Source organism: Hevea brasiliensis, chromosome 10 (genome assembly GCF_030052815.1).
Source record: "Hevea brasiliensis isolate MT/VB/25A 57/8 chromosome 10, ASM3005281v1, whole genome shotgun sequence".
NCBI lineage: Eukaryota > Viridiplantae > Streptophyta > Magnoliopsida > Malpighiales > Euphorbiaceae > Hevea > Hevea brasiliensis.
This window is the reverse complement of record NC_079502.1, coordinates 81,715,052-81,787,140: the sequence shown is the minus strand read 5'-3', so window position 1 is coordinate 81,787,140 and position 72,089 is coordinate 81,715,052.

Sequence of the window (72,089 nt, the reverse complement as noted above, 5' to 3'; positions counted from 1 at the left end):
ATGAAGCTTCAGAACAGCCTTAAAGAAATCGTCCAAGTAAAACCGAAGTCCGGGCTTCAATTGCTCCTCATACACCATGATCACATCATTTTCTTCAAAGAAATGATCGGCTCAGAGATCGCCATGGCATCGGATAAGCTCAAAAGAGTCAGTTTGGAGGTTATACTCTTGACTAATGGACTGTAGATCGGTTTCTTAAAGGACCGACGGTAACTCATCCATGGGAAGATTTTCTTTCCCCAAAGTAGAGGCCCGTTTGGATTAGGCCGCCCGACCATGGGCTAGGACAGAGGATGTAGAAGGTTCAGGTCGTCCACTTGGCCTAACCACCTCAACTTCGTTCGACGTCCACGAGATGTGAATGGAAGGCAGGCTTGTAGCTCTTTGACCCTTGGCACTGCTCATTTTCAGGAAAACAAAAGAAGTTAACCAAAAAAAGAATCAAAACCCTTACCGGAATGTGATCGATGCAGGAAAAACTTGAGAAAACGAGAGAAAACGCTGGGATTGCTAGAGAGGTTCTGAAAATGACATAAGGAAATGACTGATGCTCCTCACCCCTATTTTTACCCGTCTGAGCATTAAATGCTCGCGAAGTACCAAGCGACGCATCGGTTAGCAGAACCGGCCGCTTCCTCGACACGTCTCAAGAAGGTTCCAGAAACATAATAAAAAATCAAATAAATGAGATCGGTTAGCTAAGGTCTTCGGATCAAACAAAATGCCAAAACCAAGGATCGGCTAATGGCGATTCATTTAGGGATCAGATCGAACATGCATATCAGAGATCGAAAAATAACTAATACAATAATAAAATAAAAACCTTTAACAAAATTTCATTTCATTTCCAAAAGATCGAATTACATCATTTGGGCAATCTCAAGAGATCGGATTACATCATTGGGGGAATCTTTAAAGATTAGATTATATCATTTGGGCGATCTCTAAAGATCAGCGCTACATCTTACCTAGTAATGGCCTATGTCAAAGCCTAGTCTTGTGGCTGAATCAAAAGATGTATTTGATCAGAAAGCCAGCCACAAATGTTGGATAGATGTGCAGCCCAGATGGGGTGACTATGACTCTCATGATATTGAGCGGAGTCATTGCCGATGTCATCGATCAGAACCGAGCTGCAGTCGGGACGCCCGATGTGGATGGGAGCCAAATGAACTTCAAGAGGAGGTCACCGACATTAAGATTGAAATTAGAAGTCCTCTTGCCTGAGATCGGTCCATCGATTATACTGGTAGACCGATTTGAGATTGGTGCGATCATCACATTCGATCTTGATCGGTAAATTAGTCCAGTTCCCTCACTATCATTAGATAATGTCCTCATGGTTCTCCAATCGTTGGGGTCATAAATTTTTGGGGAAGGGCAAAGAAAACAGTTGGGAAAAGATCAAAAGCAACCACCATAATTAGAATTATTACTGAAGAAGCTAGAATTGGAGAAATGGAGCATTGGAAAAAAAAAAAAAACTGGAGGACAATTGAAGTGTGAAGGGGATTTCCCATAAGTGCATATATATAGGGCCTGGGCATTTATTGCATACAGAAACCGAAGCGGATGCATCGATAACTGAAGAATTAATTGCTTTGACCAAGGCAAGTCAGATAAACAGAAAAATCTAGAATGGGAGAGATCGGGAAATGAGGGGGGGACCCGATACGAGAGAGATCAGAAAAGGTGAGGGTCATAATAGGGAGATCGGAAGAAATAGAGATCGAAAAGCACGGAGAGATTAAATAACTTTCAATCACGTCTCTTCATAATCAAAGCCGAGTTAGTTAAAGCATTGCAGGTGTGATCAAATCTTCACCACACGCCTCATTTGCAGAAATGCCTACCTAGCTGACAGACTCCAAAACAATTATGGCAGTCCTGTACATTTCGATCTCCATCGATGATCATAATTGTAAGGATGGACTCGGAGCCCTTGGATCAAAAAGCAGACGACAGGTTCGGCATTTTTTATTCCTAGCCTTTGGATTCATCTTGTAAAGCAAGACCCTGAGCCGTTGGATTAAAAGAAGAAAGATGGATATGCTGAAAAGAATCCCAACCCTCCATTTTGATTCTCTTTAATTCTCAGACATCAGATTATGTCCTTTTGAATCTAAACCCTCTGTCTCCCCTAGTGAGATCCTGACCCTCCATGATGAGCACTCATTCCCTATAAATACCTGCATGCAATACTGTAGAAGGAACGGACAAAAAAAGGTGGTGGTGATTATAGTGGAAAGACTCTGAAATTTGATTCAGTCTTGCTACTTTGCCATTATGAGCTTTCGTAGTGTTGAGAAACTTTAGAAACCAATTTTCTTAAGTATCTTCATCGAAAGAGTTCTGAACCCTGAAATTTTCATTTTCAGTGCCTGTTCATTGCTCTGTAAGGTCATTTTCTTTGTTCAGTTTCAATCTCACTGCCCTAATATCAATACAATACTCTCCAAGCTCAACTTCATTCCGACCTGGTTCTTGCTACTTCGAGTAAGTACTAGTCTTTTGGCAGTCAGCTTTCACCTCTGCAAGACTTGTGGATTCCAGAGTCATTCCATCTGTCTCCTCAACTTCCCATAGGTAAGCGTCTAAATTGTTATTTTATTGAATACCTTTGTTTATTTTTGTAACACCCCTCACCCGACTACAGTGTAGCCGAGCAAAGTGTGCTACATTTGGTGCCGGAGCACCCTATCTTATCTTACTTTATTCCTTTCATATTTTGATCTTGATATATTTTAATATTAATAAATTTTTCGACGGAGAAACCAGCGGAGTTTTCCCTATTTTATTACCAGTTGACGTATTTTACTATTTACCTGTTTGAAAGTTTCAATAATATTTTACAAATAAAATCTCATCAATTATTTTCATAACCATCTCATAATTCACATCTCATTCATTTATCTCAATTTCATATTCATTTCCATGCATTATCTATATATTTCAAATCTGTCTTCGAATCCATATAATCTCATTCATGCTCAAATCACATAAGTAAAATTTTCAAATTTCTTTAATTTACATAATTTCATAATTTACATGATATATAAATTAATTACATATAAAAAAGCTAATTTATTAAATTACATTACATTTCTATTAATTACCTGCTCATAATCTACATTATAATACAATATCTAGCATTTTATACTAAATACAAAATATGATCTATATGGGCCCTATCTACATGCATTGCTGAGGAGGTGACAACCTTGAATACTTTAGGCACTTCTGCAGATCTGGACTCCAAAAATCTTAGTCAAAGTACCTGCGCGAGGAAACAAATCCATCGCGGTAAGCATTGCTGCTTAGTGGTGCAATAATAGAACAAGAAAAATAAAATATACAAATAAAGAAAGAACGAAACATAATTTGAATATTTAAGAATCAATTTAATTTAATACAATGTGTGTAATATTAATTATTTTTTGTTCTCATTTGTTTCGCTTTGGAAGCGTTTAATTCCGAAATTCACAGTAATAATGTACGATATACAGAATTAATAAAAATACTCAATTTATATTCATATGGCAATAGAAGGTACATTTAAAATATTTAGTTAAGTTATACCTATTTTTGCAACTCTTTTGTCATTTTACTTAACAATTTTTATGTGGTTTGGATCATTTCATAATTGTAACTAATTCTTTTGAAGTCTTATTAACTCATTTATTTGATTTCTAATATTTTTAATTACTAATAGTCTTAATTTATTTTAATAAATTACACTGCCCAAGTAACCTACGACAGGCTGACTAAACTGGATAACCAGTCGTTGGCTCTGGACACCGCGGTGCCTCGGGCCGTCATACCATGGGGCCTTGAGCGTCAACCACGTATGCGATCGGTATGGCTAAAAAGCCATGATATCACATAATCGGGCATAAAAGCCATGAATACGGGCATAAGAGCCATGAATACGAGCATAGAGCTATGAATATAGGCATAAAGCCTTTTGCAGTACTGCTAAAACAATACCCTATTGGCATGCCAAACTATCCAATCTGATACACATGTCTAGGCAATACAAGGGCACATAATATCATTAAATATTAATATATTATATTTTATGACTTCATTATCTCATGATAAATTTCGATTATAATTCATACATTCATTTGATCATTTATATGATCACAATTCACATCAATTATCCTTTTATACCATTGTACTCAAAATTTTTTTCTTTTCTCATTTATACATTCAAGAATCTACTCATGTAATTACAATTTTTATATTTCAAGTTGAGTTATTAATATGTTATGAATTCCATTTGTGATGGGCATATAAGCCCTAGCTAATTATTCACATCAATTTGGTGACTTATTTTTCATGTTTCAAGTAATCCATAAATATTTCATGGATTTCAAATTTATGGCCTTAATTTCTTTTTAACAATTTTGACTAGGATGCATAGTCCACATTTGTCATACAATTCTAAACATTTAAACTTAGAATTGGTTCTAGGTCTTCATCTTAATTTACTAATCATTTTGATTACTATTCACCTTACTAGTCAACCCAAAATGTTAACCTTTTTATACTTAATGGATATATTAATTCTAATTACACCAAGATCCCACATTTTTAGTTTTACATTTGCTAGTATTAATTGCCAATTGCAATTTAAAGTCCCCTAGATGCATTTCTAATTTCAAATTTTGAATTTTCAAGTTTTGGTGTCACTATTCACCTTATTGGTCAACAAAAATGTTGACTTTTGGATAGAAAATAGGTACATTGGTTTTAAAACACCCAACATACCACATTTTGCATTGAAAACTTGTTGGCATTAAGCATTAATACCATTTCTAAACTTAAACCAAGGGAAGCAGAATTTTCAGTTTTTGAAGCCTAACTTTACTGTTCCATCAAGCACTGTTGCAGTGGGAATTTGAGGAAATAGTAAACATGAAAGTTGTTCCTTGTTTTGTCTAGTTGAATTTCTTTTTTTAAATCACTCCATTTGGAGTTTTGTAGCTCCAGTTATGGTCCAAAAACCACAGATGGCCGGATTGGAAAAATTGCAGAATTACCAAATCTGCAGTACCATGAACAGTGACTGTGACTGCCATTTGGGTTAGGTTCTGGTCATAATTTGGTGTAGGCTTCTTCATAAAAGTTGTTTTTCTATGTCTTAACTTGTTGCTGTAAAAATTTCAGGTCAATTGACCATTTCTACAGTGAGTTATGGCCAAATGAACAATTACACTGTTCATTTGGTCATTCTACAGAATTGGCTTGCAGGGTACCTGGATTGGGGCCAACTTTTGGTCCTCTTGCTTTGGTCTTTTGGGAATGGTTTCTTCAGAAAAAATGTGCCATTATAAGTCTAGGTTCATGTCCAATTGGCCAAACACTAATTGGACCAACACAGCCAAAAATATGGCTGTCTAAGTGGGCTGGAATCACAGCCTCATTACTGCTGTCTCTAGGCAGCCTGCACATTTCACTTTGCCATGCATTAGCTCACTTCAAATTATGATTAACTTGCCTCAAATGGTCACTAATTGACCATTAGAATGTCCTTTAATCATTTCATAAGCCAAATCAAATTTTCACTCCCAAAACCCTAACCCTAATTGACCAAGCCTCCAATTCATGCATCCCACTCCTAATTTTCTATACTAATCATATAATTTATAAGAGAGGCAGCAATATGTCACTTTATGTAACATCCTCCCAGTAGCAATTCCGCACAGTCTACTATTCCGGTGACCGGTGTCGGTCCGGACAGCTAGAACGTCCGAAAAAATAATTAAATTTAAGTGAGGGACCATAATTAACTCAAATATTAATAAGAAACACTTAGTAAAAATTTTAGAAATAAAATACAACCAAGTAAAACGAGCCGGTGCCCAAGCGATGGGTAACCAGAGGTAAGTTGCGGTTCTCGCAATGAGAAGCCCTAGACCCGGGGGAAAAATTATAAAATAATTTTTGGGACTCCAGAGAAGGGTTATTGAGGTTCCTATGGCATTAGAATGCCAAGAAAATATTTAAAATTTTTTTTCAATCGGTACAGACAATTTTGACCCGTTAAGCCAAACGGAGGGCATTTTGGTCATTTCGCCTTCCAAGGTGATTTTTGGCCGACTTGCCCAGTTGAGTAAATAATTAATATGACATAAAATATGAAGAAATATTACTAGAAATCAAATTGAAAATGATTAGTGGAGGAAAGGAAAGAAAATGAAGAAAAAGCTCAATTATGACATCTTGATGATGTCATTTACAAATTGTGACCAATCACAAATAAGCTACCATTTGACTAAACTATTAAAAGACATAAATGAAGACCAAAATAACACAAATTACAGCAGCCATTCTTCTTCTTCTTCTTCTTCCCCAAAACGTGACTCTTCCCATCTCCCTCCATTGATGAGCTTGGCAAGCTCATGAAACCCTAAACTCCCACCATATTTCCTTGAGTTCCCAACACTAAATTTTACCCTAGAACCTTGCTTAATATTTTGGGAGCTAAAAGAGGAGAAGAAATTGAAGTTTTGGGTTGGCTTGGATTTAAGCTACAAGAGGTTAGTGCACTATATATCAAAAACTCTTTAATTTCATGCATAGGAACTTGAATTTAGCAAGAATTTGTAAATTAAGTGGATGAAATTTATGTATATGTACTCCATAAATTTCAGCTGCCCTAGGGAGAAATAGGATTGAGTGTTTTTGAATGGACTTGGAATGAATTAGAAATCATGAATAAAGTATATAAACATAAGGAAATGAGTTAGTTAGTCAACTAGGGTAACTTGTACAAAATCTTGAATTTGAGCTAGGGTTTTGGGAGTAAAGTGTGGACTTGGATTATGAATTGATTAGAGAACATTTTAATGGTCAATTAGTGACCATTTTAGGTAGATTGACCAACAAATGGACTGAAAAATGAGATTGCAAAGTGAGGTTGCAAACTGCCCTAGGACAGCAGCATAGGGACTGAACATTCAGTCTCTTTGCACTGCCATAACTTGGGCTGTGCTAGTCCAATTGGTGTTTGGCCAATTGGAAATGAAACTAGGCTTATAATGGCACATTTTTGCTGAAGAAACCATGCCCAAAAGACCAAAGCAAGAGGACCAAAACTTGGCCCCAATCCGGATACCCTGAAACTGCCTCTGCAGAATTGACCAAATGAACAGTAACTGTTCATTTAGCCATAACTCACTGTAGATTTGGTCAATTGGCCTGAAATTTTTACAGCAACAAGGTAAGACATAGACAAACAACTTTCATTAAGGAACCTACCCCAAATTATGGCCAGAACCCATTCAACCAAGTGACTCAAGTTACTGTTCATGCACTGTAGATATGGTAAATTTCTGCAAAATGCATATCCGGACAGCTTGGGTTTTTGAGCCATATCTGGAGCTACAAAACTCCAAATGGAGTGATTCAAAAAAGGAAATTCAACTAGACAAAATAAGGAACAACTTTCATGTTTTACATTTCTTCAAATTCCAACAGTAACAGTGTCCAATGGAACAGTGAAGTTGACTCACCAAAACTGAAAAATTTGCTCCTTTGGTTTAATGCTTGGAAATGGTATTAACACTTAATGCCAACAAGTTTTAAACACCAAATGTGGTATGTTGAGAGTGCCAAAGTCAATGTACACATTTTTATTCTAAAAGTCAACATTTTTGTTGACCAATGAGGTGAATAGTGACACCAAAACAAAAAAATTGGCAATTTTGCCAAAATGACCTAAACTTTGAGAAAGTGACCAAAACTAATAAGTTTTGAATACAAAATGTGGTATGTTGGGAGTATTAAAACCAATGTACGTATTGTTTATGCAAAAGTCAACATTTTAGTTGACTAATGAAATGAATAGTGACATGAAAACTTGAAATTCAAAAATTGTGAAACTTAAAAATGCAAAATGCCCTAATAGGCCTAATGTGATTGGTTTGGATAGTATGGCATGCCAATAGGGTATTGTTTAGCAGTACTGCGAAAGGAAAGGCTTTATGCCTGTATTCATGGCTTTATGCCCGTATTCATGGCTTTTATGCCCGTATTCATGGCTTTTATGCCAATTATGTGATATCATGGCTTTTTAGCCATACTGACTGCATACGTGGTTGACGTTCTGCGTCCCATGGTATGACGGCCCGAGGCCCCGCGGTGTCCAGTGCCAACGACCCGTTATCCAGTCCAGTCGTTCAGTATAGGTTACTTGGGCATGGAAAAGTATAACTGTAACTGAACTGATTGTTAAAGAAAATACGAAAATCAAATATCAGGAATGATTACGATAGAATACAAAGAAACTCAAGATCAGGAAGAAAATAAATAAACAAAATGCATGAAGAAGTTAATATCATAAAACGTAATTAGCCCTCGACTAAACATTAAGTTGGTAATTATTCAGTTCTTATGAACACAATGGCTAAGAAATTATGATTTTTATTTGCATATTATTTCTTTCTATTTTATTATTTGCACCACTAAGCTTTATGCTTAGCGCGTCGCTTTTGCAACGCGTAGGTACTGAAGATTGGACAGAGCGCCAGTAGACCACAGATTCGGTAAGGCAGTTCACGATTACGCATAGTGTGCGTGTCACCTCACTTTATCTGCAGATTGCATTGGTAGGACGCTAGATGTCATTTTGGTATTTTGTAATTGATTTTATTTTCTCATATGTATTTGAAACCTATGTAATGTATTTTGATATTCATGTAAATAATGAAAAGTGTGGTTGTAAATGGAAAAGTGAATGTTTATATATGAATTATGCATGGTATCATATGAGATGGAAAATGAATATAGGAAGTGTTTTTCACAGGTTCCGAAGAACTGTTTTCTCCATTTTTAGCCGGTACTCTGCCGGATTTTCTTTAAAATTTCCGGAACCTCAAAGAAATAATAATTTCGATAAATGGCTTAAAATGAATTATATTTCACAAGTTATATTCAAAATTATGATAAAAAAATTAATTAAGATAAAATAGAGTGCTCAAGACAATCGAGTGGCATAACTTGCTCGGCTACACTGTAGTCGGGTAAGGGGTGTCACATTTAGTGGTATCAGAGCACGGTTTAGGCGTTTCTGGGCCTAGATTGAGTCCATACCATGCATTGCATTTATAAGAGTCGAGGTGACACTAACGCAGATCTGTTTGTCTTTGTTAAATAGGATATGGACCCTTCATCGCAGAGGGCAGTGGAAAAAGAAGTAGTAAGTCATATCCCGACTGGGAGTGATATTGGAAATCGGGAGATCTGCTCCACCGGTGCAAGAGGTGCCTGTACAACCCCAATGGCCTTGTTTGAGCAGATGACTGGATTCTTTCGACAGATGACTGGGGTTATTCCACCACTATCTCAGCAGAAATCACCTCTTGGAAAAATTAGGAAATATGGAGCTGTAGATTTCAATGGTAGAAAGGAAGACGATTCTGCAGCGGCTGAGTATTGGTTAGAAAGGACTGAAAGAGTCTCGCAGCTCCATTGCACACGAGCGTAGTTTGGAGCGTGCGATTCGTTGTTACAAGAAGTGCATATCGATGGTGGGATGTCGTAACCAAGGTAGTGCCACCAACAGACATAACTTGGAAATTCTTTCTGATAGAGTTCAGAAAGAAATATATTAGCTGTGTTCACGAAGAGGAACAGAAGAGGAGTGGTGATCAGCAAAAGAGGAAATTTGGACAATCTAGTAATAAGAGGCCGAGAGAACAGTTAAGTCAGACATATGATCAAAGTAGGAGATCTAGACCCAAGCCTATACCCAGGAGAGATCAACCAGAAACACTAATAGTGAGTGCGCCAGGATTAGCAAGAAAATGTGGCCATTGTAACAAGTGGCATAAAGGTGAATGTAGGGGATTGACTGGAGCCTGTTATAGATGTGGGGCCATAGACCATCATCTGAAAGATTGTCCTAAGAGGAATATACCACGGACCTGCATGAAGCCGTGGAAGGACCAAGTACAACAGTAACACCACTTCCAAATGTCACCCAAGCCGGAGAGGAGCAAGAAGCCCCAGATGTGAATTTGAGGTAAAATATTTCTTTTATGATATGCCTAAGAGTATAATGATAGATTCGAAAAGACTAAATGGTACCATGTATACAAAAAAAGTAGACAGATGGAGTAATAGAAAGGTAAAAGAATTATCTTAGAACCAAAAAACATTCAGTAAATTTCGAGGACGAAATTTAAATTAGAGGGGAAGAGTTGTAACATCCTCCCGGTAGCAATTCCGCACAGTCTACTATTCCGGTGACCGGTGTCAGTCCGGACAGCTAGAACGTCCGAAAAAATAATTAAATTTAAGTGAGGGACCATAATTAACTCAAATATTAATAAGAAACACTTAGTAAAAATTTTAGAAATAAAATACAACCAAGTAAAACGAGCCGGTGCCCAAGCGATGGGTAACCAGAGGTAAGTTGCGGTTCTCGCAACGAGGAGCCCTAGACCCGGGGGAAAAATTATAAAATAATTTTTGGGACTCCAGAGAAGGGTTATTGAGGTTCCTATGGCATTAGAATGCCAAGAAAATATTTAGAAAAATTTTTCAATCGGTACAGACAATTTTGACCCGTTAAGCCAAACGGAGGGCATTTTGGTCATTTCGCCTTCCGAGGTGATTTTTGGCCGACTTGCCCAGTTGAGTAAATAATTAATATGACATAAAATATGAATAAATATTACTAGAAATCAAATTGAAAATGATTAGTGGAGGAAAGGAAAGAAAATGAAGAAAAAGCTCAATTATGACATCTTGATGATGTCATTTACAAATTGTGACCAATCACAAATAAGCTACCATTTGACTAAACTATTAAAAGACATAAATGAAGACCAAAATAACACAAATTACAGCAGCCATTCTTCTTCTTCTTCTTCCCCAAAACGTGACTCTTCCCATCTCCCTCCATTGATGAGCTTGGCAAGCTCATGAAACCCTAAACTCCCACCATATTTCCTTGAGTTCCCAACACTAAATTTTACCCTAGAACCTTGCTTAATATTTTGGGAGCTAAAAGAGGAGAAGAAATTGAAGTTTTGGGTTGGCTTGGATTTAAGCTACAAGAGGTTAGTGCACTATATATCAAAAACTCTTTAATTTCATGCATAGGAACTTGAATTTAGCAAGAATTTGTAAATTAAGTGGATGAAATTTATGTATATGTACTCCATAAATTTCGACTGCCCTAGGGAGAAATAGGATTGAGTGTTTTTGAATGGACTTGGAATGAATTAGAAATCATGAATAAAGTATATAAACATAAGGAAATGAGTTAGTTAGTCAACTAGGGTAACTTGTACAAAATCTTGAATTTGAGCTAGGGTTTTGGGAGTAAAGTGTGGACTTGGATTATGAATTGATTAGATAACATTTTAATGGTCAATTAGTGACAATTTTAGGTAGATTGACCAACAAATGGACTGAAAAATGAGATTGCAAAGTGAGGTTGCAAGCGCCTAGGACAAGACATAGGACTGAACATTCAGTCCCTTTGCACTGCCATAACTTGGGCTGTGCTAGTCCAATTGGTGTTTGGCCAATTGGACATGAAACTAGGCTTATAATGGCACATTTTTGCTGAAGAAACTATGCCCAAAAGACCAAAGCAAGAGGACCAAAACTTGGCCCCAATCCGGATACCCTGAAACTGCCTCTGCAGAATTGACCAAATGAACAGTGTTCATTTGGCCATAACTCACTGTAGATTTGGTCAATTGGCCTGAAATTTTTACAAAAAAAATTTAAGACATAGACAAACAACTTTCATGAAGGAACCTACCCCAAAATTATGGCCAGAACCCATTCAACCAAGTGACTCAAGTTACTGTTCATGCACTGTAGATATGGTAAATTTCTGTAGAATGCATATCCGGACAGCTTGGGTTTTTGAGCCATATCTGGAGCTACAAAACTCCAAATGGAGTGATTCAAAAAAGGAAATTCAACTAGACAAAATAAGGAACAACTTTCATGTTTTACATTTCTTCAAATTCCAACAGTAACAGTGTCCAATGGAACAGTGAAGTTGACTCACCAAAACTGAAAAATCTGCTCCTTTGGTTTAATGCTTGGAAATGGTATTAACACTTAATGCCAACAAGTTTTAAACACCAAATGTGGTATGTTGAGAGTGCCAAAGTCAATGTACACATTTTTATTCTAAAAGTCAACATTTTTGTTGACCAATGAGGTGAATAGTGACACCAAAACAAAAAAATTGGCAATTTTGCCAAAATGACCTAAACTTTGAGAAAGTGACCAAAACTAACAAGTTTTGAATACAAAATGTGGTATGTTGGGAGTATTAAAACCAATGTACCTATTGTTTATGCAAAAGTCAACATTTTAGTTGACTAATGAAATGAATAGTGACATGAAAACTTGAAATTCAAAAATTGTGAAACTTAAAAATGCAAAATGCCCTAGTAGGCCTAATGTGATTGGTTTGGATAGTTTGGCATGCCAATAGGGTATTGTTTAGCAGTACTGCGAAAGGAAAGGCTTTATGCCTGTATTCATGGCTTTATGCCCGTATTCATGGCTTTTATGCCCGTATTCATGGCTTTTATGCCAATTATGTGATATCATGGCTTTTTAGCCATACTGACTGCATACGTGGTTGACGTTCTGCGTCCCATGGTATGACGGCCCGAGGCACCGCGGTATCCAGTGTCAACGACCCGTTATCGATCCGATCGCTCAAAGATAGGTTACTTGGGCATGGAAAAGTATAATCAGAATCGAACCGATTGTTAAAGAAAATACGAAAATCAAATATCAGGAATGATTACGATAGAATACAAAGAAACTCAAGATCAGGAAGAAAATAAATAAACAAAATGCATGAAGAAGTTAATATCATAAAACGTAATTAGCCCTCGACTAAACATTAAGTTGGTAATTATTCAGTTCTTATGAACACAATGGCTAAGAAATTATGATTTTTATTTGCATATTATTTCTTTCTATTTTATTATTTGCACCACTAAGCTTTATGCTTAGCGCGTCGCTTTGCAACGCTGTAGTGCGAAGATTGGATGAGCGCCGGTAGACCACAGATTCGGTAAGGCAGTTCACAGTTCTGCATAGTGTCTGTGTCACCTCACTGTCTGCAGTGCATTGGTAGGACGCTAGATGTCATTTTGGTATTTTGTAATTGATTTTATTTTCTCATATGTATTTGAAACTTATATAATGTGTTTTGATATTCATGTAAATAATGAAAAGTGTGGTTGTAAATGGAAAAGTGAATGTTTATATATGAATTATGCATGGTATCATATGAGATGGAAAATTAATATAGGAAGTGTTTTTCACAGGTTCCGAAGAACTGTTTTCTCCATTTTTAGCCGGTACTCTGCCGGATTTTCTTTAAAATTTTCGGAATCTCAAAGAAATAATAATTTCGATAAATGGCTTAAAATGAATTATATTTCACAAGTTATATTCAAAATTATGATAAAAAAATTAATTAAGATAAAATAGAGTGCTCCGGCACACTGAGTGGCATAACTTGCTCGGCTACACTATAGTCGGGTAAGGGGTGTCACACTTTAAACCAAAGATTTCTCCTAACCCTAACTCATGTCAAGGCTGCCAAAACTTCATGGAATATAACCATGCTTCATTAATTCAATTTTTGTTAAATTTTTAACTTAACTTAGCTCAAATTCAAGATTAGAAAGATGTAAAAGCAAAGGTTATGGCACTAACCTCTTGGAGGAATTTTTACCCTTCACTTTCCTTCACTTTCTTCTCTTCTAATGGCTGCCCAAATTTAGCTCTAGTGATAAGGGAAATTTTTTGTGAAGAGAGGGTGAGGTTTTGGTGTAGTTGGCTAGGGAATCAAGCTCATTTGGAGCTTTAATGGTGGTCTTCCTCTTTTTGTTTTCTTTGGTTCGGGAATGAAATGAAGGAGCTGCTGGAATTGTTTCATTTTTATCTCTTATTATTTCATTTTTTTTTCTTTAGTTAATTAGTTAAATGGTGATTGGTGGATAGGTTCTTAATGACATCATATGATGTCATAATTAGGTATTTTCTTTCATTTTCTTTTCTTCTTTTCTCTACTCATTTTCAATTCAATTTTTAGCAATATTTATTCATATTTTAGATCATAATAATTATTTACTTAACTGGACAAGTCGGCCAAAAATTGTCTCTGAAGGCAAAATGACCAAAATGCCCTCCGTTTGGCTCAACGGGTCAAAATTGTCTGTACCGATTGAAAATTTTTCTAAATATTTTCTTGGTATTCTAATGCCATAGGAACCTCAATGACCATTCTCTGGAGTCCCAAAAATTATTTTATGAATTTTTCCCCGGGTCTAGGGCTCCTCGTTGCGAGAACCGCAACTTCCCTCTGGTTACCCATCGCTTGGGCACCGGCTCGTTTAACTTGGTTGTGTTTTATTTCTAAAATTTGTCCTAAATTTGTCTTATTAATATTTGAGTTAATTATGGTTCCTGACTTTAGTTTAAATATTTTTCCGGACGTTCTAGCTGTCCGGACCGACACCGGTCACCGGAACAGTAGAATGTACGGAGTTGCTACCGAGAGGGTGTTACAACTCTTCCCCTCTAATTTAAATTTCGTCCTCGAAATTTACTGGGTGTTTTGGGTTCTGAGATAATTCTTTTACCTTTCTATTACTCCATCTGTCTACTTCTTTTGTATATATGGTACTATTTAGTTTTTTTTTTTTTTGAATCTATTATTATACACTTAGGCATATCATAAAGGAAATACTTTACCTCAAATTCACATCTGGGGCTTCTTGTTCCTCTCCGACTTGGGTAACATTTGGAAGTGGTGTTACTATTGTACTTGGTCCTTCCACGACCTCTGTCTGAGTCCGTGGTAAATTCTTCTTAGGACAATCTTTCAGACGATGGTCTATGGCCCCATATCTATAACAGGCTCCAGTCAATCCCCTACATTCACCTTTATGCCACTTGTTACAATGACCAAATTTTCTTGCTAGTCCTGACGCACTCACTACTAGTGTTTTTGGTTGATCTCTTCTGGGTATAGGCCTGGGTCTGGATCTCCTACTTTGATCAAATGTCTGACTTAATTGTTCTCTCGGCCTCTTATTACTAGACTGTCCAAATTTCCTCTTTTGCTGATCACCACTCCTCTTCTGTTCCTCTTCATGAACACAGCTAATATATTTCTTTCTGAACTCTATCAAAAAGAATTCCCAAGTTACGTTGGCTGGTGGCACTACCTTGGTTACGACATCCCACCATCGATATGCAGCTTCTTGTAACAATGAAACTGCACACTCCAAACTCTGTTCTGGTGTGCAATAGAGCTGCTGCAAGACTCTTTTAGTCCTTTCTAACTAATACTCAGCTGCTACAGAATCGTCTTCCTTTCTACCATTGAAATCTACAACTCCATATTTCCTAATTTTTCCTAGAGGTGATTTCCGCTGAAGCGGTGGTGGAATAACCCCAGTCATCTGTCCGAAGAATTCAGTCATCTGCTCAAACAAGGCCTGTTGGGGTTGTACAGGCACCTCTTGCACTGGTGGAGCAGGATCTCCTTGATTTCCAATATCACTCCCAGTCGGGATACGACTTACTACTTCTTCTACTGCCCTCTGCGATTCTGAGTCCATACCTTAACCTAAAATAACCAAAAAAACAGATCTGCATTAGTGTCACCTCAACTCATATAAATGCAATGCATGTTATGCACACAATCTTATTCCATCTATCTATGCCTAAGAACGCCTAAACCGCGCTCTGATACCAATAAATGTAACACCCCTCACCCGACTACAGTGTAGCCGAGCAAAGTGTGCTACATTCGGTGCCGGAGCACCCCATCTTATCTTACTTTATTCCTTTCATATTTTGATCTCGATATATTTTAATATTAATAAATTTTTCGACGGAGAAACCAGCGGAGTTTCCCCTATTTTATTACCAGTTGACGTATTTTACTATTTACCTGTTTGAAAGTTTCAATAATATTTTACAAATAAAATCTCATCAATTATTTTCATAACCATCTTATAATTCACATCTCATTCATATATCTCAATTTCATATTCATTTCCATGCATTATCTATATATTTCAAATCTGTCTTCGAATCCATATAATCTCATTCATGCTCAAATCACATAAGTAAAATTTTCAAATTTCTTTAATTTACATAATTTCATAATTTACATGATATATAAATTAATTACATATGAAAAAACTAATTTATTAAATTACATTACATTTCTATTAATTACCTGCTCATAATCTACATTATAATACAATATCTAGCATTTTATACTAAATACAAAATATGATCTATATGGGCCCTATCTACATGCATTGCTGAGGAGGTGACAACCTTAAATACTTTAGGCACTTCTGCAGATCTGGACTCCAAAAATCTTAGTCAAAGTACCTGTGCGAGGAAACAAATCCATCGCGGTAAGCATTGCTGCTTAGTGGTGCAATAATAGAACAAGAAAAATAAAATATACAAATAAAGAAAGAATGAAACATAATTTGAATATTTAAGAATCAATTTAATTTAATACAATGTGTCTAATATTAATTATCTTTTGTTCTCATTTGTTTCGCTTTGGAAGCGTTTAATTCCGAAATTCACAGTAATAATGTACGATATACATAATTAATAAAAATACTCAATTTATATTCATATGGCAATAGAAGGTACATTTAAAATATTTAGTTAAGTTATACCTATTTTTGCAACTCCTTTGTCATTTTACTTAACAATTTTTATGTGGTTTGGATCATTTCATAATTGTAACTAATTCTTTTGAAGTCTTATTAACTCATTTATTTGATTTCTAATATTTTTAATTACTAATAGTCTTAATTTATTTTAATAAATTACACTGCCCAAGTAACCTACGACAGGCTGACTAAACTAGATAATGGGTCGTTGGCTCTGGAGACCGCGGTGCCTCGGGCCGTCATACCATGGGACGCAGAACGTCAACCACGTATGCAGTCAGTATGGCTAAAAAGCCATGATATCACATAATCGGGCATAAAAGCTATGAATACGGGCATAAGAGCCATGAATACGGGCATAGAGCTATGAATATAGGCATAAAGCCTTTTGCAGTACTGCTAAAACAATACCCTATTGGCATGCCAAACTATCAAATCTGATACACATGTCTAGGCAATACAAGGGCACATAATATCATTAAATATTAATATATTATATTTTATGACTTCATTATTTCATGATAAATTTCGATTATAATTCATACATTCATTTGATCATTTATATGATCACAATTCACATCAATTATCCTTTTATACCATTGTACTCAAAACATTTTTCTTTTCTCATTTATACATTCAAGAATCTACTCATGTAATTACAATTTTTATATTTCAAATTGAGTTATTAATATGTTATGAATTCCATTTGTGATGGGCATATAAGCCCTAACTAATTATTCACATCAATTTGGTGACTTATTTTTCATGTTTCAAGTAATCCATAAATATTTCATGGATTTCAAATTTATGGCCTTAATTTCTTTTTAACAATTTTGACTAGGATTGTGACACCCCTTACCCGTCTACAGTGTAGCCGAGCAAGCTATGTCACACGGTGTACCGGCACACTCTATTATACCTTAATAAATTTTCATCAATAATTTTGATTATAGCTTGTGAAATATGTTTTATTTAAGTCATTATTGAAATTATAATTTATTTGAGGTTCCGAAAATTTTTAAAGAAAATCCGGCAGAGTACCGGCTAAAAATGGAGAAACCAGTTCTTCGGAACCTGTGAAAAACACTTCCTATATCCATATTCCATCATCTCAACTCCATTTATCAAATTCTCAACATTTTTCAATCATTCATTCCTCATATACAAACAATAAATAAATGCTCAAGTTTTGCATTTATAACCATAACTTTCATTATTTACATAAACATCAAAATACATTACATAGATCCAAATACATATGAGAAAATCAAAATTAATTACAGAATGCCAAAATGACACCTAGTGTCCTACCAATGCAATCGAAGTTGAGGTGACAAGGACATCGAGCGTAATCGCAGACGGACTCACCTACCTGCGTGGTCTACGGGCTCACGATCGGGATCTCCAGTACCTACGCGTGGCAAACGCAACGCGCTAAGCAATGATGCTTAGTGGTGCAATAATATAATAGAAGAAAATAGCAAGAAAATGAATGTGTATAGAATATGTATGCTTTCTTTGTTGGTATAGATATATTCATTGTTTCATTAACATTGTTCACTTTTATTCATTTGGTTGCCCCAAGTAACCTACACTAGATGACTGGATTGGATAACGGGTAAACTGGCACTGGGTACCTAGTACCTCGGGCCGTCACACCATCGGTCACATATGCATCTCCGGCAAATGTAACGAGCTAACAAGTCAGAATAATATCGTGCACAAGGCCAAGTCTCAATATAAAGTCGAATGGCTAAAAGCCATGAAATCACGAATGGCATATTGCCATATGCGATCGCTAATCGAACCCTATTGGCATGCCAAACTATCCAAACCAATCTTGTTAGGTATACTAGGGCATTTGAAACTTTTAAATTCTTCAATTTGTGAATTTCATGTTTTGGTGTTACTATTCACCTCATTGGTCAACAAAAATGTTGACTTTTGGATAGAAAATATGTACATTGACTTTGGCACTCCCAACATACCACATTTGGTGTTTAAAACTTGTTGGCATTAAGTGTTAATACCATTTCAAAGTGTAAACCCACACAAGCAGAATTTTCAGTTTTGGTGAGTCACCTTCACTGTTCCATTGGACACTGTTACTGTGGGAATTTGAAGAAATGTAAAACATGAAAGTTGTTCCTTATTTTGTCTAGTTGAATTTCCTTTTTTGAATCACTCCATTTGGAGTTTTGTAGCTCCAGATATGGCTCAAAAACCCAAGCTGGCCGGATTGCTAATCTGCAGAAATTACCATATCTACAGTAACATGAACAGTGACTGCCATTGCCATTTGGGTTAGGTTCTGGCCATAATTTGGGATAGGTTTCTTCATGAAAGTTGTTTTCTATGTCTTAACTTGTTGCTGTAAAAATTTCAGGTCAATTGACCATATATACAGTGAGTTATGGCCAAATGAGCGATTCTTGCTTCATTTGGTCAATTCTGAGAATCGATGTGGTGTCCGGATTGGGGCCAAGTTTTGGTCCTCTTGCTTTGGTCTTTTGGGCATGGTTTCTTCAGCAAAAATGTGCCATTATAAGCCTAGTTTCATGTCCAATTGGCCAAACACCAATTGGACCAACACAGCCAAAGTTATGGCTGTGTAATTGGACTGAAATCTCAGTCCATTGCTGCTGTCCTAGGGCAGATTTCACCTTCACTTTACCATACTATTTTTCAGTTCTAATTATGGTCAACTTACCTAAAATGGTCACTAATTGACCATTAAAATGTGCTCTAACAATTTCCCAAGCCAAGCCAATTTTTCACTCTTCAAAACCCTAGTTCCATTATAGGTTTTCACAACACCTTAATTATTAGCTCCTTCAATAATCACATACACACATGGTTTAAACTTGATCTATAGCCCACTTTAAGTACATCAAAACAATCAAAATAATTCCTTCACAAGGGCTGCCAAAAATTTATAGTATATGTACACAAAATTCTTGTTCATTTTAGTTACAATTCTTACTCAATTCAAGTTGCAAGTCATGAAAAAAAGGAGTTTTAAGTATCTAATGCACTAACCTTGATTAGGGCAGATTTTTCCCAAGCAATTCCTTCACTTTCTTGGCTTTTCTTGGCTGCCAAACACTCCAACAAGGTGTGGGGGTATTTTTATTGAAGGGATCTAGGGTTTTTGATGCAAGATAAGCAAGGTTTCAAAGCTTGGAAGCTTGAACTATGGTGGAAACCCTCTCTTTTCTCTCTCTACGTTTTTGGCTGGTTTTGGGGAAGGAGATGGTTGCTGGATCTTTGATGAATTTAGTCTTCATTTAGTCTTTTATTTAGTTAGTCAAAGGATGGCTAAATTGTGATTGGTTGGTAATTATAAATGACATCACCATGATGTCATAAATAGCCTTTTTCCTCAATTTCTTTTCTTTCCTCCACTACTCATTTTCAATTTAATTTCTAGTAATATTTCTTCATATTTTATGTCATATTAATTATTTACTTAACTGGACAAGTCGGCCAAAAATCACCTCTGAAGGCGAAATGACCAAAATGCCCTCCGTTTGGCTTAACGGGTCAAAATTGTCTGTACCGATTGAAAAAATTTTCTAGGTATTTTCTTGGCATTCTAATGCCATAGGAACCTCAATGACCCTTCTCTGGAGTCCCAAAAATTATTTTATAGTCTAGGGCTCCTCGTTGCGAGAACTGCAACTTCCCTCTGGTTACCCATCGCTAGGGCACCGGCTCGTTTAACTTGGTTGTATTTTATTTCTAAAATTTTTACTAAATTTTTCTTATTAATATTTGAGTTAATTTTGGTTCCTGACTTTAATTTAAATATTTTTCCGGACATTCTAGCTGTCCGACCGACACCTGATCACCTAAGCAGTAGGATGTACGGAGTAGTTACCGGGAGGGTGTTACAACTCTTCCCCTCTAATTTAAATTTCGTTCTCGAAATTTACCTGATGCAAACAGTTGAGGGAACTGTTGCCTCATCATCTCTTCACTTTCCCAAGTTGCCTCCTCGGTGTTGTGGTGCCTCCAAAGCACTTTCACCAGTGGAATCTGTTTGTTCCTCAACTCTTTCACTTCCCGAGCCAAGATCCGTAGATGTTCTTCTTCATATGTCAAATCCGGTTGTATTTCAATTTCTTATCTGGAGATGACATGTGAAGGATCTGAGCGGTATCTTCTGAGCATAGACACGTGGAACACATTGTGGATCTTGTCCAGCTCTGGTGGTAAAGCTAGCCTATAGGCCACTGGACCCACACGTTCAATGATTTCATATGGGCCAATGAACCTAGGGCTCAACTTACCTTTTCTTCCAAACCTCAACACTTTCTTCCATGGTGACACCTTGAGGAACACTTTGTCGCCAACCACATATTCTATTTCTTTTCTCTTCAGGTCGGCATAGGATTTCTGTCTGTCTGAGGCAACCTTCAAGTTGGCTTTGATTAGCTTCACCTTCTCCTCAGCCTGTTTCACCAAGTCTGGCCCTACCAGTTTGTCTTCGCCCAATTCAGTCCAGCACACTGGAGTTCTACATTTTCTCCCATACAGTGCTTCATACGGGGCCATTTGGATACTAGCTTGGTAGCTATTGTTGTATGCAAATTCTGCCAGTGGGAGGTATCTATCCCAACTTCCCTCAAACTCAATGACACAACTCCTCAGCATATCCTCAAGGACCTGACAAGTATTTCACATTATTGTTATCATTTCAATTCAACATTTGTATCAATTTCATTGGTTTCAATTGTTTACCTGGATTACTCTTTCGGATTGCCCATCCGTCTGAGGATGGAAAGCTGTGCTGAAATGGAGTTGTGTACCCAAGGATTCATGCAACTTCTTCCAAAATCTCGATGTAAATCTTGGGTCTCGATCAAATATGATGGAAAGTGGAATTCCATGCAGTCTAACTATCTCACTGATATACAATTCTGCTAACCTCTCTAGTGAGTAGTCCCTAATCGCGTAAAAGTGTGCTGACTTTGTCAATCTATCAACTATCACCCATGCTGCATCATGCTTCTTCCGGGTGAGAGGTAGGCCACTTACAAAATCCATGGTAACCCGATCCCATTTCCATTCAGGTATGCGTATAGGCTGTAGCAAACCCGATGGAACTTGATGTTCTGCCTTGACTTGCTGACATGTTAAGCATTTAGTCACATAGTCAGCTATGTCCCTCTTCATACTGTGCCACCAATATCAAGCTTCAGATCATGATACATCTTTGTACTTCACGGTGCATAGCATATACACTGGTGTGTGCCTCTTTTAGAATACTGGCTTTCAATTCCCCATTATCTGGTACACACAGTCTTCCTTTGTAGTGCAGACACCCATCTGCTTTCACCTCATAGTCAGCTGCTTTTCCCTCTGGGAGTTTGCTCATAATAGCCAGTAACTTTTCATCTACTTTTTGCCCATCTAAAATCTGTAGCGTGTTTGGCCTCACTTGCAACTCACCAAAATATCTACATCTCGAATCAAAGATAGACGGGCATTCAATGATCTCAAAGTCGTGATGGATTTTCGCTCAAAGCATCAAGAACTACATTTGCCTTCCTGTGATGGTAGTCGATTATACTGATCATAATCCTTCAGAACTCAATCCATCGCCTCGCTTCTAAGGTTGAGCTCTTTCTCGGTTGGCAAGTATTTGTGCTTTTGTGGTTTGTGTAAATGTAGCACTTTTCACCATACAAGTAATGCCTCCATATCTTCAGTGCGAAGATAATTGCTGCAAGCTCTAGATCATGGGTAGGGTAGTTCTGTTCATGTGGCCTTAACTGCCTGGAAGCATAGGCGATCACTTTCCCCTCTTGCATCAATACACACCCTAACCCATTATGAGAGGCATCACTGTAGACCACAAAGTCCTTTCCTGACACTGGCTGTGTTAACACTGGTGCCTCTGTCAACATAGCCTTCAACTTCTCAAAACTGGTCTGACACTTGTCATTCCAGTCAAATCTGACATTCTTGTGTAATAACTTAGTCATTGGAGCAGCTATTAGGGAAAATCCCTTCACAAATCTTCTGTAATACCCAGCTAGCCCCAAGAAGCTTCTGACCTCAGTTGTGTTTCTGGGAGGCTTCCATTCCATCACTGCTTCTATCTTCTTGGGATCCACCCTAATCCCATCAGCTAACACTATGTGTCCAAGGAATGCAATCTCATTCAGCCAAAAGTGACACTTGGACAACTTAGCATACAGCTTCTTTTCTCTCAGGGTTTGCAGAACAATCCTCAAATGCTCATCATGTTCTTCACTGGTCTTGGAATACACCAAAATATCATCAATAAAGACCACTACGAACCGATCTAAGTGTGGATGGAAGATACGGTTCATAAGGTCCATAAATGCCGCTGGTGCATTTGTTAGGCCAAAGGGCATCACTAGGAACTCATAATGCCCATACCGGGTCCTGAATGCAGTCTTGGGCACATCTACATCCTTCGCCCTCAACTGATGATACCCTGATCTGAGATCAATCTTAGAAAATACTCCTGCTCCCTTCAACTGATCAAACAGATCATCAATTCTAGGCAACAGATATTTATTCTTCATCCACTTTATTCAATCCGTAATTAATGCAAAGCCTCAAAGTCCCATCCTTCTTTTTCACAAACAGCACTGGAGCTCCCCATGGTGACACACTGGGGCGTATGAACCCCTTATCTAACAACTCTTGCAACTAAGTTTTCAACTCTCTTAATTCAGTGGGTGCCATCCTATAAGGAGCAATGGAAATGGGTGCTGTACCCGGCAGTGTCTCAATAGCAAATTCGACTTCCCTTTCTGGTGGCAAACCAGGCAACTCTTCAGGAAATACCTGGGAAGTCTCTTCGTGGGTATGTCACTCAAGTTTGGCTTAGCCTGCCTAGTATCCACCACATGTGCTAGGTAGGCTTCACAGCCTTTTCTCATCATTCTTCTTGCAACTGTGGCTGAGATGACATTGGACAAGAAATCTGTCCTTTCCCCCACAACTGTTATCTCATTACCCTCTGAAGTTTTTAGAGAAATTCTCTTCAATTTGCAATCTACTATTGCACGATGACGTGACAACCACCCATTCCCAATATCACGTCAAACTCATGGAAGGGCAACTCAATTAGGTCCGCCAAGAATTCATACCTCAATCCTTAACGCAACCCTTGTATACTTTGTTCACTACCACACTGCGTGGCCCAATGGATTAGTGACCAGAATGTCTTGGTCACTCTCCCTACTAGTATCCCCTTTCTACGGGTAGGTTGATGCAAATGTAGGAATGAGTGGATCTGGATCCACCAATGCATGCACAGGAGTATTGTAGAGGAGAACATACCCACGATGACGTCCGGCATCTTGCTCCTCCCGAGCTCTCAAGGCATAATTTCGGCGTGGTCCGTTATCCGCCTCTCGCTGCTCGATGCAGCCTCTGTGATGGTCCCACTGCGTCAGATTTGCCAGATTTTCTACCTCTCTGTGGTGCAGGAGCAGGTCTGTCTGCTTGTGTTGGAGCAGTTGTAGTGGTTCTGCGTGGACAATTTCTCAGCTGATGCTCTGTCGACCCACATCTCAAGCAGGCACTGCCATTCTCCAACACTCCCCCTTGTGCCATTTAAGGCAGTGTGGACATGCAGAAGATGTTGGGGCTGGTCCCCTGAACCCCATCCCTGGAGAGCTGCCCACTGATGGTGTGGACTGACCTCTCCTAGGGGTGAATCGTGGCTCGGCCCCGAGACCCGACTCGACTCGTGGCCGAGCCGAACTCGTGTGCAGGAGGTCCCTTGAACTTCGTTCCAAATGCGTGAGCCGAGCTAGACCGACGGTCCCCTCTTCTCGCTCTCCTTCTGGTCTGCTCACTGATTCTCACTTTTTCAACTCTTATTGCAGCTTCCACTAGCTTGCTAAATTATGTGATTCCCAAGGCGGTGAGCTGTATCTTGATATTGTCATTCAATCCCTCTTCAAATCTCTTGCACCTTTCAGCTTCATTAGGGACTATCTCCCTTCCGTAGCGGCTTAATCGGACAAATTCCTTCTCGTATTCGCCACCGACCAACGCCTCGCCTCATATTAATGAACTCTCTCCTTCTCTCTTCCGGTATACTGACTCCCACATACTTCTTCTTGAATTCGGAGAGGAAAAAGTCCCAAGTTACAGCTTCTGACTGCACTTCACTGGACATAGTGTCCCACCACTCATATGCATCGTTTTGCAGCAAAGATATGGCAGCTTCTAATTTCTGCTCTAGGGTGCAGTGGAGTTGTTTTAGGACTCTGCCTGTTCTGTTCAACCAATTCTCGGCTGCAACAGAGTCATCTTCCCTCTTGCCGAAGAAATCCACCACCCCAAACTTTCTTAATCTTTCTAGGTGTGATTTTGGTTGTGGAGCTGGTGGTGGTGGTGCTGGCATTACTCCGGCCATTTGTCTGAAGAAGTCGGCCATTTGTTGGAACATGGCCTGTGGAGGCTGAGGTGCTCGCTTGAGCCGGCGCGGAGTAGGTTCTCCCCTACCCCCAGTCTCAGCTGCTGCAGGTGGAGCATGACTCTCCACTTCCTCCTCAACGGCCCTCTGAGATGAAGGGTCCATATCCTATTCAAAATAAGAAAAACAAACAGATCTGCATTAGTGTCACCTCGACTCTTACAAATGCAATGCATGGTATGGACTCGATCTAGGACCAGAAACGCCTAAACCGTGCTCTGATACCACTAAATGTGACACCCCTTACCCGTCTACAGTGTAGCCGAGCAAGCTATGTCACACGGTGTACCGGCACACTCTATTATACCTTAATAAATTTTCATCAATAATTTTGATTATAGCTTGTGAAATATGTTTTATTTAAGTCATTATTGAAATTATAATTTATTTGAGGTTCCGAAAATTTTTAAAGAAAATCCGGCAGAGTACCGGCTAAAAATGGAGAAACCAGTTCTTCGGAACCTGTGAAAAACACTTCCTATATCCATATTCCATCATCTCAACTCCATTTATCAAATTCTCAACATTTTTCAATCATTCATTCCTCATATACAAACAATAAATAAATGCTCAAGTTTTGCATTTATAACCATAACTTTCATTATTTACATAAACATCAAAATACATTACATAGATCCAAATACATATGAGAAAATCAAAATTAATTACAGAATGCCAAAATGACACCTAGTGTCCTACCAATGCACTGCAGAAGTTGAGGTGACAAGGACACTGAGCAGAACTGCAGGACGGACTCACCCAGTCTGTGGTCTACTGGGCTCACGATCGGGATCTCCAGTACCTACGCGTGGCAAACGCAACGCGCTAAGCAATGATGCTTAGTGGTGCAATAATATAATAGAAGAAAATAGCAAGAAAATGAATGTGTATAGAATATGTATGCTTTCTTTGTTGGTATAGATATATTCATTGTTTCATTAACATTGTTCACTTTTATTCATTTGGTTGCCCCAAGTAACCTACACTAGATGACTGGACTGGATAACGGGTAAACTGGCATTGGGTACCTAGTACCTCGGGCTGTCACACCATCGGTCACATATGCATCTCCTGTAAATGTAACGACTAACAAGTGTAAATAATATCGAGCACTAGGCCAAGTCTCAATATAAAGTCAGAATGGCTAAAAGCCATGAAATCACGGAATGGCATATTGCCATATGCAGTACTGCTAACTGAACCCTATTGGCATGCCAAACTATCCAAACCAATCTTGTTAGGTATACTAGGGCATTTGAAACTTTTAAATTCTTCAATTTGTGAATTTCATGTTTTGGTGTTACTATTCACCTCATTGGTCAACAAAAATGTTGACTTTTAGATAGAAAATATGTACATTGACTTTGGCACTCCCAACATACCACATTTGGTGTTTAAAACTTGTTGGCATTAAGTGTTAATACCATTTCAAAGTGTAAACCCACAGAAGCAGAATTTTCAGTTTTGGTGAGTCACTTTCACTGTTCCATTGGACACTGTTACTGTGGGAATTTGAAGAAATGTAAAACATGAAAGTTGTTCCTTATTTTGTCTAGTTGAATTTCCTTTTTTGAATCACTCCATTTGGAGTTTTGTAGCTCCAGATATGGCTCAAAAACCCAAGTTGGCCGGATTGCCAATCTGCAGAAATTACCATATCTACAGTAACATGAACAGTGACTGCCACTGCCATTTGGGTTAGGTTCTGGCCATAATTTGGGATAGGTTTCTTCATGAAAGTTGTTTTCTATGTCTTAACTTGTTGCTGTAAAAATTTCAGGTCAATTGACCATATATACAGTGAGTTATGGCCAAATGAACAGTTACTGTTCATTTGGTCAATTCTGCAGAATCAGTTGCAGGGTGTCCGGATTGGGGCCAAGTTTTGGTCCTCTTGCTTTGGTCTTTTGGGCATGGTTTCTTCAGCAAAAATGTGCCATTATAAGCCTAGTTTCATGTCCAATTGGCTAAACACCAATTGGACCAACACAGCCAAAGTTATGGCTGTGTAATTGGACTGAAATCTCACCATTCTCGCTGTCCTAGGGCAGATTTCACCTTCACTTTACCATACTATTTTTCAGTTCTAATTATGGTCAACTTACCTAAAATGGTCACTAATTGACCATGAAAATGTGCTCTAATAATTTCCCAAGCCAAGCCAATTTTTTACTCTTCAAAACCCTAGTTCCATTATAGGTTTTCACAACACCTTAATTATTAGCTCCTTCAATAATCACATACACACATGGTTTAAACTTGATCTATAGCCCACTTTAAGTACATCAAAACAATCAAAATAATTCCTTCACAAGGGCTGCCAAAAATTCATAGTATATGTACACAAAATTCTTGTTCATTTTAGTTACAATTCTTACTCAATTCAAGTTGCAAGTCATGAAAAAAAGGAGTTTTAAGTATCTAATGCACTAACCTTGATTAGGGCAGATTTTTCCCAAGCAATTCCTTCACTTTCTTGGCTTTTCTTGGCTGCCAAACACTCCAACAAGGTGTGGGGGTAATTTTTATTGAAGGGATCTAGGGTTTTTGGTGCAAGATAAGCAAGGTTTCAAAGCTTGGAAGCTTGAACTATGGTGGAAACCCTCTCTTTTCTCTCTCTATGTTTTTGGCTGGCTTTGGGGAAGGAGATGGTTGCTGGATCTTTGATGAATTTAGTCTTCATTTAGTCTTTTATTTAGTTAGTCAAAGGATGGCTAAATTGTGATTGGTTGGTAATTATAAATGACATCACCATGATGTTATAAATAGCCTTTTTCCTCAATTTCTTTTCTTTCCTCCACTACTCATTTTCAATTTAATTTCTAGTAATATTTCTTCATATTTTATGTCATATTAATTATTTACTTAACTGGATAAGTCGGCCAAAAATCACCTCTGAAGGCAAAATGACCAAAATGCCCTCCGTTTGGCTTAACGGGTCAAAATTGTCTGTACCGATTGAAAAAATTTTCTAGGTATTTTCTTGGCATTCTAATGCCATAGGAACCTCAATGACCCTTCTCTGGAGTCCCAAAAATTATTTTATAATTTTTCCCCCGGGTCTAGGGCTCCTCGTTATAGAACCGCAACTTCCCTCTGGTTACCCATCGCTAGGGCACCGGCTCGTTTAACTTGGTTGTATTTTATTTCTAAAATTTTTACTAAATTTTTCTTATTAATATTTGAGTTAATTTTGGTTCCTGACTTTAATTTAAATATTTTTCTGGACATTCTAGCTGTCCAGACCGACACCGGTCACCGGAACAGTAGGATGTACGGAGTAGTTACCGGGAGGGTGTTACAAGGATGCATAGTCCACATTTGTCATACAATTCTAAGCATTTAAGCTTAGAATTGGTTCTAGGTCTTCATCTTACTTTACTAATCATTTTGATTACTATTCACCTTACTAGTCAACCCAAAATGTTAACCTTTTTATACTTAATAGATATATTAATTTTAATTACACCAAGATCCCACATTTTTAGTTTTACATTTGCTAGTATTAATTTCCAATTGCAATTTAAAGTCCCCTAGATGCATTTCTAATTTCAAATTTTGAATTTTCAAGTTTTGGTGTCACTATTCACCTTATTGGTCAACAAAAATATTGACTTTTGGATAGAAAATAGGTACATTGGTTTTAAAACACCCAACATACCACATTTTGCATTGAAAACTTATTGGCATTAAGCATTAATACCATTTCTAAACTTAAACCAAGGGAAGCAGAATTTTTAGTTTTTGAAGCCTAACTTTACTATTCCATCAAGCACTGTTGCAGTGGGAATTTGAGGAAATAGAAAACATGAAAGTTGTTCCTTATTTTGTCTAGTTGAATTTCTTTTTTTAAATCACTCCATTTGGAGTTTTGTAGCTCCAGTTATGGTCCAAAAACCACAGCTGGCCGGATTGGAAAAATTGCAGAATTACCAAATCTGCAGTACCATGAACAGTGACTGTGACTGCCATTTGGGTTAGGTTCTGGTCATAATTTGGTGTAGGTTTCTTCATAAAAGTTGTTTTTCTATGTCTTAACTTGTTGCTGTAAAAATTTCAGGTCAATTGACCATTTCTACAGTGAGTTATGGCCAAATGAACAGTTACTGTTCATTTGGTCATTCTGCAGAATTGGCTTGCAGGGTACCCGGATTGGGGCCAACTTTTGGTCCTCTTGCTTTGGTCTTTTGGGAATGGTTTCTTCAGAAAAAATGTGTCATTACAAGTCTAGTTTCATATCCAATTGGCCAAACACTAATTGGACCAACACAGCCAAAAATATGGCTGTCTAAGTGGGCTGGAATCACAGCCTCATTACTGCTGTCTCTAGGCAGCCTGCACATTTCACTTTGCCATGCATTAACTCACTTCAAATTATGATTAACTTGCCTCAAATGGTCACTAATTGACCATTAGAATGTCCTTTAATCATTTCATAAGCCAAATCAAATTTTCACTCCCAAAACCCTAACCCTAATTGACCAAGCCTCCAATCCATGCATCCCACTCCTAATTTGCTATACTAATCATATAATTTATAAGAGGGGCAGCAATATGTCACTTTAAACCAAAGATTTCTCCTAACCCTAACTCATGTCAAGGCTTCCAAAACTTCATGGAATATAACCATGCTTCATTAATTCAATTTTTGTCAAATTTTTAACTTAACTTAGCTCAAATTCAAGATTAGAAAGATGTAAAAGCAAAGGTTATGGCACTAACCTCTTGGAGGAATTTTTACCCTTAACTTTCCTTCACTTTCTTCTCTTCTAATGGCTGCCCAAATTTAGCTCTAGTGATAAGGGAAATTTTTTGTGAAGAGAGGGTGAGGTTTTGGTGTAGTTGGCTAGGGAATCAAGCTCATTTGGAGCTTTAATGGTGGTCTTCCTCTTTTTGTTTTCTTTGGTGCGGGAATGAAATGAAGGAGCTGCTGGAATTGTTTCATTTTTATCTCTTGTTATTTCATTTTTTTTTTCTTTAGTTAATTAGTTAAATGGTGATTGGTGGATAGGTTCTTAATGACATCATATGATGTCATAATTAGGTATTTTCTTTCATTTTCTTTTCTTCTTTTCTCTATTCATTTTCAATTCAATTTTTAGCAATATTTATTCATATTTTAGATCATAATAATTATTTACTTAACTGGACAAGTCAGCCAAAAATCATCTCTGAAGGCGAAATGACCAAAATGCCCTCCGTTTGGCTCAACGGGTCAAAATTGTCTGTACCGATTGAAAATTTTTCTAAATATTTTCTTGGCATTCTAATGCCATAGGAACCTCAATGACCCTTCTCTGGAGTCCCAAAAATTATTTTATGAATTTTTCCCCGGGTCTAGGGCTCCTCGTTGCGAGAACCGTAACTTCCCTCTGGTTACCCATCGCTTGGGCACCGGCTCGTTTAACTTAGTTGTGTTTTATTTCTAAAATTTGTCCTAAATCTTTCTTATTAATATTTGAGTTAATTATGGTTCCTGACTTTAGTTTAAATATTTTTCCGGACGTTCTAGCTGTCCGGACAGACACCGGTCACCGGAACAGTAGAATGTACGGAGTTGCTACCGAGAGGGTGTTACAACTCTTCCCCTCTAATTTAAATTTCGTCCTCGAAATTTACTGGGTGTTTTGGGTTCTGAGATAATTCTTTTACCTTTCTATTACTCCATCTGTCTACTTCTTTTGTATATATGGTACTATTTAGTTTTTTTTTTTTGAATCTATTATTATACACTTAGGCATATCATAAAGGAAATACTTTACCTCAAATTCACATCTGGGGCTTCTTGTTTCTCTCCGACTTGGGTAACATTTGGAAGTGGTGTTACTGTTGTACTTGGTCCTTCCACGACCTCTGTCTGAGTCCGTGGTAAATTCTTCTTAGGACAATCTTTCAGACGATGGTCTATGGCCCTACATCTATAACAGGCTCCAGTCAATCCCCTACATTCACCTTTATGCCACTTGTTACAATGACCAAATTTTCTTGCTAGTCCTGACGCACTCACTACTAGTGTTTTTGGTTGATCTCTTCTGGGTATAGGCCTGGGTCTGGATCTCCTACTTTGATCAAATGTCTGACTTAATTGTTCTCTCGGCCTCTTATTACTAGACTGTCCAAATTTCCTCTTTTGCTGATCACCACTCCTCTTCTGTTCCTCTTCATGAACACAGCTAATATATTTCTTTCTGAACTCTATCAAAAAGAATTCCCAAGTTACGTTGGCTGGTGGCACTACCTTGGTTACGACATCCCACCATTGATATGCAGCTTCTTGTAACAATGAAACTGCACACTCCAAACTCTGTTCTGGTGTGCAATAGAGCTGCTGCAAGACTCTTTTAGTCCTCTCTAACCAATACTCAGCTGCTACAGAATCGTCTTCCTTTCTACCATTGAAATCTACAGCTCCATATTTCCTAATTTTTCCTAGAGGTGATTTCCGCTGAAGCGGTGGTGGAATAACCCCAGTCATCTGTCCGAAGAATTCCGTCATCTGCTCAAACAAGGCCTGTTGGGGTTGTACAGGCACCTCTTACACTGGTGGAGCAGGATCTCCTTGATTTCCAATATCACTCCCAGTCGGGATACGACTTACTACTTCTTCTTCTACTGCCCTCTGCGATTCTGAGTCCATACCTTAACCTAAAATAACCAAGAAAACAGATCTGCATTAGTGTCACCTCAACTCATATAAATGCAATGCATGTTATGCACACAATCTTATTCTATCTATCTATGCCTAGGAATGCCTAAACCGCGCTCTGATGCCAATAAATGTAACACCCCTCACCCGACTACAGTGTAGCCGAGCAAAGTGTGCTACATTCGGTGCCGGAGCACCCTATCTTATCTTACTTTATTCCTTTCATATTTTGATCTCGATATATTTTAATATTAATAAATTTTTCGACGGAGAAACCAGCGGAGTTTCCCCTATTTTATTACCAGTTGACGTATTTTACTATTTACCTGTTTGAAAGTTTCAATAATATTTTACAAATAAAATCTCATCAATTATTTTCATAACCATCTCACAATTCACATCTCATTCATATATCTCAATTTCATATTCATTTCCATGCATTATCTATATATTTCAAATCTGTCTTCGAATCCATACAATCTCATTCATGCTCAAATCACATAAGTAAAATTTTCAAATTTATTTAATTTACATAATTTCATAATTTACATGATATATATATTAATTACATATGAAAAAGCTAATTTATTAAATTACATTACATTTCTATTAATTACCTGCTCATAATCTACATTATAATACAATATCTAGCATTTTATACTAAATACAAAATATGATCTATATGGGCCCTATCTACATGCATTGCTGAGGAGGTGACAACCTTGAATTAGGTATTTTCTTTCATTTTCTTTTCTTCTTTTCTATACTCATTTTCAATTCAATTTTTAGCAATATTTATTCATATTTTAGATCATAATAATTATTTACTTAATTGGACAAGTCGGCCAAAAATCGTCTCTGAAGGCGAAATGACCAAAATGCCCTCCGTTTGGCTCAATGGGTCAAAATTGTCTGTACCGATTGAAAAATTTTTCTAAATATTTTCTTGGCATTCTAATGCCATAGGAACCTCAATGACCCTTCTCTGGAGTCCCAAAAATTATTTTATGAATTTTTCCCCGGGTCTAGGGCTCCTCGTTATAGAACCGCAACTTCCTCTCAGTTACCCATCGCTTGGGCACCTACTGCTTAACTTGGTTGTGTTTTATTTCTAAAATTTTTATTAAAATTTTCTTATTAATATTTGAGTTAATTATGGTTCTGACTTTAGTTTAAATATTTTTCGGACGTTCTAGCTGTCCGGATGACCGATCACATCAAAACAAGAGAATGTACGGAGTTGCTACCGAGAGGGTGTTACAATTTTCTTCAGCTTTCTTTTGAAAGTCCTTTTATATTCAGTCGCACTAAAATCTCAAAGTAGATCATCCAGGGCAATAGTTATTTCCCGGGTTTCCTTCTTCTATTCATTCGTAAACTCTATTTATCTCTTCTCAGTTTTCATTTCCTTTGAGAATAGACATTCAGGTTGTTAGTAGTATGCCCTAGAGCATATCATTTAGTATGTATCCTGTACATCTTTTATTAATAAAAGGCGTTTTCACTTTTCCGTTTACATAATATATTTATGTGTAATAGAAAAGGTCCATTGATATTGTGTTAGAAATTCTATTCTTAAGTTGTTAAGAATATGAGTGACAGTATTTCTAGTAAAAAGTATCATAAATCGGTTCACAATAGAGGATACTTCATAATAATGACATGACTTATCCAGAAAGATTGTATTCATGTTTGTTCCCAAGTTATTTATATGAGATATAAATAAGATGGAATGGTGAGTCTCATGCCATATAACAAACATGATAGGCACTTATACATGATGAGTAGGCCGAACCAGTGACACTTATGACAAGCACATGGAGTTTACTCTTGTCAATGTATTATATCAGTGCATATAATCTTTAGACCTGAGATAGCACAGTTATCTTGTATATAGGTGGTTTGAGTTTGATACTGCTTTCATACTTGTACTGTGTATGGGTATATGGATATGTATTGGCTCCTACTAGTTATATATAGAGGTAGGTGTTGATCAAGATGGAATCTGTTCCTCTAAGTAAATAGGGATAAAATCCTATGTTCATTTAATTATTCTTGATGTTTCAAGTTCTTGGCAAGGACAGATAAATTTAATTAGAAAAGAGTTTCTGATGAGAAAAATCTTTTAATCAAGAACTGAAATTAAAAGAGAACATAATATTCATAGCAAATAGGGTTTGACATAAACCATGACTCCAACTTGAATTGGGATTTTATAATAGAGAGATTCTAGTGCATGGTAACATATGATTATAGGTTCATTTAAGGTAAACCTTATTACTAATTGGGTGGTTATGGCATGCTATGCTAGGTGTTAACCATGGTCTATGAGGTGCATAAAATGATTTAGAGAAATCATTTACGGTAAGAAAGAGTTCTGATGATATTAAGAGTTGATATCATGTCTCGTTGCCAGTTAGTGATGAGCCTAGTAAGTCACACACATACACAAGTAATTACCAAATTAAATATGATTTAATTAATTAATTAAAGAGTTTAATTGATTAATTAAATAGGTTTGGTTTGCAATTAGATTGCAAAGTTCCTAACATGACTTGAAACCAAATTTAGGTTATTGAATGTATAGTATAAGTTAAATTTATATTTAAAGTGTTTAAATATGAATTTAATTAAAGAAAAATTAATTAATAGAGATTAATTAATTAATTTATATTTGATATAAATTTATTAGAAGAAGAAAAATAATTATTTTGGGTTGAGAACTCAAAATTAAGACACAGGGGCATTTTGATCATTTCACAGGGTGACATGTGGCACCATACATAAGCTTACCAAATGTCTTTTAATTATGTAAGATGATTAAAATTAAGATTAAATATAGGTTTGACACTTGGCAAAATGTGATTGGGTCAATTAAACCTAGAGCCAATTAGAATGTGACATGTGGCAAGGCTTTTAAGTGGTGACCTAGCTATATAAGTGTTGTTATGAAAAAGAAAAATAACAATCAGCTGCTGCCTCCTTTGTACCGCCACCCTTGAGGCTCCCATTCTCTCTTCTTCTTCATCTCTCATCAATTCCAAGAGATTAGCAAACAATCTCTTGAATTAAAAATACTAGAAATTATTTCTAGTGTCCTGTTTACATTTTTAATCTCTTAAAATGCATAACTTGATTTTCTAATTAATAGAAAAAGCTTTAGAAGCTGTTTAAGGGCTGCCATAGGTGATCTTGGTATGGACAAGCTAGAGGGACAACATCTGGTGTCCTAAAGACGCATCCCAAAGGTATAAATACGCTGTAGTGCATCAAGAGGTTAGTGTATTTGTTCTTGATTTAATCTAGGGTTCTAAAATTCATCTGATTAACTCTAAAATCTTAAATGGCAAATACAGATCCAAAAAAACATATTATAAGAGTTTTAATATGTTGTTTATTATTGAAATCAAATAGATAAAAATAAATCTTGCATGATGCATGTGACCCTAGGTGAAAATTTTTGAATTCAATGATATAAACTTGTGTTTTTCATGCTTCCGCTCATTCAATTGGTATCAGAGCCACTATATTTGCCATTTAGATTATTGATTATATGATTTAATTGTGTGGAATAATCATGAGATGATAGATCCATTGCTGGTTGGATAAAGAAGTGTGGCGGCATGCTTGATCTCATCATCAATGGTGCGCCATCTTTGGGCTTTATGGGTGGCACAAGGTTTGGTTTTAAATTCTGCAATTGTTGTATGATCTAAGGCCTATCATATGTCTAATTAAATTGTTTAATTAGAGTTTTAATCACACAATTAAATTTTGATTCAAATCACAATTTTAAAAATTGTTTGAATGTGATTAAAATATGAATTTTAAAAGTTATTTGAATGTGATTCAAATCTGAATTTTTAAAGTTGTTTGAATCATATTCAAATCTGAATTTTTAAAGTTGTTTGAATAATATTTAAATCTGAATTTTTAAAAATTGTTTGAATGTGATTCAAATCTAATTTTTTAAAAATTGTTTGAATGTGATTCAAATATGATTTTTTAAGGTTGTTTGTAACGCCCCTATTTGCATAGCTTGGTATATTTCACTATTCCGGTGACCGGTGTCGGTCCGAACAATTAAGGGGATTAGAACCATACTTAAGACAACTAGATAAATCCTGAACACAAATAATTAGTAATTGCCAATTAGTTAAGTATAAATAAGAAAAACAGAACATAAGAAATTAAACGAGCCGAGAGTCACAGCAATGGGTGACCTTCTCGGGAAGGGTTGCGAAGTCAATTTAAACTCAAATTTTGAATCGTAAAATGTGACGCTGCGGTCCTTAGGACCATTACGAACACAGTGGACAAGAGAAAATCACAAAAAAGAATTATTAAGTCAATCAAATAATTAGGTCAGGGAGTCGAAAGAAATATTAAATTATTTGCAAACTGGGTTGAATCGGTGATGGACAATTTGGTCAATTAACCCCGAGAGCTAACTCCTGACCTAACTGTCAAATAAAATTGGATAAAAGAAAAATTAGAAATTGAGAATTAAATTAAAGAATTAATGGAAAAATAAATAAATAAATAAATAATGAAAAAGTGAAAAGAGATGACATCATGCATGACATCATGCATGATGCCATAAATATTATAATTAAAATTTTATTTAATTTAATTTGTGGTCTTCCTAATACACATAAAAGAAAAGAAAAAAAAAATAAAATTCATTCTTCTTCTTCAAAGTTAAAAAAGGTCCATCTCTCCCTACCTCTCTCTTTCTCCATTGTTCCACCATTAACATACTTTTAAAGCTTGAAAAACTTAGTTTTGCCCCATAAGTTTAACCCTAAACCTTAAGAAACCTTGCTATCTCAACTTGAAAAGAAGTTTGAGCAAGAAAGAAAGAAGAAAGGAAGGAGTTGAAGAGAAAAAAAATTCTGCGATTCAAGGTTAGTGAGTTCACTTTAAGTTTTTAGTTTAATTTATGTATTTATAGCATGAAGAACCTAGAAATATGCTTAAAATGAAATGAAAACATCTTTGGAGGACTAAATGAAAATTCTAGCAGCTAGGGTTTGTGATGGAAATGCATGTGTTTTGATTGAATTAAATATGTTAGGAAGCTTAATTGAATTGATGAATGATGTTAGTATGCTTTGAATCAAGTAAATGTAACAAAAATGTGAATTAGGGTTTGGACTTAGGGTTTTGGAAGCCAAAAATTGGAAAAATGGTCAAATGGTGTGTTTGACCTTGTTTAAGGTGAGAAATGGTCGTTTGTGATCAATTGAGATGTGTTGGAAGTGTTGGAAGTGAGAGTGAATTCGGATTGAAAATGGCCATGCTGCAGGCAGCAAGACAAAGTCCCTTTGAGGGACCAAAACTGAAAATTTAGAAGTCCAATTGGTATGAGACCAATTGAGAATGGAAATAGACACAAAATGACACAATTTTCATTTGGGAATTACGCCCAAAAAGTGACCAAAACCTAGTGAACAAATTGACCAAATCCAGATTTTTGCAGTTTGACCTGTACAAAAATGACCACTGTTTGTTCATTTGGCCATAAATTGGGCTAGGCAGGTCTAAATGACCTGAAATTTTACCAGTGGACAGTTGAGATATAGACCTAAAACTTTCATGAATAATACCAATCCAAATTATGCCCTTAACTAAGTCATTTGGCCACCCAAAGTTGGTGACCTAAAACTGCCAGAACCAGTTTGGTGCCCAAAAATCTGGGTTAAGTCCAATCCGGCAGCCATGATTCAAATGGCTATAACTTGAGTTATAAAATTCCAATTGGAGTGATTCAAAAAGGAGAATAAATTTAAGACAATAGGGAACATTTTATATGAAGAAAATTTTGCCAAATTCTAATAGTAAATTGACCAATGGAATAGTACAACATAAGACACCAAAATTGAAAAATTACAATTTTGCCTAAAAGACCTAAGTTTTGAGAAAACAACCAAAACCAACAAATTTAGTGACCAAAATGTGGTATGTGGGTGAAGTTGAAATTCCCATACCTATTAAGTCTTAGAAAATCAATAAATTGACTTGAATAGTGTAGTGAATAGTAACCCCAAAACACAAATTTTAAAGAACGTCAAGTTTAGTATATATAAGCTAGATAAAAGTGAATTTGAATTTATTTTTGGATTTATGCTAAATTATGGTACTGAAATATTATGAAACTGTGTGTTTCAGCTGAAAAAGGCTCGGAAAGTCTAAGAGACTGAGTTAAGGCCTAGAGGGGACTCACGTCAGGTTTGTGCACAATAAACTCTATTTCAGCATTTTATCCTTGAAAAATTGATTTAGTACGCATTATGAGTTTAAGAACTTTTGTGTTGCTACTTTGTGTTGAGATTGTAACTTTGGAAATTGATTTGATTTTTGTATGCAATATTTGAATAAAATGTTTGAAGTGGATTTTTGATTCACACTTAGCATGACAGTGCCTTATTATTCCTCCTCCATTTATAGGGTTGAGATCGATTATTTTCCTCCCTTTCTGGTTTACCAGTTGAGATTATAGATCGGATGAGTACTCATTAGCTAACTAGCCACTTCCCTCATTTATTTTGATTGGTGAGGTTGTAGATTGCCTTGTCGTGGTGTACAACGCGGCATTGATCGAAAATTTTGTGTCATAGCTTAAGTTGTGTATGAATTGGCAACACTGTGTTTATTAAATTATTTGACCCAAAATTTTTCTATAATGAGCTTTGATAATTTGTGAAATGTAATTGTGCAGTATTTAAATTGTGTTTTGTCAATGAATGATTTATGTAATGTATTTCAAATTCTTTATTGTGCACCACTGAGTATTTTTATACTCAGCGATAGCTTATTTTGCTGTCGCATATAAGAGCAAGGAGAAATCAGCAGAGTGAGCTGCTACTGATATTGAGGACTTCACTAATCCTTTTTGTACGAGTATTTATTTATACCCTTGTAATTAATTGATGTAAATATTGTAATGTTTTATGTATCAATGTAAAGTTGAGCAGTTATATAATAAATTGTAATAATATTATTTTTTGTATTTAATATCTGTAAATTAAACTTGTGAATGTAAATTAGCTTTATTGAATGAAATGATGAAATATTTTGAGATGACAAACTTGGATTAAATTGTGGAATTATTTTGAAGTGGAATTGACTTGAGTTATGTTGAATTAAGATTATTTGGAGGTTGGGAGTTGTGGAAAAATTTATTGGAAGTATTTTTGCAAGTTTTTGAAGAACTATTTTCTCTAAATATAGATGGCACTTTGTCGAAATTTTTATAAAATTTGCGAAAGAATAAAATGGACAAAAATTTTTACTAATTTTGAGACTTCAATTAAATGTTTTTAATTCCTACCAAAACGCTCACCACTTCCAAAATATAAGAAAATGGTTTTAAAATCCCTTGTAGTGTACTTAATGAATTATCGGTAGGTGAAGTTCGGTAGTTCATTAGGCATTCTACGAGATCATGTTATGCCTTACAGAGGGGTAAGGTGTGACATGTTTTAGTGATATCAGAGCATAGTTTTACAATAAATTTTGACTATGTATGTGAATATTTCTTTGATAAGTACAACTGCTCAATAGTCTTTAATTGACACATATGACATATTTACATCATGAATATGCACTAACGAAGGTCAACCTCCTTGTGTTTGGTCTCAGGAAGTAGAAATTTTTTTGGAAATGGAATGGAAGAGGGATATCATTCTGTAGAACAATCTGTTGAGGTTGAGGTTCATGGGGAAGCCCCAGCACTCCAGCACATGAGTGGGTCAGCCACTCCAGCTCCTACTCTAGCACCGCAGTTTCTTGCTCAGTTTGCACAGCAGATGGCTACGTTTTTCCAACAAATGGTGGGAAATATGCCACTCCAAGCTCAGATGCAAGCACCTGTAGCACAACCATGGTCCTCGGCTCGACAATATGAAAAATTGATGAAATTTGGGGCCACCGAGTTTAAGGGCACTGTGGATCCACTGGAGGCAGAACAGTGGTTAGAGCGAATGGAATGGGTTTTCAGGAAGCTGCAGTGTGCAAAAGAGTTGAAGTTCGAGTATTCTGTTTCTTTATTGCAAGGGGATGCATATGAATGGTGGAAGACCATCCCCCACAGCCTGGTAGAACCTCCAGTCCTTACTTGGTTAGACTTTTTAAGGGAGTTTCGACAGAAGTGGGTCTCCGATGCATATGTGGATATGAAGTTATAAGAATTCCTGAGTTTAAAACAAGGGGACAGAACCACAGTAGAATATGAGAGAGACTTCTCTTGACTGAGCCACTACGTTGGAAGCTTAGTCTCCACCCCCAGAGCATATCATTTAATATGTATCTTGTACATCTTTTATTAATAAAAGGCATTTTCACTTTTCTGTTTACATAATATATTTATGTGTAATAGACAAGGTCCATTGATATTTTGTTAGAAATTCTATTCTTAAGTTGTTAAGAATATGAGTGACAATATTTCTAGTACAAAGTATCATAAATGGGTTCACAATCGAGGATACTTCATGATAAGGACATGACTTATCCAGAAAGATTGTATTCATGTTTGTTCCCAAGTTATTTATATGAGATATAAATAAGATGGAATGGTGAGTCTCATGCCATATAACAAATATGATAGGCACTTATACATGATAAGTAGGCCGAACCAGTGACACTTATCACAAGCACATGGAGTTTACTCTTGTCAATGTATTATCATAAATCATATCAGTGCATATAATCTTTAGACCTGAGATAGCACAGTTATCTTGTATATAGGTGGTTTGAGTTTGATACTGTAACACCCTCCCGGTAACCACTCCGTACATTCTCATTCGGTGATCGGTCGGTCGACAGCTAGAACGTCCGAAAAATATTTAAATTAAAGTCGGGAATCAAAATTAACTCAAATATTAATAAGAAAAATTTAGTAAAAATTTTAGAAATAAAATACAATCGAAATAAACGAGTGCCCAAGCGATGGGTCACCGGAGGGAAGTTTCTGCTTCGCAACGAGGAGCCCTAGACCGGGAAAAATTATAAAATAATTTTGGGACTCCAGAGAAGGGTCATTGAGGTTCCTATGGCATTAGAATGCCAAGAAAATACCTAGAAAAATTTTTCTATCTAGACAGACAATTTTGGCCCGTTAAGTCAAGCGGAGGGCATTTTGGTCATTTCGCCTTCCGAGGTGATTTTTGGCCGACTTGCCCAGTTGAGTAAATAATTAATATGACATAAAATATAAAGAAATATTACTAGAAATGAAATTTAAAATGAGTAGTGAAGGAAAGGAAAGAAAATGAAGAAAAAGATCAATTATGGCATCATGGTGATGTCATTAAGGAGTTGGACCAATCACAATTAAGCCATTGTTTGACTAACTATTAAAAGAGACTAAATAAGACCAAAATAACAAAATTTCAGCAGCCATCTTCCTCACCCAAAAACGTTACATTCTCTCCCAAAACCCTATTCTTCCATGGGAGCTTAATGGAAGCTTGAGACAACCCACCAAATCACCATAAAACCTTTAGTCATCTTCACAAAAATTTGCCCTAGCACCTTGCTAAAGCTTTTGGCAGCCAAGAAGAAGAAAGAAAGTGAAGCTTTCTCAAGCTTGGATTGGCATACAACAAGGTTAGTGCACTATATACCTAAAACTCCTTAATTTCATGAATGAGCACTTGAATTTAGTAAGAAAATGTCATTTAAATGAACAAAATTCATGTGTGTGTGTACATGAATTTTTGGCTGCCCTAGTGGAGAAATAGTAAGGAGTGTTTTTGATGAGCTTGAAGTGAACTAGAATTAAGTTGAAAGTTTATAAACATAAGAATAATAATTTGGTATGCTAACTAAGGCATTATGTAGGAAACATAATGTGAAGCTAGGGTTTTGGAGAGTGAAATTTGGTTTTGGCTTATGAAGTGGTAAGTGAACATTATAAGGGTCAATTAGTGACCATTTTAGGTATGTTGACCATAATTAGAACTTAAAAATAGAATGGCAAAGTGAAAGTAAAATTCTGCCCTATGGACAGCAGCATAGGGACTGAAATATCAGTCCCTTTGCACTGCCATAACTTGGGCAGTGGTAGTCCAATTGAAGTTTGGCCAATTGGACATGAAACTAGGCTTATAATGGCACATTTTTGCTGAAGAAACCATGCCCAAAAGACCAAAGCAAAAGGGTCAAAACCCAGCTCCAATCCGGATTCCCTGCACTGAATTCTGCAGAATTTGACCAAATGAACAGTAACTATTCATTTGGCCATAACTCACTGTAGATTTGGTCAATTGGTCTGAAATTTTTACAGCAATAAGTTAAGACATAGACAAACAACTTTCATGAAGGAACCTACCCCAAATTATGGCCAGAACCCAACCAACCAAGTGACTCAAGTTACTGTTCCTGCACTGTATATATGGTAAATTTCTGCATAATGCAATCCGGACAGCTTGGGTTTTGAGCCATATCTGAGCTACAAAACTCCAAATGGAGTGATTCAAAAAAGGAAATTCAACTAGACAAAATAAGGAACAACTTTCATGTTTTACATTTCTTCAAATTCCAACAGTAACAGTGTCCAATGGAACAGTGAAGTAAGGGCACCAAAACTGAAATTTTCTGCTAGTGTGGGTTGCACTTTGAAATTGCAAAAACACTTAATGCCAACAAGTTTTAAACACCAAATGTGGTATGTTGGGAGTGCCAAAGTTGATGTACACATTTTTATGCTAAAAGTCAACATTTTTGGTTGACCAATGATGAATAGTGATACCAAAAAAGTTGAAATTCACAAATTGAAGAATTTAAAAGTTTCAAATGCCCTAGTATACCTAACAAGATTGGTTTGGATAGTTTGGCATGCCAATAGGGTTCCGTTAGCAGTACTGCACATGGCAAAAATGCCATTCTGTGATTTCATGGCTTTTAGCCATTCTGGCTTTGTATTGAGACTTGGCCTTGTGCCTGATATTATTCTGACTTGTTAGCCGCTCATGCACACCGGGAGATACATATGTGACCGATGGTGTGACGGCCCGAGGTACTAGGTACCCAGTGCCAGTTTACCCGTTATCCAGTCCAGTCGTCTAGTGTAGGTTACTTGGGGCAACCAAATGAATAAAAGTGAATAAAGCTAATGATTTAATGAATATACCAAGACCAAACAAAGAAAGCATACACATTGTATACACATTTATTTTCTTGCTATTTTCTTCTATTATATTATTGCACCACTAAGCATTATTGCTTAGCGCGTTGCTTTTGCCACGCGTAGGTACTGGAGATCCCGATCGTGAGCCCAGAGACCCAGCATCGGGTGAGTCTATCCGATTGCTCAGTGTCCGTGTCACCTCACTACCTGCAGTGCATCGGTAGGGCACTAGGTGTCATTTTGTCATTTTGATATTTTGTAGCAGATTTGTATTTTCTCATATGTATTTGAACTCATGTAATATATTTTGATGTATATGTAAATTATGAAAATTGTATTTGTTAATGGAAAAGTAGATGTTTACTTGTGATTTACATGTGAACATCACATGTGAATGATGAATGAAAATGGAAATTGAAATGTGGAAATCATGATATTGAATTTGGTGTTGATAATGAATGTTTGAGAAATATTGTTGAGATTTTGGGATATTGGAGTTTGAGATGATGAAATAAAAGTATTGGAAGTGTTTTTAACAGTTCAAGAACGCAGTTTTCTCCATTTTTAGCAGATCTACGGATTTTCTTAAAATTTTTCGGAACCTTAAATGCATGATACTTTTGATAAATGGTTTAAATAATTTGTATTTCATAAATTATGTGCAAAAGCATTTTCTAAATTAATTGAGAAATATTAGAGTGTGCCGGTACACCAGGTGGCATTACTTACTCGGGTATACTGTACACGGGTAAGGGGTGTCACATTTAGTGGTATCAGAGCACGGTTTAGGCGTTTCTGGGCCTAGATTGAGTCCATACCATGCATTGCATTTGTAAGAGTCGAGGTGACACTAACGCAGATATGATTGTCTTTTTTAAATAGGATATGGACACTTCATCGCAAAGGGCGCCGAGGAGGAAGTGGAGAGTCATGCTCCACTGCGGCAGTGAGGCCTGGGGCATGAGAGAATCTGCTCCACCACCAGGCGAGAGCTCGGCCTCCACAGGCCATGTTTCAACAAATGGCCGACTTCTTTAGACAGATGGCTGGGGCAATGCCAGCACCACCACCACCACAACCATCTCCACAACATAAATCACACATGGAAAGGTTAATAAAATTTGGTGCAGTGCAAATCTATGGTAAGAGAGAAGATGAATCTATTGCGGTAGAGAATTGGTTGAGCAGGCAGGCAGAGTACTAAAACAACTTCACTGCACTCGAGCAAAACACGAAGTCGCCATTTCTTTCTTTGCAAGATGATGCCTATGAGTGGTGGGACACGGTGTCCAGTGAAGTACAGCTAGAATCTGTAACTTGGGATTTCTGTCTCTCTGAATTCAAGAAGAAGTATGTGGGTACTGTTTATTTGGAAGAGAGAAGAAGAGAATTTAGTAACCTGAGGCAGAGACAATGGTCTGTGGCTGAGTATGATAAGGATTTTGTTCGATTAAGCCGTTATGGAAGGGAGATAGTCCCTAATGAAGCTGAAAGATGTAAGAGATTTGAAGAGGGACTAAATGACAACATCAAGATCCAGCTCACCGCCTTGGGAATCACCGAATTTACCAAGTTAGTGGAAGTCGCCATAAAGGTTGAAAAAGTGAGAATTAGTGAGTGGACTAGAAGAGAGACAGCAGAAGAGGGGACCGGTCTCGAGTTCAGCTCTGCATCGTGGAAGAAGTTCAAGGGTCCTCCCGCACAAAGTTCACCACAGTGGTCGTGGTCACCTCAGGGGCCTGTGCCACGCTTTACCCCTAGGAGAGGTCACCCACACCATCGGTGGGCAGCTCTCGAGGATGGGGTTCAGGGACCAGCCTGCATCTTCTGCATGTCCACAATCACAAAGATGGCATAAGGGGAGTGTTGGAGAGTGACTGGTGCTTGCTTTAGATGTGGGTCAACAGAGCATCGCTTGAAAACCGTCCACGCAGAACTACTATAGCTACTCCAACACAAGCGCATGCACCGCTCCCGCACTACGCAGAGGTAGAAAACTGCAAGTCCGAGGTGTAGGACCATCACAGAGGCTCGCATCTCGAGCCAGAGAGGCTCGACAGGACCACCTGCAAGAGCCTATGCTATTAGAGCTCAGAGGAGCAAGATGCCCTGATGTCATCGTGGGTACGTTCTCCTCTACACTACACTGTGCATGCATTGGTGGATCCAGGATCCACTCACTCATACATCCGCATCAATCTACCCGTAGAAAGGGGGATCTTGGTAGGGAGAGTGACCAAGACATTCGGTCACTAATCCATTGGGTCACGATGTGGTAGTGAACAAAGTATACAAGGGTTGCCCGTTGAGGATTCAGGTATGAATTCTGGCGACCTAATTGAGTTGCCCTTCCATGAGTTTGACGTGATATTGGGAATGGATTGGTTGTCACGTCATCGTGCAATAGTTGATTGCAAATTGAAGAGAATTTCTAAAAACTTCAGAGGGTAATGAGATCACGGTTGTGGGGGAAAGGATGATTTTACGTCCAATGTCATCTCACCACGATTGCAAGAAGAATAATGAGAAAAGGTCGTGAAGCCTACCTAGCACATGTGGTGGATACTAGGCGTGCTAAGCCAAACCCGAGTGACATACCCACGGTGAGAGACTTCCTGCAGGTATTTCTGAAGAGTTGCACGGTTTGCCACCGAAGGGAAGTCGAATTTGCCATTGAGACACTGCCGGCACAAAGACCCATTTCCATTGCTCCTTATAGGATGGCACCCATCGAGTTGAGGGAGTTGAAAACTCGGTTGCAAGAGTTGCTTGATAAGGGGTTCATACGCCCATGTGTCACCGTGGGAGCTCGATCTTGTTTGTGAAAAAGAAGGATGGGACTTTGAGACTATGCATCGATTCAAAGCGATTAAACAAAGTGACTGAAGAACAAATATCCGTTGCCTAGAATTGATGATCTGTTTGATCGGTTGAAGGAAGCGAGTATTTTCCAAGATTGATCTCGGATCGGTATCATCGATTGAGGGTGAAGGATGCAGATGTGCCAAAGGCGCATTCAGGACCCGATATGGGCATTATGAGTTTCTAGTGATGCCCTTTGGCCTAACAAATGCACCGGCATTCATGGACCTTATGAACCGTATCTTCCATCCACACTTAGATCGGTTCGTAGTGGTCTTTATTGATGATATTTTGGTGTATTCCAAGACCAGGAAGAACATGATGAGCATTTGAGGATTGTTCTGCAAACCACGAAAGAAAAGAAGTCGTATGCTAAGTTGTCCAAGTGTGACTTTTGGTGAATGAAATTGCATTCCTTGGACACATAGTGTCGGTGATGGGATTAGGTGGATCCCAAGAAAATAGAAGCGATGATAGAATAGAAGCCTCCCGAAACACAACCGAGGTCGAAGCTTCTTGGGGCTAATGGGTATTACAGAAGATTTGTGAAGGGATTTTCCCTAATAGCTGCTCCAATGACCAAGTTGTTACACAAGAATGTCAGATTTGACTGGAATGACAAGTGCCAGACCAGTTTGAGAAGTTAAAGGCTCTGTTGACAGAGGCACCAGTGTTAACACAGCCGATGTCGAGGAAGGATTTTGTGGTTTACTGGTGATGCCTCTCATAATGGGTTAGGGTGTGTGTTGATGCAAGAGGGGAAAGTGATCGCCTATGCTTCCGCATACTAAGGCCACATGAACAGAACTACCCTACCCATGATCTAGAGCTTGCAGCAATTATCTTCGCACTGAAGATATGGAGGCATTATTTGTATGGTGAAAAGTGCTACGTTTACACAGACCACAAGAGCCTAAAATATTTGCCAACCCAGAAGGAGCTCAACCTTAGACAGAGGCGATGGATTGAGTTCCTGAAGGATTATGACTGTGTAATTGACTACCATCCTGGGAAGGCAAATGTAGTTGCTGATGCTTTGAGCAGAAAATCCATGTGACCTTGAGATCATTGAATGCCCATCTATCTTTGATTCGAGATGGAGCTATTTTGGCTGAGTTGCAAGTGAGGCCAAACCTGCTACAGCAGATACTAGATGGGCAAAAGACAGATGAAAAGTTACTGGCTATTATGAGCAAGATCTCAGAGGGAAAAGCAACTGACTATGGGGTGAAAGCAGATGGGTGTCTGTACTACAAAGGAAGACTGTGTGTACCAGATGATGGGGAATTGAAAGCTAGTATTCTAAAAGAGGCACACACTAGTGTATATGCTATGCACCCAGGAAGTACAAAGATGTATCACGACCAAGCTTGATGATTGGTGGCCTGGTATGAAGAGAGATATCGGTGACTATGTGACTAAATGCTTGACATGTCAGCAAGTCAAGGCAGAACATCAAGTTCCATCAGGATTGCTACAGCCTATACGCATACCTGAATGGAAATGGGATCGGGTCACCATGGATTTTGTAAGTGGTTTGCCTCTCACCCAGAAGAAACACGATGCAGCATGGGTGATAGTTGATAGATTGACCAAGTCAGCACACTTTACGCGATTAGGTGACTACTCACTTTGGAGAAGTTAGCAGAATTGTATATCAGTGAGATAGTTAGACTGCATGGAATTCCACTTTCCATCATATCAGATCGAGACCCAAGGTTTACATCGAGATTTTGGAAAAAGTTGCATGAATCCTTGGGTACACAACTCCATTTCAGCACAGCTTTCCATCCTCAGACGGATGGGCAATCAGAAAGAGTAATCCAGGTCCTTGAAGATATGCTGAGGAGTTGTGTTATAGAGTTTGAGGGAAGTTGGGATAGATACCTCCCACCGCAGTCGCATACAACAATAGCTACAGTGCTAGCATCCAAATGGCCCCATATGAAGCACTATATGGAAGAAAATGTAGAACTCCAGTGTGCTGGACTGAATTGGGTGAAGATAAACTGGTAGGGCCAGACCTGGTGAAACAGACTGAAGAGAAGGTAAAGATAATCACAGCTAACTTGAAGGTTGCCTCGCATGCATGTAAATCTTATGCCGACCTGAAGAGAAAAGAAATAGAATATGTGGTTGGCGACAAAGTGTTCCTCAAGGTGTCACCGTGGAAGAAAGTGTTGAGGTTTGGAAGGAAGGGTAAGTTGAGCCCTAGGTTCATTGGCCCATATGAAGTCATTGAACGTGTGGGTCCAGTGGCCTATAGGCTAGCTTTACCACCAGAGCTGGACAAGATCCACAATGTGTTCCACGTGTCCATGCTCAGGAGATACCGCTCAGATCCTTCACATGTCATCTCCAGAGAAGAAATTGAAATACAGCCGGATTTGACATATGAAGAAGAACCTCTACGGATCTGTCTCTGTAAGTAAAAGAATTGAGGAACAAGCAGATTCCACTGGTGAAAGTGCTTTGGAGGCACCACAACACCGAGGAGGCAACTTGGGAAAGTGAAGAAACGATGAGGCAACAGTTCCCTCAACTGTTTGCATCAGGTAAATTTCGAGGACGAAATTTAAATTAGAGAAGAAGAGTTGTAACACCCTCCGGTAACCACTCGTACATTCTCTTGTTAGGTGACGGTGTCGGTCGGACAGCTAGAACGTCGGAAAAATATTTAAATTAAAGTCGGGAATCAAAATTAACTCAAATATTAATAAGAAAAATTTAGTAAAAATTTTAGAAATAAAATACAATCGAAGTCAACGAGCCGTGCCCAGCGATGGGTCACCGGAGGGAAGTTTCGGTTCTATAACGAGGAGCCCTAGACCAGGGAAAATTATAATATTATTTTTGGGAATGCAGATATGGGTCATTGTGGTTGCTATGGCATTAGAATGCCAAGATAATACCTAGAAAAATTTTTCTATCAGTGCAGACAATTTTGGCCCGTTAAGTCAAGCGGAGGGCATTTTGGTCATTTCGCCTTCCGAGGTGATTTTTGGCCGACTTGCCCAGTTGAGTAAATAATTAATATGACATAAAATATAAAGAAATATTACTAGAAATGAAATTTAAAATGAGTAGTGAAGGACAGTAAAGAAAATGAATTAAAGATCAATTATGGCATCATGGTGATGTCATTAAGGAGTTGGACCAATCACACTTAAGCCATTGTTTGACTAACTATTAAAAGAGACTAAATAAGACCAAAATAACAAAATTTCAGCAGCCATCTTCCTCACCCAAAAACGTTACATTCTCTCCCAAAACCCTATTCTTCCATGGGAGCTTAATGGAAGCTTGAGACAACCCACCAAATCACCATAAAACCTTTAGTCATCTTCACAAAAATTTGCCCTAGCACCTTGCTAAAGCTTTTGGCAGCCAAGAAGAAGAAAGAAAGTGAAGCTTTCTCAAGCTTGGATTGGCATACAACAAGGTTAGTGCACTATATACCTAAAACTCCTTAATTTCATGAATGAGCACTTGAATTTAGTAAGAAAATGTCATTTAAATGAACAAAATTCATGTGTGTGTGTACATGAATTTTTGGCTGCCCTAGTGGAGAAATAGTAAGGAGTGTTTTTGATGAGCTTGAAGTGAACTAGAATTAAGTTGAAAGTTTATAAACATAAGAATAATAATTTGGTATGTTAACTAAGGCATTATGTAGGAAACATAATGTGAAGCTAGGGTTTTGGAGAGTGAAATTTGGTTTTGGCTTATGAAGTGGTAAGTGAACATTATAAGGGTCAATTAGTGACCATTTTAGGTATGTTGACCATAATTAGAACTTAAAAATAGAATGGCAAAGTGAAAGTAAAATTCTGCCCTATGGACAGCAGCATAGGGACTGAAATATCAGTCCCTTTGCACTGCCATAACTTGGGCAGTGGTAGTCCAATTGAAGTTTGGCCAATTGGACATGAAACTAGGCTTATAATGGCACATTTTTGCTGAAGAACCCAAGCCCCAAAGACCAAAGCAAAGGGTCAAAACCCAGCTCCAATCCGGATTCCCTGCACTGAATTCTGCAGAATTTGACCAAATGAACAGTAACTGTTCATTTGGCCATAACTCACTGTAGATTTGGTCAATTGGTCTGAAATTTTTACAGCAATAAGTTAAGACATAGACAAACAACTTTCATGAAGGAACCTACCCCAAATTATGGCCAGAACCCAACCAACCAAGTGACTCAAGTTACTGTTCCTGCACTGTAGATATGGTAAATTTCTGCAGAATGCAATCCGGACAGCTTGGGTTTTGAGCCATATCTGAGCTACAAAACTCCAAATGGAGTGATTCAAAAAAGGAAATTCAACTAGACAAAATAAGGAACAACTTTCATGTTTTACATTTCTTCAAATTCCAACAGTAACAGTGTCCAATGGAACAGTGAAGTAAGGGCACCAAAACTGAAATTTTCTGCTAGTGTGGGTTGCACTTTGAAATTGCAAAAACACTTAATGCCAACAAGTTTTAAACACCAAATGTGGTATGTTGGGAGTGCCAAAGTTGATGTACACATTTTTATGCTAAAAGTCAACATTTTTGGTTGACCAATGATGAATAGTGACACCAAAAAAAGTTGAAATTCACAAATTGAAGAATTTAAAAGTTTCAAATGCCCTAGTATACCTAACAAGATTGGTTTGGATAGTTTGGCATGCCAATAGGGTTCCGTTAGCAGTACTGCACATGGCAAAAATGCCATTCTATGATTTCATGGCTTTTAGCCATTCTGACTTTGTATTGAGACTTGGCCTTGTGCCTGATATTATTTACAGCTTGTTAGCTGTTCTGTTGCACACCGGGAGATACATATGTGACCGATGGTGTGACGGCCCGAGGTACTAGGTACCCAGTGCCAGTTTACCCGTTATCCAGTCCAGTCGTCTAGTGTAGGTTACTTGGGGCAACCAAATGAATAAAAGTGAATAAAGCTAATGATTTAATGAATATACCAAGACCAAACAAAGAAAGCATACACATTGTATACACATTTATTTTCTTGCTATTTTCTTCTATTATATTATTGCACCACTAAGCATTATTGCTTAGCGTTGCTTTACCACGCGTAGGTACCGGAGATCCCGATCGTGAGCCAGAGACCACAGATCGGGTGAGTCTATCCGACGCTTCGATGTCCGTGTCACCTCACTACCTGCAGTGCATCGGTAGGGCACTAGGTGTCATTTTGTCATTTTGATATTTTGTAGCAGATTTGTATTTTCTCATATGTATTTGAACTCATGTAATATATTTTGATGTATATGTAAATTATGAAAATTGTATTTGTTAATGGAAAAGTAGATGTTTACTTGTGATTTACATGCGAACATCACATGTGAATGATGAATGAAAATGGAAATTGAAATGTGGAAATCATGATATTGAATTTGGTGTTGATAATGAATGTTTGAGAAATATTGTTGAGATTTTGGGATATTGGAGTTTGAGATGATGAAATAAAAGTATTGGAAGTGTTTTTAACAGGTTCCGAAGAACGGTTTTCTCCATTTTTAGCCGGTACTCCGCCGGATTTTCTTAAAATTTTTCGGAACCTTAAATGCATGATACTTTTGATAAATGGTTTAAATAATTTGTATTTCATAAATTATGTGCAAAAGCATTTTCTAAATTAATTGAGAAATATTAGAGTGTGCCGGTACACCAGGTGGCATTACTTACTCGGGTATACTGTACACGGGTAAGGGGTGTCACAGATACTGCTTTCATACTTGGACTGTGTATGAGTATATGGGCATGTGTTGGCTCCTACTAGTTATATATGTGGTAGGTGTTGATCAAGATGGAATCTATTCCTCTAAGTAAATAGGGATAAAATCCTATGTTCATTTAATTGTTCTTGATGTTTCAAGTTTCTGGCCAGGACAGATAAATTTAATCAGAAAAGAGTTTCTGATGAGAAAAATCTTTTAATCAAGAACTAGAATTAAAAGAGAAAATAATATTCATAGCAAATAGGGTTTGACATAAACCATGACTCCAGCTTGAATTGGGATTTTGTAACAGAGAGATTCTAGTGCATGGTAACATATGATTATAGGTTCATTTAAGGTAAACCTTATTAATAATTGGGTGGCCATGGCATGCTATGCTAGGTGTTAACCATGGTCTATAAGGTGCGTAAAATGATTTAGAAAAATCATTTATGGTAAAAAAAAGTTCTGATGATATTAAGAGTTGATATCTTGTCTCGTTGCCAGTTAGTGATGAGCCTAATAAGTCACACACATACACAAGTAATCACCAAATTAAATATGATTTAATTAATTAATTAAAGAGTTTAATTGATTAATTACATAGGTTTGGTTTACAATTAGATTGCAAAGTCCCTAGCTTGACTTGAAACCAAATCTAGGTTATTGGATGTATAGTATAAGTTAAATTTATATTTAAAGTGTTTAAATATGAATTTAATTAATGAAAAATTAATTAATAGAGATTAATTAATTAATTTATATTTGATATAAATTAATTAGAAGAAGAGAAATAATTATTTTGGGTTGAGAACTCATAATTAAGACATAGGGGCATTTTGGTCATTTCACAGGGTAACATGTGGCACCATGAGATGGTGACACATGGCACTACACATAAGCTTGTCAAATGTCTTTTAATCATGTAAGATGATTAAAATTAAGATTAAATATAGGTTTGACACTTGGCATAATGTGATTGGGTCAATTAAACCTAGAGCCAATCAGAATGTGACATGTGGCAAGGCTTTTAAGTGGTGACTTAGCTATATAAGTGTTGTTATGAAAAAGAAAAATAACAATCAGCTGCTGCCTCCTTTGTACCGCCACCCTTGAGGCTCCCATTCTCTCTTCTTCTTCATCTCTCATCAATTCCAAGAGATTAGCAAACAATCTCTTGAATTAAAAATACTAGAAATTGTTTCTAGTGTCCTGTTTACATCTTTAATCTCTTAAAAGGAAAAACTTGATTTTCTAATTAATAGAAAAAGCTTTAGAAGCTGTTTAAGGGCTGCCATAGGTGATCTTGGTGTGGACAAGCTAGAGGAACAATATCTGGTGTCCTAAAGACACATCTCAAAAGTACAAATACGCTATAATACATCAAGAGGTTAGTGTATTTGTTCTTGATTTAATCTAGGGTTCTAAAATTAATCTGACTAATTCTAAAATCTTAAATGACAAATACAAATCCAAAAAACATATTAAAAGAGTTTTAATATGCTGTTTATCATTGAAATCAAATAGATAAAAATAAATCTTGCATAATGCATGTCACCCTAGGTGAAAATTTTTAAATTCAATGATATAAACTTGTGTTTTTCATGCTTCCGCTCCTTCACAGGTTGTGGACAACTTGTAGATAATCTAAAAGATATAAGTAGAAGTATCTTAACATGAGAGCTCCGGGCTTGAATTAATAAAAAGTGACAAAAGATAGGCGTAGCAAAAAGGTCGAATAGATCAGAAATGAGAATAGGTTAAATAAACAAGTTATGAGATCGGGCCTTAGAACGAAACTAAGCGAAAATACAATAGATCGGGAATTAAGATGAGATCGGATCCCGAACTAGGGACAAAAGAGATCGCATATTGCTAATTGAAGAGTCCTAATAAAATGATCAGGCAGAAGATTGGCAAAGAGTTCGGTCTTTAATCCACTATCTAGTTATAAGGTCCCATAGGCTAGGAAAAGCTTTACTCGGGCTTCCTGTGTCTTCAGTACTCTATTCCCATAAAAGGGGAGGTCCAGAAAGACCCCTTACCTGAATCCTTAGTTCCAAGTTCTTACAAAATTCCATTCTAATGAACATGCTTTAGGAGATCAGGGGAGAGTTCTTACCCGATTCTCGTCCAAAATTTTAATAAAATGTGGAGATCGAAGGAGAGTTCTTATCCAAAATCCTTCACTTCAAACTTTAAACAGAATACTTAAGGAGATCGGAGGAGAGTTCTTACCCGATTCTCGTCCAAAATTTTAATAAAATGTGGAGATCAGAGGAGAGTTCTTATTCGAGATCTTTCACTTAAAACTTTAAACAGAATACTTTAAGAGATCGGGGGAGAGTTCTTACCCAATTCTCGTCTAAAATTTTAATAAAATGTGGAGATCGGAGGAGAGTTCTTATTCGAGATCTTTCACTTAAAACTTTAAACAGAATACTTTAAGAGATCGAGGGAGAGATCTTACCCGATTCTCGTCTAAAATCTTAAAAATATGTGGAGATCAGAGAAGAGTTCTTATCCGAGATCCTTCACTTAAAACTTTAAACAGAATGCTTTAAGAGATTGGGAGAGAGTTTTTATTCGATTCTCGTCCAAAATCTTAAAAATATGTGGAGATCGGAGGAGAGTTCTTATCCGAGATCCTTCACTTAAGCTTTAAGCAGAATACTTTGGGAGATCGGGGGAGAGTTCTTACCCGATTCTCAGCCAAAATCTTAAAAAATGTGGAAATCGAAGGAGAGTTCTTATCCGAGATCCTTCACTTAAACTTTAAACAGAACACTTTAAGAGATCGGAGAGTTCTTATCCGAGATCCTTCACTTAAACTTTAAACAGAACACTTTAAGAGATCGGGGGAGAGTTCTTACCCAATTCTCTGCCAAAATTTTAATAAAATATGTGGAGTTCGGAGGAGAGTTCTTATCCGAAATCTCCCACTTAAATTAATACATCAAGAGATCGGGAGAGAGTCCTTACCCGAATTCTCTTAACTAAAATCCAAATTAAAATATCATAACTTCAATGCACAAAGTGAACCCTAAACAAAAATCTGCTATCCGACACCTACTCACTAAGGGTCATCTCATGCACTCATATTCTTAGGCAGTCATGAATAGTGAAATATCAAATATTCCTTCTATCCATACGAAGGATTAACATCATCACTCCAACCCCCCAATTACCAATTTTAATTTATGAAGAGCACGATGTTAAATCTGCTTACCCTTGTTGAGGGACGAGGTGGGGTGACTAACACCATCCTCACCCGTATACAGACCCCGAACCTAGAATCTCTGTTTTCGAAGTAGTTTCTCTTTTAATTTACTTTTACAAATGGTTTTCTTTAATTTCTCTCAAAATTAAAGTGGTGACTCCTCACTTTACCCACTTCGGTGAGAGGTCGTCCAGGCGACCACAAAAACCCTTGCGATAGCTTGGCGACTCCACTGAGGATTTTATTTTTTTTAACCCTGGTTTAAAGGTCCAAAAATAGATTTAATTTTATACTAATATAAATTAAAACCGTAATTAGGGGGATTTAACTTACAAAATTTGAAAATCTTGATATATTGATTTTGATTATTCTTTTTAACCATTTTTGTTTATTTTGAATGTCTTATTTGCCATAGCAACTTTCATCTAAAAAACAAACTCCCCCATAAAGGAAAGAGGTAAATATGTCCCTTCATACACTGATTACTTACACAATATCCTCACACACTTCAGCCCTATACCCGGGCTTTCTTACCCTCTTAGGAAATAGGAGGGAGTCATGTAGTGGTACCCGTGGGTTTTACCCCGTTAGTATCCGTGAAGGCTTCTACTCATATTAGAACTTGTTCCATTTGCTGTGATACCGTGGAATTCTCCTGATAGTATCATGGTGGTGGAATGGGGCTCTAATGTTTATAGTAGGGATGATCTGGGAACCTGTGGCTTTTAGAAAATTAAACCTTGAGCTCAACAATCACATTAGCTGAAAGCCATAGCAAACTACCTCATAAGATAGAACTATCCATTTAAATAGTACTTACCCGGTACTAGGGTTCTCCCTATTTTAGGACAAAAGGGACATATTTGCTTTCACCTTACTCTGTTTGTATTTTTAAATTTTTTAGGGTAATTTTGAATCATACTGTTAGGATGATCTAAACATCTTCCTACTTTTATAGATCTATAGATATTGCCATGCCAACAGTATAATTCAAAATTACCTAAATTTATTCTGCTAACAAATTTTCTCCGTAGGCGTTATCAGTTGGGGTCTGTAAAAGGATAAACGGAAATTTTAATATGGCATCCTCGAGTCAGTCAACGGAAAGAGTTCCTAAATGGGAACAGAATGCTAGACAATGGTCCAAACCACTTCATAGTTCAGAGTCCCCACAGATTGATGGCACCAGGGCAGACACTGGCCTATTACCTCCATTAGATCCAAGCAAGGTTGAAGTTAGAATGACCGGTCTCGAGGATCTATCCAGTAGTTGGAAATCACTTCCCGATCACGTCAAGGCAAAGTTTGAGGAAAAGTATGGAAGGATTGCAACCTTGATACGGGTCAGAATACAAGTTTCAGTGTTAAAGGCCATGCTATCAACTTGGAATCCCAAGTACGGGGTGTTCTCCTTCAACGATGTTGATACGACTCCCACTATGAAAGAATATCAGGCGCTGCTAGAAATCCCTTATGTGGCACAGAATCAGATCTACTTACACCTCGAGCATAAACAGACTTGGAAATGGTTCACACATATACTGCGAGTCTCTGCTGAGGAAGCGAAGGAAAAGGAAACTGTCAAGGGAAACACACGTGGGTGGTATTGGACTTACGTCAAAAAGCATTTGGATCTGCACATTCAGAACAAACAATGGGAACAGGCTTCAATAGCACTAGCTTTGGGGATTTACGGCCTGATCTTATTTCCCGGGCCTTTGGAAATTATAACTTGCAGAGTCACAAAAGTGTTCTGGGCAGTAGAAAAGCAAAATGTTAACCTAATACTGGCAATTCTTACAGAAACCCTTTTGACTCTTACCTATTGCTGATGATAAGACAGGGGATCTATCAAGTGTTGGTCCCAATTGCTACATCTTTGGATCCTTAGTCACATGTGTCCTTTGGAAACCAGGGGGTTAACTTGGTATCCTAACCAGCCGCTTATTAAAAAAATGGCTAGATTGCAATAAGTCCAAAGAATGAGCTGCAATGGCAAGAGCAGATTCTAAGTTTCAACAGTCACAACTACTGCTGGAGGAAGTTATCGACTTTGGGTCAGCCTATTTTGTTCAGTACAGGGAGTAATCATTCGGTACCTTTGATCAAAGTGACCGGATACACAAGTGACATCCCAGCTTTGGTAATGAGGCAATTTAGTTTAACCCAATTCGCGCCCAATGTTGAAGAACTCCATCAAGCTCATTTCTACCATGAACTCAGCGGAGAGGAAGAGCTGAAAGTATTTTGCAAATCCTGGGACAGCATCACCATAATGGAACAGTCACCTAAAGGGCCGAGTACCATGGAAGAGTATCTCAGATGGAGAACAAACCGAGATCAGGGATGTCCCAAACCAGCAGAAACTAAGGGGAGTGTGCCTCATTGGGAAATTCTCTCAGAAGAAGCTAATGCCCAGTTGTTCAGCTCTCTACAGAGTTCGAATGCCGAGAACCAGCGACTACAAGAATATATAAGGCAGTTGGAAGACCAACAGCAAATCTTGAAAAAGGAGGTGAAAAGGCTCAGGGAAGAAGTGACGACAGAAAAGGTGAAATTTGAGGAACAAGAAACATGGTGGGAAAAAGAAAAGATCTCCCTCTAAGGTGCAATAAGAGAGGCAAGAGTTCAGAATGGCAAGTTGCAAGAGAAAATGAAATACCAAGAGATACTCATGGAAGAGTATAAACAAGAAAGTAAAAAGAAGAAGCTTGAACTAAAGGAGCAGGCACAGCTTATCAATAATATTTTGAAAGAGTGTGCTAAAGAAAAAAAAGAAAAAGAAAGGAAAGCGACCCTTCGTCAAGAGCTGAGAGAAAATGTTGATCAACTAGAAAGAATGATAGCACAAGGGAAATAAGAACTCCTGCCAGAATTTGAATATGCCTTGAGGACATTCAACCCCGCCAGACAAGAAGAAAGACTCTATGAGTACCTTAAAAGATGTCATTGTATTTTAAAGAGTCTCCCTGAGCCTAGGCAATTACAAAGAATGCTATATATGAACTGTTTGATTAATGAATCGCTTTGGACCATTGTTTAGCAAAATACGAATGAATAGTATAACTCCCGTAGGAACTATCCTCGCTAGGGTTGTATGAAAAGACGAATGTGCCATATGGACAAGTATCATAGACACGCATTCGATCCAGTCATTCACCGTCGGACTATCGAGCGATGCCATGATAAAGTTGACACAATTATCTTTCTACAAACTCCATTTTTGGCGATTATAGGCCACTGTATCCTTTGTCCAGTTAGGATCCCTAACTCTAATAGAATTTCAAACTAATTTAAAATATCTTCCCACAGGAAATCAACATTGCTCCAAGCAAAGCAAGCCTGACCAAGCAAGCAGTTCAACCAAGACGAGTGTACTTAACAAGGTCTCAAACAAAGAAGATAATAGAAGACCAGGAACAAGTCCAGAACCAATAGGGATAAGTTTTCGAATTAAGAGACCAAGTTTCAGAGCTCATGAAACTAATGAAGGAGATATCCCAAAATAGACCTGCATCAGAACCAAATTTGCCACTACCTCCCCCACTCCCTACAACGGTTGATTCCCATCAAGCTTCAACCTCTTTCACTTTTCAACCTCCTATCCCCGATCCTACGATCACTGTCAATCCGACCCTCACAAATAATGACTTACCTTTCCCTTATCATCCGGCTATCTCAAATGCCGAGTTACACCCTTCCATATCGATCTCTCCTGTTCACCCTACAACTTATTTCCCAACTGGGGGAATGCCTCATGCAGTAGGAGAAAGTAAAGCAAAAGAAAATGAGAAGTTTACTGCTCTAGAAGAAAGATTAAGGGCGATAGAGGGTCTGATCATGTACGGTTCAGTAGATGTGTCATCACTGAGATTGGTACCAGATGTGGTGGTACCACCCAAATTCAAAGTTCCGGACTTCGACAAATATACCAGGAATTCAGACCCCCACATTCACTTGGCCACTTACATCGCCAATATGTCAGCCCTTATAGAAGATGACAGACTTCTGGTCCACTTCTTCCATGAAAGCTTCTCCGGGGCAGCCCTGCAATGGTGCATTCAACTAGATAGGAGCAAACTGCGCTCCTGGAAAGATTTGGCCAATGCTTTCCTAAAACAGTACAAGTTCAACTGTGACGTCGCCCCCATAAGGAGAGACCTCTAAAATCTGGTGCAGAAAGAAAGGGAAAACTTTAAGGAGTATGCCCAGAGATGGAGAGAGAAAGCAGCGGAGGTATATCCTCCAGTTACTGACAATGAACTCTACTCTCTGTTCATTGAGACATTAAAAGCTCCGTATTTCAATCTGATGATTGGAAACACATCCAACAGTTTTTTAGATATCATCCAAGCTGGTGAAAGAATTGAAGCTAACCTAAGGTTAGGACGGTTGCAGGAGTTGACTGAGAATTCTGCAAAGAAAAATCCCAGTTTTGGAAAGAAGAAGGAAGGTGATGTACACTCCATACCCTACAAACCCAATCTCAAAATAACTTTTGGCTGTACCCTCCTAGTCAAGGCCCAACAATAGCAAACATTCTGCCCCCTTTCCCAAATTATCCTCAACCTCGCCCATAATATCCATCGCAAGCAGCTTACCACCCCAGACCGCCTGCTCAACCTGTTCAACCAAGACCACCTCCTCCCCAAAACAATCAGAGACCACAGAGAAACCCTTATCCTCCTCTCCCCCTTCCACTCAGTGAAATATACCGATACCTCCTCGGTATAAATCAGATAGTGCCTATCCCCCTGGACCTGATTCAGCCACCATATCCTAGGTGGTATGACGTTAGTGCCCGATGTGAATATCATGGCGGGGCACTGGGGCACTCGACTGACAACTGTGGAGCTCTCCGGGGAAGAGTACAGGCCCTCATCAGAAATGGGTGGCTAAAGATTGAAGGAAATGGTTCTCTCCCCATTTTCACTTCAAACCCATTGCCCAATCATGGTACGGGCAATGGCATGAACATGATAGACCCTGAGGATGAAAGGTTAACTTTGGAGGTAGATCAACTGATTACTCACTTCGAGAAAATTTTTGCAATGGCAGTAAGAGAGGGTTACCTCTGCCCTCAGACACTGGGGTCAGAAAGTGATACAGGATGCCTCTACTATGGAGGAGCAGCTGATCATGAGTTGCGCGACTGTGAGGGGTTCAGGCAGGAAGTTCGAAGGATGCTGTCACTCAAAACTTTAAGATGTTAGCGAAGGTCAAAGATGGAGGATGAATTAAACACAGTCAGATTTGGCCGGGATGTCTCTACTCCTAACTCGAGATTAGTCTTTTCTGCTCCTAACACATCAATACCGACAGTACCATCAATAACAGTCATCCAAACCCCTCCTCAACTCTCAGTCATAAACACCCATGAAGTGCCTTGGAACTATTATCTCCAAGTCTTTACTCAGGAGGCATCCAGCAGTACTTCAGCCCCTACCCTCAACTATACACATACTCAACCCATAACCTCTCCTAAACCATGCTTTGCTCCTCACGAGCACTTTAAAATGACTTATGCTGGACCCTCCAACAATGCTACTCTCCAATCAAACCCAAAACCTGTCATGACCACTAACTCCTCCCCACTAAATCAAGAGGTAGAATTTATAACCCAAAGTGAGAGATGTTACGGAAATGATGAGAAGGAAAAGAAAAAGGATAAAGTAAAAATGGGAGAGCAATAAGAAAGTACAGAGGAGAAGGCTGTGAGGGTTGAGAAAGAGGAGCCTGTTAAACCAAAGGAAGAAGAAGAATTATTGCTACAAATAATGAAGCAGAGTGAGTATGACATCATCGAGCAATTGAGAAAGACGCCTGCTTGGATTTCATTACTTTTGCTAATTCTGAGCTCGGAAGTGCATCGCCAAGCCTTACAAAAGATTCTGGATCAGGCCTTTGTGAACCCCGATATCATACCGGGGCAATTTGAGAAAATTCTTGGGCAAATTTAGGCGTCTAGTTTTGTTACCTTTTCGAAAGATGAGATAGATTCGGTTGGCTTGAAGCACACCAAAGCTCTACATGTAACAGTCAAATGCAAAGGATGCATAGTGGCCAAGGTTCTGATTGACAACGGATCTGCTCTCAATGTTTTGCCTAATGCCACCTTGGCAAGACTACATGCTGACCCATCAGCTATCTGCCAAAGTGCCATAGTGGTAAGAGCCTTTGACGGTATGAAGAGGGAGGTACACGAGGACACTGATTTACCACTGCAGATCGGGGCATGCACCTTCAACATCACTTTCCAAGTGATGGATATCGAGCCCACATAAACCATGCTGTTTGGGAGACCCTGGATCCACTCAGCAAATGTTGTGCCTTCGACCTTACACCAGAGAATTAAATACATCATGGGCGATAAAATCATCGCAGTGAGGGGGGAGGAAGCCATACTAGTCACTAAGCCTCAATTAGTTCCTTATGTGGAAACAACTGAAAAGTCCTTGGAAAGTTCTTTCCAAGCACTAGAGTTACAAGAAACTACCTCGAGGGTTGAAGGGGCCGCGGCTATGGTTGCAAAGGTGATGCTTAAGAGTGGATACAAAAAGGGCAAGGGATTGGGTGCCGCGTTACAGGGAATTGTTGAACCCATACCAGCTATTCAGAAGATCGATCGCTTCGGCTTAGGATATGAGGAAGTTGCTCTCATGGATGGGCGATTCTGGATAAGAAATATGCTCCAGGATCAAAGGTTTGACCGGAGAGTCGAGAAAATGAAAGTTGTCCTGAAAATCACAGATGTTTTCACCAAACCGATCATTGAGAATCCAGAGGAAGGTGAAGAATCTCCTAAAGAACCATCCGTTGATGTCATACAACTGGATTCCCTATCTGAGGCACTGATCTCACCAATTGCTGAGAGGCAAGAATTGGATAATTGGGAAGCATAAGACATTCCTGTGCTCAATCTCGAGTAAAGTACATTTTGTTATCAACACTTGATCATTTTGTCCATAGTGACAAGTGTAATGTTGTAAATGGACCCTTTTTATGATAAATGAATTAATAGTGCGTTTTGTATCCAATTTTCTTTTCCTTAAAATCTATTCTTTTAATATACTCCACTTTCATTTCTTCAGGACCATTGACCGACTCACACCTAATAATTCAATTGACTCAGTAGTTCCTTATGTTAATTTTGAAACTCCCATAACTACCATTTCTTCAAGTGATTCTGAAGAAGAACCTGTAGAAGAACGGGGTGGAAAAGATGAACCTTCCTTGGTGCCTTATGGGGATGAAACGCACACCATAAATTTAGGAACAGAGGAAATAAAGAGGGAACTTAAAGTTGTAAATAATGGGGAATTTGAGAGTATGGTCAGCTTGCTCAAGGAGTTCATCGATGTATTCTCATGGAGCTATGATGACATGCCTGGATTGGATCCTCAAATAGTAACTCACAAGATCCCTCTGATTCCTAGGACGATTCCAATACAACATAAGTTAAGAAGAATGAACCCCGACACACTGCTCAAAATTAGGGATGAAATCAAAAGGCAGTATGATACTGGATTCCTGGAAGTGGTTAAACACCCTCAATGGATAGCCAACGTTATCCCAATAATGAAGAAGGATGGAAGAGTCAGGGTGTGTGTTGATTATAGGGATCTCAATAAGGCGAGCTTGAAGGATGATTTCCCTCTCCCTCATATAGATGTGTTGGTAGACAATATTGTAGGACTGGGGAGATGTTTGTGTATAGACGGAGCATCAGGGTATAACCAAATCCCCATGGATGACGAGGACAAAGACAAAACTGCTTTCATCACCCAGTGAGGGGTATTTTGTTATTGGGTCATGCCATTTGGATTAAAGAACGCTGGAGCTACCTATCAATGCGCCATGGTCACATTATTCCACGACATGATGCACAAGGAAGTGGAGGTGTATGTGGATGATATGATCATCAAGTCCCGAGAGGGAGAAAGTCATGTACAAGCGTTGAAAATGGTATTCGAAAGGCTTAGAAAGTATCAACTAAAATTGAACCCAACTAAGTGTGTGTTTGGGGCCAGGTCAAGTAAGCTATTGGGATTCATAGTAAGTGAAAAGGGAATAGAAGTGGATCTAGATAAAGTTCGAGCCATTCAATAAATGCCATCCCCAAAGACAGAAAGGGAGTTGCGCAGTTTTCTGGGAAAGCTGAACTACATTTCGAGATTTATTTCCAATCTCACTACTAAAGCTGAGCCCATTTTTAAGCTACTCAGGAAGAATAACACCACGTGATGGGATCAAGTTTGTTAAGAGGCTTTTGAAAAGATTAAGCAGTACCTGTCAAATCCGCTAATATTGGTTCCTCCAGTGGGGGGAAGGCCATTGATTGTGTACATGGTAGTTCAACAAAATTCTATGGGTTGTGTTTTGGGGCAGCATGATGACACGGGGCGAAAGGAAAGAGCCATTTTCTATTTGAGTAAGAAATTCAATGATTGCGAGTTGAGGTACTTATTCCTGAAGAAAACTTGCTGCGCATTGGCCTGGATGGCAAATCAACTCAAACACTACATGTTGAATCATAAAACGTGGCTCATCTCCCGAATGGATCCCATCAAGTATGTATTTAAAAGCCCATTCCTGCCAGGGAGGATAGCAAAATGGCAGGTCATACTCTCTCAATATGACATCGTCTATATGACCAGGAAGGCAGTAAAAGGAAGCATGATTGCTGATCTCCTGGCAGAAAATCCGATCCAAGATTATGAAGCCTTGGATTTCGAATTCCCCAATGAGCATGTTAATGAGGTAAGCAGCGAGAACAAAGAATTGACTGATGTATGGGAAATGTATTTCGACGGAGCGGTCAATTTGTCTGGTAATGGGATTGGAGCAGTGTTGGTATCCCCTGACAGGGAACACTTCCCAATAGCTATCAAGCTGAGGTTCGACTGCACCAATAATGTTGCAGAATATGAAGCCTGTGTGATGGGTTTACAAGTTGCCATCGAAATGAAGGTCAGGAAGTTAGAGGTGTATGGAGATTCGGCCTTGATCATTTACTAAGTCAAAGGGGAATGGCAAACTAAAGACCCGAAACTGGTCCCATATCAAAAGTACCTCCTGGAATTGATCAAGAAATTTGAAGAGATTTCCTTCACTCACCTCAATCGCGACAAGAACCAGTTTGCCGATGCCTTAGCCACTTTGGCTATCATGGCTCAAATGGAAGAGGGACAGACAACACAGGTGTTGCAAATCAAAGCAAGGAGTGAGTTGGCTTATTGCTTCATGGTCGAAGAAGAAACCGATGGTAAACCCTGGAATCATGATATCCAGGTCTACATCAAAACCAGAGAATACCCTCCAGGGGCAAGCAGAAACAAAAGAAGAATGATCATGAGATTAGCACTAGGATACTTCCCCAGCGGTGAAATTTTGTACAAAAGGAGCTCCAATGGCGAATTGTTGAGGTGCTTGGATGCAAAAGAAGCAAAAAGGATCCTTTTTAAGACTCATGAGGAGAATTGCACAACTCACGCTAATGGGCATATGATGGCCAAGCAAATCATGAGATGGGGATACTTCTAGACTACTATGAAAAAAGACTGCATCGAGTACTTTCGGAAGTGTCATAAATGTCAAATCTATGTGGATCCGATAAATGTCTCGCCTCATCAATTGTTTAATCTTGTCTCACCTTGGCCTTTCGCAATGTGGAGCATCGACGTAATTGGTCCCATTAATCCCAAGGCATCCAATGGGCACAGGTTCATCTTAGTGGCTATTGACTATTTTTCCAAATGGGTTGAGGCAACATCATATGCTCATATTACACAGAATACATTCCTCAAATTTCTCAAGAATAATGTCATCTGTCAACACGGCCTCCCCAGCGACATAGTCACTGATAATGCTAAGAACTTGAATGGTCCAAAGATCCAGAGTTCATGTGACCAGTACAAAATCTGGCATCTCAATTTTTTGCCACACCATCCCCAGATGAACAGAGTAGTGGAGGCCACTAATAAGAACCTCAAGAGAATAATCAGGAAGATGACCATCACTTATAGATATTGACATGATATGCTTCCCTTCGCCCTTCATGCTTATCGGACCTCCAAGAGAACATCGACTGGGGCAACTCCATACTCATTGGTTTACGGAATGGAGGCATTTTACCTATAGAAGTGGGGATTCCTGCCCTAAGAATTCTGAAAGAGTCTGGAATCGATGAGTCAGAATGGATTTAATCAAGGTTGGACTAACTGAATTTACTAGATGAGAAAAGACTAGCAACAGCGTGTCATGGGCAACTATACCAAAGGAGAATGGCTAGGGCATTTAACAAAGGCATTCGCCCGCGTGAATTCCAACCAGGGCATCTGGTTTAGAAAAAGATCCTCCCAAATTAGAATGATTCCCGGGGTAAATGGTCGCCAACTTATGAGGGACCCTATGTGGTTAAAAGGACATTTCTGGTTGTGCACTGATCTTGACTCATATGGATGGTGAAGAATTTCCAAGACCCGTGAATGCAGATGCCGTCAAAAGGTATTATGCCTAAAAAAAAAAAAACATAGGAGTGAAAATCCAAAAGGGCGCTCCTAGCAAAATGTGCGAAAGAGGGCGAAAACCCACAAGGGCGCTTTCTGCAAAATGAGTAAAGAGTGAAAAACTGAAAAGGCATCCTGAAAAAGAGAGCGAAAAAAAATGATAAAAATAAAAAACAAAAATCTAGGGGTGAAAACCCGAAAGGGCGCCCCTAGAACCAGAAAACGGAGAAATAAGGAAAGGAGCATAGGACCAGGAAAGGAAATAAGTCACCACAGCACGAACGTTCGTCAAAAGATTACTTTAAATAATGGCAGTCAAGTGAGTTCAAAATCATCTACAAGAAATTTGTGAGATTTATCCTTGTACCCTTTTCCTTTGAAACTGTACCTTTGTTCTCAAACTATAATAAAGTCATTCTTTCACTCTAATTTATCTTTCTTATATACCTTCATTTATGCGCTATTAATCCGTTAAAACTTTATCATAAGATCAGGATTTGAATATTAATAACCTCATGTACTTTGCTATGAGATTTGTAGGAAGTGAACAATGGTCGGGCAAAAAAAATAAATAAATAAAGGGAGGTGAAAACCCGAAAGGGTGCTTCTAGCAAAATGTGAGAAAGTGAAAACTCGCAAGGGCACTTTTTGCAAAACAAGAAAGGAGTGGAAACCAGAAAGGGCATCCTGAGAAGTGAGTAAGAGAACAAAATTGTAGGTCAAGTCTTGGGACTCATCCTCCATTAATCATTTATCTTCGGAACCTTGTTAAGTACACTTCGATCGGAAGAACTTCTTGCGTCAGGTTTGCCTTGCTTTGTCAGCATTTTAATTTTCAGCATTCTAATTTCCTGTCATCAACCTCTGGTTTCTTGATCCAAGTTGATTTTAATTATCAGCATTTTAATTTCACATCATCAACCTCTGGTTCCTTGATCCAAGTTGATTTTAATTTTCAGCATTTTAATTTCACGTCATCAACCTCTGGTTCCTTGATCCAAGTTGATTTTAATTATCAGCATTTTAATTTCACGTCATCAACCTCTGGTTTTTTTATCCAAGTTGATTTTAATTTTCAGCATTTTAATTTCACGTCATCAACCTCTAGTTCCTTGATCCAAGTTGATTTTAATTTTCAGCATTTTAATTTCACGTCATCAACCTCTGGTTCCTTGATCCAAGTTGATTGTAATTTTTAGTATTTTAATTTCACATCATCAACCTCTGGTTCCTTGATCCAAGTTGACTTTAATTTCCAGCATTTTAATTTTTTGTCATCAACCTCTGGTTCCTTGATCCAAGTTGACTTTAATTGCCAGCATTTTAATTTCTTATCATCAACCTCTGGTTCCTAGATCCAAGTTGACTTTAATTTCCAGCATTCTAATTTCCTGTCATCAACCTCTAGTTCCTAAGATCCAAGTTGATTCTAATTTCCAGTTATCAACCTCTGGTTCCTAGATCCAAGTTGATTTTGATTCTCAGCATTTTAATTTTCCATACTCCAACCATCCAAAATATGGGTCTGAATCTTTACATATTTCCTATACGAGAGAATTTCATTCTCTTCAATAGAAATTATATAAAGAGGGGTAGTTGTCGACACAATATTTTGGCCGAACTCTGAAGTCAAGGGACTTTAAAATTGACTTTATCATCCACTCTCAGCAGATGTCCTTCGATCAAAAATGACTTTTCCGAACTCACCGATTGCTCGACCATGGAATAAACCAATCCCATACTTAGTTAATTGTTTTCCGATCTCTTATCTGATGGGTTCGAATCACTGTTAGGTATCCGGACCATCCAGTCCTACCTCCGATCTCTCTTTACAAATATTGTGGAACTTCATTTGGCTAATGTTATGATCGGGCTTCTCACTTGAATGCCTCAGATATTCCTTAAAATGAAGTTAAGGTTTTTATCCGGTCTAATGACGATCCCGATCTTAAGAATTCCAATGTCAAGTCTTTCCAATTCTAATGTTCTAAAGTTTTACCCGGCGTTTGGTCATGGCTTAGTCCGATCTCATGCTTACGTGTAATATTTTTCCGATCTCTTATACTTGGGTTAATGGTTACTTTCAAGTTTATTATTCCAATACGTTCAAATAATTAAGTACTCATACAATTTGGATGCTTTCCGATCTCATAATAGATTAAACAAAAGAGGATTTTTATTCATTTCAAAATAAAACATATACAAGTCAATCAGCAAGTGGATCTCCCTCACCCTGCTCCCCAAGTATATTATCAGCTCCCTGATCCCCTCCCTCTCTCTTCGGCTCCTCCTCGATCCCCTTTTCATCTCTAGGAGCAAGATCCACCATCTAGGAGAAGTCTTCCTCAGGATAATGCCTTTCGAGCTCGGCCAGAAGATCGCCATGTGCATTCACATAAGCACCAGCTTCCCTCGTCACAGCCTCTTCTTCTTTCACTCTGATTTCTTCGGTAAGGCAAGTGACATCGGTAGTTCAGAGGGCCCGACCTTCTTCTAGTTCACGCTCCAGTTCGGCTAACCTGTCCTCATAGGATTTCATCCGACCCTCGATTTCAATGATATACTTCTGAGCAGATGAAAGTTGGGCTCAGGCAGAAGCAGCGTCCTGGACCACCTTCAGAATTTCCTGCCTCAAGAGATGAGCCTTTTCCCTAATTATGTAATGATTCACCAGGCTCTCTATGCTCAAACTCATCATCTGAGCCAAGAGATTATCAATACTATCGGGGATCAGCCTATTCCGAACATCCTGGAGGCATATGGTGGCACCCAAAACCTTGGCTAAACTAGGATTCCCCCGAACTGAGCGGTTCTTCTCAAGAGAGTGAATACTGCAGGTTGAGAAGATCCTCCCTCCGCACTTGAGAAAACAGGTGGAGGTGGCGGTTCTTCCTATTGAGGAGGGGAAGGAGCGATCTCCATGTAACACACTCCCGGTAGCAACTCCGTACATTCTACTGTTCCGGTGACCAGTATCGGTCCGAACAGCTAGAACGTCTGGAAAAATATTTAAACTAAAGTGAGGAACTATAATTAACTCAAATATTAATAAGAAAAATTTAGAAAAAATTTTAGAAATAAAATACAACCAAGTTAAATGAGCCGGTGCCCTAGCGATGGATAACCTAGTGAGAAGTTGCGGTTCTCGCAACTAGGAGCCCTAGACCCGGGGGAAAAATTATAAAATAATTTCTGGGACTCTAGAGAAGGGTTATTGAGGTTCTTATGGCATTAGAATGCCAAGAAAATACTTAGAAAAAATTTTCAATCGGTACAGACAATTTTGGCCCGTTAAGCCAAACGGAGGGCATTTTGGTCATTTTGCCTTCAGAGGTGATTTTTGGCCGACCTGTCCAGTTAAGTAAATAATTATTATGACATAAAATGTGAATAAATATTACTAAAAATTGAATTGAAAATGAGTAGAAAAGAAAAGAAAAAAAAATGAATTAAATGGGAATTTATGACATCACATGATGTCATTAGTGTGCCTTCACCCAATTACATGGTGACACATGGCATAAACTAACTTAAAAGAGGTCAAATGGGCTGGAAAATGAAGAAAATCAGACTTTTCTTTCTTTCTTCTTCCTCTTGCCGTGAACCATTCCACCATACCCACCATTAACAAACTTCTAAACCTCCATTTCCCTAGCTTTCTTCCACCAAAAGCCCTAGTTGTCTTCACAAAAAATTTACCCCACACCTTGAGGAAGCTTTGGGCAGCAAAATTTTGAAGAAAAATTAAAGTTTTGGTTTTCTTGGATTTGAGCTAAAGGAGGTTAGTGACCTAAACCTTGAATTTCACTTTAATTTCATGTTTAAGAACTATAAATGTGTAAATGACAAAGAAATTTGATGAAACACCATTGATATGCTAACCCTAAATTTTGGCAGCCATGGTTAGGGTAATATGGTGATGATTTTTGGGGAGTTAACATGCTAGTATGGCTGCCCTTAATGTGTATCTTATAAGTGAATTGATAAATGCAATGATAATGCATGGTTTTGAAATGTTGAGTTACGGTTTGGGTTGAAGAATGAGACTTTGATCTTGTGAAGATGGGAGTAGATTTTAATGGTCAATTAGTGATCATTTGGTTTGATTTGAATCAAAAATGAAGTGATTTGGGTTGTGGGATTTGAGGTTGGAGTGGCTGCCTTGTGTGACCTGCAGCTGTGGATGTGAGTCCAGCCTGTTTGGACAGCCATAACTTGAATTGTAGAGGTTCATTTGGTGTTTGGCCAATTGGACATGAAATTAGACACAAAATGACATAGCTTTGGTGAAGAAATCATGCCCATAAGACCAAACTAAGTGGACCAAAACGTTGCTCCAATCCGGGTGACCTGCAATCTGCCTGGGCAAAATGACCAAATGAACAGTGTTTGGTCATTTGGCCATAACTCAATGTAGAAAAGTCCAATTGACCTAAAATTTTACCAGCAACAAGGTGACATACAAACAACAACTTTCATGAAGAAACCTGACCCAAATTATAACCATAACATAGTCAAATTGCCAACCAAACTTGAGTTACCAAATCTGGCAGAAATAGATTTGCCCAAAATTTTGGAATCTGTCAAATCCGGCCAGTTATGGTTTTTAGGCCATAACTTGAGCTACAAAACTCCAAATGGAGTGATTCAAAAAAAGAAATTCAACTAGACAAAATAAGGAACAACATTTAATGTTATCATTTTTCCAAATTCCCACTGCAACAGTAACTAATGGAATAGTAAACCCAAAGCTTAAAAACTGAAAATTCTATCCAATTCACATTAAGCTTAGAGATGGTATTGGTAACCAATACCAACAAGTTTAAAATACAAAATGTGGTATGTTGATGATATTTAAACTAATTTACCTATTGCCAATGCAAAAGTCAACATTTTGGTTGATCAGTAAAATGAATAGTAATCATAACAATTCAATTTCAAAGAATTACATAAATGAAAGTGTTAAATGCCCTAGTAGGCCTAATGTGATTGGTTTGGATAGGTTGGCATGCCAATAGGGTTCTGTTAGCAGTACTGCATATGGTTGTATGCCATTCTGTATTTCATAGCTTCCCATGCCATTCTGTGACATAATAGCCTTTGGCTATGATATTGAGTTGTTATACTCGGGTTTAATCCCCGATAATTGTCAAAGCTTATTAGCTGTTCTGTTTCACACCGGGAGACACAATGTGACCGATAGTGTGATGGTCCGAGGTACTTAGTACCCGGCCATTTACCCGCTTATCCATCCACCAACTAGTATAGGTTACTCAGGCAGTATTAATAAATCTTACCAAACTTCAATTGAATAATATTGCAATAAACATTTGAGACTTAGTTCACCAAAAAATGTAAACATACATTCTGTACACATGTTTTATTTTATTTTATTTTATATTGTCACCACTAAGCAGAATTGCTTAGCGCGTCGCTTTTGCCACGCGCAGGTACTGGAGACATAGCTGAGGAGTCCAGCAGGCCTCATACAGGGTGAGCCTTCATATCTGCACTCAGAGTTCAGAGTCACCTCACATTGCAGTGCATTTGGTAGGACATTAGGCCATTTTGATATTTTGATATTTTGATATTTTATATTTTGTAACATTCTGTAATGTATATTATAAATTCATGTAGTTATGCTTTTGATGTAAGTATCTATAGAATATGTTCAGTAATAAATTGAGCATTTTTCATTGAATTGATTGTGTTTTGAATTGAATTGAATTTTTGAGATACTGAAGTGAATTGAGAAATTGTTAAGAATATATTGGAGGTTGATTGAGAATAATGTGATGATATTATTGGAAGTATTTTTAACAGGTTCAGAAGAACTGTTTTTCCAATTTATAGCAGGCACTCTGCCGGATTTTCTATAAAATTTGTGAAAAAATTTAGATTTATCAAAAATTATAAATAAATGAATTAAAAAGGATTAATTGAAATTGAAACATGAATTGGTGTTCTGACACACTGAGTGGCATAACTTGCTCGGCTACACTGTAGACGGGTGAGGGGTGTCACATTTAGTGGTATCAGAGCATCGGTTTAGGCGTTTCTAGGTCTAGATAGAATACATACCATTGCATTGCATTTGTAAGTGTTGAGGTGACACTGAAGCAGATCTGTTTGTTTTCTTATTTTGAATAGGACATGGATCCTGCTTCGCAAAGAGCAGTTGATGAAGAGGTGGAGAGTCATGCTCCACCAAGGGTCGAGTCTCAAAGGTGGAGAACCTTCCACCAAAGAATGAGGCACCCGCCCAACCTCGCTTTGCTTATTTCAAAGAAATGACTGAATTCTACCGATAAATGATGGGGGCAATTCCACCACCACAACCACAGCCACAACCTCCACCAGCACCACAAAAATCTAATCTGGAGAAATTACGAAAACATGGGGCTATAGACTTCTTTGGAAAGAGGGAGGATGATCCCATGGCTGCAAAAAATTGGTTGGACAGAACCATCAGAGTACTGAAACAGCTAAACTGCACCCCCGAGCAGAACCTAGTGGGTGCTATGTCCCTACTTCAGGATGATGCATATCAGTGGTGGGACACAGTAACCAGTGAGGTGCAACCTGAACGGATCACCATGGAATTCTTCCTCACAGAGTTCAGGAAGAAATATATTAGTAAAGTGTATTTAGAAGAGCGAAAAAGGGAATTCATCAGTTTGAGACAGAGATGCTTGTCGCTGGTCGAGTATGAGCGTGAGTTTGTTAAACTGAGCCGGTATGGGAGGGAGATAGTCCCTACCGAGGCAGAGAGGTGCAGACGGTTTGAGGAAGGGCTCAATGACAA